The sequence below is a fragment of the Lactuca serriola genome, chromosome 8 (assembly GCF_051521515.1).
Source record: "Lactuca serriola cultivar US96UC23 chromosome 8, Lser_US96UC23_V15, whole genome shotgun sequence".
In the NCBI taxonomy this organism is placed as follows: domain Eukaryota; kingdom Viridiplantae; phylum Streptophyta; class Magnoliopsida; order Asterales; family Asteraceae; genus Lactuca; species Lactuca serriola.
The window spans coordinates 277,860,585-277,932,673 of NC_136415.1; the positions used below are offsets into that span (position 1 = coordinate 277,860,585).

At 37.5% G+C, this 72,089-nt stretch overlaps 1 long non-coding RNA gene across 1 annotated transcript; it reads left to right on the forward strand.

Moving 5' to 3' along the window:
- The first annotated feature begins 30,909 nt into the window (after window positions 1-30,909).
- LOC145068753 (uncharacterized) lies at window positions 30,910-33,521 on the forward strand. Its single transcript, XR_013689107.1, has 3 exons — window positions 30,910-31,150; window positions 31,240-31,328; window positions 33,262-33,521. It is a non-coding gene; the product is annotated as an uncharacterized LOC145068753 (long non-coding RNA).
- The last annotated feature ends 38,568 nt before the right edge of the window (window positions 33,522-72,089 follow it).

The window sequence follows — 72,089 nt, forward strand, 5'->3', positions numbered from 1 at the left end:
AGATGTAGACGTTAGACTCTGAATCAGCTGCTGCCATAAAACTGACCCATAATCAAGGTTGATGCCGTGATACAACCCATAAAGAATGGTCATAAACAAACGACTCGCCCTGTTTAAACCTGCACTGCGTTCTGATAGCCCCTTGAACAAAACGGTAAAGAAGCCGTTCCACTGAGGAGGTAAGCAAGATTTCTTGAATTTGGTCACCATCGTCAGAATTTCAGTGTATCCCATGTTATAAAACATGGAAAACAACTGTCCCACTGGGATGGATTCAGGGTTAACCCTAGATTCATCGGGTGCAAACTCTAAAAGTGAACAGAATCGCTGCTTGGAGATGGAGGCCTTGTGATCAAGAATGTCGAAGAAGATTCGATCGACAGACTTGTCATAGTGGGTTGTGGAGAATATTTACGAGAGACACTCCATTGGAGCTGTTTCGACCTTGGTGAGAGCTGGAACTAGCGGCGAATACTTGAGACATTCCATGATTGGAAACATGAATGCATCTTAAACTTGAGGAGTGAGGTCGATAATCAAACTTTGTTGAGGACGGATTGGCAGAATGTGAGAAGTAGCATGAACTGATGATGAGTCTGCCATTGAAGAGGAGAATTTGGGAGGGATGATGAACAGTAGAAGAATCAAAGCTTTTCTTAATCTCTGAAGGTTTGGTGCAGTAAAGAGGTAAATTATGGTAGAAATTACCTTTTATACCGTGGTGAGAAGAGAGAGAAAAATCTGTTCCCAAATCTTCAAGGGAAATGCGAAGATTTTCCTTAGGTGATTGACGCGTGACAGTTTAGAGCCCCGATGATTACGCAGGAGAGACAAAAAATGTCCCGTTTCACATGCCTTCCCATCAGGCGCCGTTTGAAATGTCAAAAACGGTTCCACTTCACACGCCTTCCCATCAAGCGCCTTTTGAAATATTAAACCGATTGGACTTTCGGCTAAGTCAGCAACTTATCCGTTTAGAGTGAGCTGTCTTCATAAAGCAGAATAACCACGTGTAACATTGTGAGCCACATCTCTTTTATAACGTTAAATCCCATAGCCAAAAATTGCTTGTAAGTAATGAAACCAGAATTATGGAAAATCAAAAAGATTTTCGTGCATAGAGTGTAAAAGAAAAGAAATAAAACAATACATATGTGCGAAATTGTGATGTCAATAAAGACACGAAACAATAGATCCCGGGCACGAATCTCTTCCTTCAAAGTCAAGAGAGACCTTAAAGTGTTTGTGTGGTTTCCCGTTAAATTACGATCAAACACTTATTAAGAAGTGTTGAAAGGCATCTTTTAATAAGGCTAATGTGGGTGGCTTTCGCTTCAATTCAAAATTCCTGATCTTGACATAAGACAGAAATCAACTGAAGTACTTGTGAGACCAATGTAGTCTGTTGAACAAGTAGGTGTGAAGAGAATTTAAGTGGCATGTGTAAAATACTTTTACGTGAAATATCAAAAAAAATAAAACTGGATTCTAAGGGAAGAAATGTTATGGGATTTAAAAATTTCGTAAGAATCACACAAAAAGAAAATTTAGAGATTTCAAGGTACAGCCCCATGGGTGACTTCGTTAATTCATTAGTGAAAACTAGAGCTAATTTAATTGTTCACCGTCAATGCATAGTAGGTATTGAATTATGGGTTTCACTTAGCACGTAGTGGCACGAAGCTAAGATCATAAACACAGAAATTGTGTAACCATAAACCTCAGTGGTAATTACTGAGAGTCTCAAGGTTTACTTGTATGAGGCGAATAGGATGGAGAAAAGTATTGGAGATGGTGTAAAGAAACCAAACTACCTCTGCTGTAAAATAGGGACCAAGCAGAAAACTCTTATCTCATGTGAGAAGAGAGTAAGGTAGCTCATGATTAGAATAAATATAAAAGCCTAATTGGGAAGAAAAAGGTTGTATATACCAAGTCAGTAAGGCTATTATTCAGAATCAGGTGAGGCTTTGGACACATACAACATCATGCTTCTAGGGACACTTAACTATTAAAAATGTGAGAACAAGAATTTCTCCACAATTATCCACAAAAAAAAATTAACGAACACAAGCAAACAAAAAAATGTTTTTGGAGTTTTTGATTTAAAGAGAAAAACAAACAAAAATATTTTTGGAGTTTTTGATTTAAAGAAAAAAAAATAATAAAAAACTTTGGAACCGAACCCGAAATAGACCGAACGCTCGGTTCATTTCGGTTAAAAAAAAACATTGAAAAAGAAAGAAAGAAATGAGATATAAGAGTACAAAAAGTTTACAACCAAAAGTTTACCACCAAAGAAACTACCTTTAAGTGAGAAGCGAAGATAAGAGAATAGGACCGAACCCGAGCGCTCGGTTCATTTTGGCACTCATGGGAACCAAACCCGAACGTGCAGTTCATTTCGCTTCCAACTTTTAGTTTTGAGAAGTAGTTTTTGGTACTGACTCCGACTCCATCATACCTAGCCCTTGTAGAATTTTATTGAAACTTGCTTCAGGAAGAGCTTTGGTGAAGATGTCAGCCAGTTGATCAGTAGTTCGAACAAAATGAATCTCTACGTTTCCGTCTTCTACGTGATCTTTAATGAAGTGATACCTCAATGCAATATGTTTGGTTTTGGAATGTTGCACTGGGTTATTATAGATCCTAATTGCACTTTCTGAGTCACAATATAGTGGGATCTTTTTCATGTTGAGTCTGTAATCCTTGAGTTGACTTTGGATCCAAATCACTTGAGATGTGCAAGAAGCGGCTGCAATATATTCTGCTTCGGCTGTAGATAGTGAAACACATGTTTGTTTCTTAGATTGCCAGCTCACCAATTTTTCGTCGAGGAATTGACATCCTCCTGTAGTGATTTTCCTGTCTAAACCACATCCTCCAAGGTCTGCATCGGAGTAGGCTTGAACAAAGAAACCTGAGTTTGATGGATAGCAGAGACCAAGAGAGGTGGTTCGCTTCAGATACCAGAGTATGTTTTTCACTGCTAGCATGTGTGGTTCACGAGGATTCGCCTGAAACCTAGCACAATAACACACAGAAAACATTATATCAGTCCTGCTAGCTGTGAGGTACATCAGGGAACCAATCATTTGTCGATATAGCGTTATATCAACTACAGGTTTTTCCAAGGATGGTGTGAGTTTGGTGCCGAACGCCATTGGAACTTTGACCTTTGAATCTCCCATCATGCCAAATTTAGCAAGAAGAGTTTTGGTATATGCTTCCTGGTTGATAAAGATGCCTTCAGGTCCCTGTCTAATGTTTAAACTTTAAACCAACGAAAAATTTAATTGGACCCATTGAGATCATTTCAAATTTAGTCTCCATCAGCTTTCTGAATTCAGCTGTTAAGCTAGGATTCGTTGAGCCAAAGATGATATCATCGACATAGATTTGAACTATCATAAGGTGGTTACCTTCCTTCTTTCGAAAGAAGGTTGGGTCAACCGAACATTGTTTGAATTTAGACATCTTTAAGAACTTAGTTAGTGTTTCATATCATGCCCTAGGCGCTTGTTTCAGACCATAAACTGCCTTGTCTAGAATGTAACAGTGATTTGGATGCTTTTCATTCACAAAACCTGGAGGTTGCTCCACGTAAACCGTTTCTTCAAGTTCTCCATTCAGAAAGGCGCATTTCACATCCATTTGGTAGACCTCGAAGTTCTTGTGTGCAGCGTAGGCAAGAAATATTCGAACAGATTCCAGCCTTGCTACCGGAGAAAATGTTTCTTCATAATCAATTCCTTCTTACTGGCAGTATCCTTTCACCACAAGACGAGCTTTATTTCGAATCACATTACCCTCCTTGTCCATTTTGTTTCTAAATACCCATTTGAGACCAACGACTGAGGCATCTTTAGGTGTTGGAATGAGGCGCCATACCTTGTTTCTTTCAAATTCATTGAGTTCATCTTGCATAGCCTGAACCCAATCAGAATGGTCACAGCAGAATTGACGGTCTTCGGCTCAACTTTGGATACGAAGGAATTATACATGCAGAACTCTACTTTGGAAAATAGGGAGGTTTGCTTTGCCTTCACTTGGGATCGGGTCAGGACCTTTTCAGATACATTACCCACTATCTGAGATACATGATGATCTCTGGTCCATTTAATGAGGGGAGGATAGTTTGGATCATATGATGGATCCAATTCGGCATTGACCATTTCTTCCAATTCAGATTGACTATCGTCATCATAGAACATATCGGAATTCTCCCCCTCGACTGATGATGAATCATTTGGATTTTCAGGTTGGTTCAGACCTTCGGGTGCAATAGAACTCTCAGGTGTAGCCAGACTATCTGGTGCTACTGTACTTTCGGGTGTAGCAGGGCTTTCGGGTGCTACAGGACTTTCGGGTGTAGTTGGGCTTTCGGGTGCTACAGGAATGGAATTCTCCCCCTGAAAGTGTGAGTTCGGTTGATTTGAAGAAAATAGATTATCCCCCTCAACTGAAGTGTCGTGCTGAGGAGGTTCGTTTCAAACTTGTTCTCCTTCTCCCATTTGTTTGGCTGCATCTTCGACAATCTGCTTCAGATGATCGATTTTGTTGTATGCCACCTTGGGTTATGAGAGAGTGGCTTTTTCAGGTTCATCAAACAGGTCTACGAACTAATCAAATAAATTAGCAATCATGGTTGTGACTTGACCTTTTTGAGAGAAAATCTCTCCAATTGCTTCTTCAGTAGTCTTTAGCTTCTTGACGTAGCTGTCATCGAAAGTCACATAATGGGTTTCTTCAATCTTTCTAGAATGCTTATTTAAAACCCAGTATGCTTTTGAAGTAAGAGAATATCCCAGAAAAATTCCTTCGTCAACTTTAACATCAAATTTGTTACGATGTTCTTTGGAGTTGAAGATGAAGCACCGTGAACCGAACACATGGTAGAATTTTACGTTCGACTTCCTGTTATTGATGATCTCATAAGGAGTGTGAGAGAAACGCTTGTTGAGATAAGACCTATTCTACGTAAAACATGCTGCAACAATAGCATCAGCCCAGAAATATAAGGGAATAGAAGCAAAACTTAGCATAGTTCGGGCCGCCTCACACAAGGATCGGTTTCTCCTTTTGACAATACCATTCTGTTGAGGCGTGTAAGGGGCTGAGAAGTTATGACTGGTTCCTTTTTATGCCAAAAAGTTTTCGAATTCTTTGTTCTTGAATTCTAGTCCATTGTCGCTCCTAATGTTTCGAACGACTTTTCTCAGTTGCACTTCAACCTGCTTGATAAACATCTTTAGCTTAGAATTGGCCTCAGATTTGTGCTTTAGAAAGAATACCCATGTAAAACGTGAGAAATCATCAACAACAACAACAATGTACTTGCTACCGCCAATGCTCTCGATTGATGATGGACCACACAAGTCGATGTGAAGCAACTCAAGTGGTTCAATAACTTTTGTGTTTATAATTGATGGGTGACTTTGACGACTTTGTTTCCCCATTTCGCATGCAGCACATAAGTGTTCTCGATCAAACTTGAGCAATGGAAGACCCCGAACATGACCTCCGGTGACAAGCTTGTTGATGTCTTTGAAGTTGAGATGAGAGAGCCTTCGGTGCCACAACCAGCTTTCGTCAGAATGAGCTTTGGACAAAAGACATATGGCTGGATTTCTTTTGATTGGTCTGAGATTTAGAGGAAACATTTCGCCTTTTCGATCTGATTTGAGAATGACGTTGTTGGATTTCTTCTCTATAATCTCTGAACCTTCGTCGTCGAATGATACTTTGAGACCGGTGCCACCCACCAGTTGAGATACACTGATGAGATTATGCTGCAATCCTTCTACGTATGCCACCTTTCTTATCGTGAAGTCTCCATTGGTTATCATCCCATAACCCTTTATCGTTCCATAGGAGTTGTTACCAAACTTGACATTGCCACCATTTTGAAGTGATCGAAACTCCCTTAACTCTTCCTTCCTTCCTGTCATGTGACGTGAGCAGCCACTGTCAATGTACCATTCTTCGTCAAACTACTCGTCACTAATAACCTGCAAAAATTAAGCAGATTTAGGAACCCAAAGTTTCTTGGGTTCACGTGAGCCTTTCACAGGAACAGGAATAGTAAGAGAAACATCAACAAGATATGTGCGTTTTACTAAGGTTGTTTCATCTTTTCTTTTAATAGTAACCACTTTGATTTTGTTAGAATTAGCTACAGGTGTTTTGGATTCAAATTCTGGCGTTTGAGCACTAGACTACTTTTGGTCCTCCTTGACTGAGGAAATCTTCGTTTTTCCTTTCAAGTTCATTGATGATCATGAATTTTATGTAGAGACTGAATTGGGTTTAGAAGAGGGTTTAGAATGAGAAGAATTAGAGAAAGAGAATTTAGAATGAGAGTTTTTCCTGACTTGAGGTTCGAAATGAATCTTTCATTTATGGTCATTAGAGGGACCGAACCTGGACCTTCGGTACCAGCTTGATGATGAGCTGAAGTTGGAGTTTTGTTTGTTGTTGGCTGGTGGTCTGAAACTTGGTCTTTTATTATAAAAGCTTGATGGACTGAAATCAGGTCTTTGCCTGTTATTACTTGGCGGACCGAAACTAGCTTTTCGGTTGTTGCTGCTTTCAGGACCGAACCTATCCTTTCGGTTATGTGCTTCGTGTGGCTCGAAAGTCTTTCACTCTGACTTAGAATCTTTATCATGGTAAGAATAATGAGGATTTTGAGAGCACCAAAACTGCTTTGGCTCTGAGAGATTTTTCTTGTATCTAAGATTTCTCTGCTGCTTTTGATTTTCACCTGTTTCGGTTGTCTGTGGACATTGGCATTTTGCTTCAGCTTCTTGGCAGCCGGTTCACTTTTCATAGATGAGGATTCGCTTGTGGAGGTGATTTCTTCTACATGAATTTCTTTTGTGCCATTTGTACTTGGTATGACGAAGTTGGTAGGCTCATTCAGCGGCTCGGGGACATATCTACCTTTGGTCTTCCAGGATGTTCGCTCCGACAGACCAACCGTTTCGTCTGCATTGTCTATGGGAGCTGACCAGAAAAACTCATCACAGCCATCTGCATTGTCTTCGTTCACTATGGAAGTGAGTTCGGCTATTTGATGTTCGGTTACTCCTGTGACCTTATACACCTGATTGGGAGTAGTTTTAACCTTCTAAAACACAACGGCCTTTTCTTTAAGGGCTGGGGACCTAGTTTTGGACAAACGAGCGAATTTCACAGAATTTTCAGAAATCAGATTTTTGTGGATTTCGGGTTCTCTCTTGACAAACTCAGAACAGTCGACTTCAACTTCTACAGAAATTTCACTCATATCATCGTCCTCATCAAGTTCAGATGCATTTTCAACATCAATTTTGTTTTCTGAACTTAAATTGGCACTCAATGAGTCGAATTTTTGTATGGTTTCAGTCCTGAGTTTTAGCTTAACGTTTTCATCCAAAAGATTTTTAAGCATGTCCTTATGGTCTTTGGACTTTATAAAAGATTTTATTTTGTCCAGACCATACATATAAGTGGGATTAACATCATCGGAAGATACAACACTTTCACAGTTGTATGCTTCGGCATCGATTTCATCATCCTTAAACTCAAGGAAGGGTAGAATCATGCGATGTATCTTCTGCGATATTTCACAATTTAGATGCAGTTGAGTAATGTTAGCATAAAGTCTTTTAGCGATCAAACAAAAAACATTCCTTTGTTTTAACAATTTCAAGTTGTCTCTTTGCAAATAAATGTTTTCATCCCTAGACTTAATTAGCTCCGACTCCTTCTGCTCAATCCACATCCTTCGCTCCTCACTCTTGGATGACACCCTGCTTATTTGGTCAGTCAGATTAGAATTTGTGACTCGAGTTTGAGTTAAACAACTATCTAGATTTGAAAGTCTTGAATTCAAGTTATTTAATTCCTTTTCATATGATTTTTGTGGAATTTTAAACGAAACAAAAACAGATTGTACCTTCTTGATCAGTTCATCAAGTTCACTGATTTGCACATTGAGAGGTTTTGTTGTAAAGCATAAGTCCTCTCGCTCCTTGGTATCTTCATTTCCACCATCAGTATTGTATCCCCTCATCTGAGATACATCAGTCACCATTAGACATTTTCCACTGCTTTCACCACCTCTTGCGACATAAGCCTTTCCATGAGAAGGCTTTCTCACCTCATCATCTTCTGAGTCGGTCAACCACACCTGTACGCCACCGAACTCGTCACCCATTGCTGAACCTTGCACAATAAGAGCATTCATAGAGGGATTAGTAGCAGCTTTCTTCCTTTTAATCTCCTCCAGCTTTTTCATAAGAATTGCCTCTTCATCTTTCTCCTTATCTTTCTCTGTCATTTTCTTCAAAACACAATCTTTGGCGTAATGATTCTTTCCTCCACAGTAATAATAGCTGACACCAGAATCAGCTTCCACCTTCGCCTCTTTCTTTGGTTCTTCAGTCTTCGGCTCCTCCCTCACTTTTTCAGAACTGTAGCTTCCCTGCCAATTTCGGTTCTTATTGGTAGGAAACTTCTTCTTGATGAACCTTTTGGGATTGGACACCATCATAGCATAATCTTCTGAAGTTAGATCGTAGTCCCCCAGGTTCAGATCTTCGTCTTCTATTGCATTCTTACTTTTAGACAGAAGGGCCAAGGACCCCAAGTTTGAGACCACACTCTTCTCTTGCAACACCGTCTTTTCTTGGGATTTCAGAATTCCCACTAGTTTCGCCAGTGAATAAGATTTAAACTGTTCATGTGCTTTAACCGTTGATACGACCGCCCGCCATTTAGATTTTAGACCATTTAAAAAGGTAACCTTCTGTTCTATTAGCTTTCTTTCAATGTCATGTTTGATCATCTTACTGAGAAGATGATTAAACCGATCGAATGTTTGTGTAACTAACTCCTCTGGCTTTTGCTTGAACTCTCCAAATTCACACATAAGTAAGGTCTGAATTGAGTGCTCCAGATCTTCATTTATAGAGTACAGTTGTCACAGCCGATCCCAGATTTCTTTAGCAGTACTACAGGAACTAACCAATCTAAACGTGTCAGATTGAAGAGCGAATCGAATCAGTCTCAATGCTTGGATGTTGCACTGAAACTTCTCCTTTTCGTCCTGAGTAACATCTTTCACATCTTTTAACAAATCACTATACTCCTTTTGAGTTTTAATAATTCTGGATGTTCCTGAATGAGCAAATGGTCCAGACACAATAGCTTCCCATATCAAATACCCATTATCTTCAGATCCAATGACGTAGTCTTCAAAGTGATGCGTCAAAACCTCGTAATCTTGAGTGTAGAGAATTGGAATCGTGGTTGTAGATCCTATACTGTTTTAGATGTTGATAGGATTGGATTGAAAATCGTCCATGCTTCATCGTTTAACCTGTTGTAAGATCAGACTTGTAATACTTAATATTAGGGCAAGATGAATAATTACTAAGATTCGTCAATTATGGAGTGACGGCTCAATAAATATCAGTAAATGCGGAATTTGTGACAACCCCAAATCTATTCCCGTTACAAATCCCATTTTCACTAACGGAATGCGTCACTATACGTTATTTTATGTAATATTTGGAATCGTCAATAACTGAATATCTAATTATATGCATGTCTTGATATTATCATAAGAAATATAACTCGTATGTGTTAACCCCGTTTAACCTAATAGAGTTGTATTACTTTTTCAACCACTTCACCCGGGTAAAAAGTTTTAACCCAGTTAACTTTAAACATCGGGTAGCCGTGTATCGGGTGCGATACCCGAGACATATGAAATGAGTGTGCACAACATTTGAACACTCTTTCACCACACATTCACTCTCTCTCACTACTTTCTCTCTCTAGACCCGAAATAGACCCCAAATTCCGCTAATTTCCGACTTCCAAACGTAAGTACTCATCCTCTATCTTAATCTAGACATACTTCACTGAATTTAGAAGCCAAAATCATAGAAATCAAGGACCAAAAAGGAGTTTACGGCCTAAGAAGCTCCTTAGGCCGTAAACCCCCAAAATCATGCCAAAGACCATGTTTTTCCTTCCTTTAAGCTAGTATACTAATTAAGGCATATACCTAGAAGAGTTTGGACACTAAAACACAAGAAATTGATGCTTAAAAAGGAGTTTACGGCCCAAGCTTGTGCTTAGGCCGTAAACACCTCAAACACCCCACAAATCTTTGTTTAAAGCCCCAAAAACTCATCTAGGGTGTTTGGTAATTTGGACTTGACAACAAGGAAGGCTTAAATGCATCAAACAACATCATTTGAACACAAAAGGAGGAGTTTACGGCCAAGGCTAAGCTTGGGCCGTAAACACCCATGTTTTTGTGTCAAACAAGTCCCTAAACCACTCAAATGCATGTAAGGAATTTAGCTAAGACCTTTGGAGGTGTGTTGTACCATTAAACTTCACATTTGGAGGCAAAATGAAGAGTTTACGGCCAAGGATATTCTTGGGCCGTAAACTCCCCAAATTTCATGCCAAATTGTCCCAAAACTCATTATAGGGCCTTCTAGGATTTATCTAAGGTGAATAAGAGCATGTTGTACCATTAAAACATACATCTTGAAGGATTTAATGGAGTTTACGGCCCAAGAACAAGTCTTGGCCGTAAACTCCCCAAAAATGTCACAAATTAAGAGTTTAATCCCTCCCTTTGGTCCAAAACACATACCATTAAAGTAAGGAAGTGAAATAAGGCCTTAAACATACATTTTGGAGTACCACATGAGTTTACGGCCAAGCCTAGGGGGCTTACGGCCGTAAACTCCCAAAGGGTGGCCTGTAGGCCATAAACTCCAAGGGAGTGAGCTCATGGACCCTCCCGTAAATCATTCATGGCCTTGTACCACTCCCGGGAACCATTTCTAGGCCCTAAAACCCCGAAAACGATGCTAGAATGCCCAAATACTATAATGAAAAGCATAAGATGATTAACTTCTTGTAAAATACATATTTCATATGACATTAGGGTCCTAAAAGGTGTTCAAGTCGTTATTTGGTACCAAACGCTCAACCGACACTTTTACCCGATTTACCCGATTCACCCGATTTACGCGATTTCAGGTGAGTTCATACCCCTTTAATGAACCTTTCAAATGTTTTAAATGTTTTAGGGGGGAGATACAAGTTACTTATGTATGTTTATAGAAAGTTTTACAAAATGATGCTTTCCCATTACGAGGATTAATCACATGTGATTCACTATCCTTAGTTCAAATCACATGTGATTTATCACTAAGCCTTATAAACAAGTTTTTACATTTTCAAAACTATTTTTAGACAGCAAGCCAAATTTTTAAATGTTCTTGTGGAAAATACTTTTATGAAATCAATTTATTTATAAAACGTAACCACTCTGATATATTTATATAAGTAAGACTTGGAGGACTTAGGATCGATATCTCGCCTTATTTCCTGTTCTTGTTTGATTGTGGGCTTAGGGTAGTAGCTATCTGTCCGACTGTCGTTGATTTCTTAGTTATATAACTTGTATATTAGTATGGGATACGAATATCGCTTCTTTCACTAAATACTAAAGTCACTAACATGTCAAGAACCATCCACACTAAGTTAACTATAATAGGTATAGTTAATGTTATTACTACTACTATTCGCTAAAGTCACTACTCTCTACACTATAATACTCACTATTACCAGACGATACACTAGTAAGAGAATCCACTATGATCAATACTAAAAGATTACTACACTATAACAATTGAGAAAACACTAAACAAACAATAATACACTAACCCACTACGAGATACTCTATTCGCTACCCACTACGCCCGGAGTTTTCCGATAGGAAGACGACACTACATGTATAGATCTATACGGGGCAGACGCTATTACATCCCGACTGTTAATTTCAGTCCGCGTCGTGCAGGCCTAGGGATGCCACTACTTCACTATACGGTGTATGACTGGGAAGGTCATGGGATCCTCTATCATCCTCACTATTAGTATATACAAGGAAATACACTATAACTACACTAAAATACTACACTAAATGCTAAACTACATCCCGAAGTAAGTAAGTATCTATCACTAAAGGAAGCTTGCACCTCTATCACTAATCTCAGGCTTAACCTATTCTATCACATTTACTATTTGGAGATTTACCAGTACACTTTTAGAATAGATTGTTTCACAGAAATGAAGAATGTATACTTTTTTTTACAGATTGTCACTTACAATGTATTTTCTGGAAAATATGGGATTTTCTAAGTTTCTACTATTTAAGAAAATAAATGACACATTTTTCGCACTAATGCTTTTTATACAAAAACTCACATTAAACTCTTATGAACTCACCAGCTTTATGCTGATATTCGTTTTCAAAATAACTTGTATCTTCAGGTCAAAGATAGACAGGTACAGTCGGAGCATTTTTAGGAAGGTGGAGCACACAAGACCCATCTCTTATTTTTGATTACTTTTGGGTGATTGTTAAACATTACAAAACACACTTGTAATTAAACTCACTATGTAATGCAATGGTTGTATGTTTCTTGTTTTTACTATTATGCAATTGTGATGATACCGTACACTACGTCATCCACCCCGAAACGTATTCCGCCGTTATCGGTTTTGGGGTGTGACAGATTGGTATCAGAGCATTGTTTATAGTGAATCAAGTATATCAACCTATAAAAGATATACGAACTATAAACACTTCGGGACTAAAACACTCTGACCAAGAATATATATTGTTAAGTATCTAAAAGATCTAACTAAGTATATATATATATATATATATATATATATACACACATCACTATAAAACACAGGAGTCAGTATTGTCCTAGAACAAAACGAAAGTATTAAGATTGTTGGGCAGCACAATTGGGTTTAGAGACATATAGTCACATTCATGATGATGTAGCCTGATCAACTATGTTTTCCTGAGGGTGACTAGCATGTGCCTAAGTTTGGTTGTGATGTTGCAACAAGTCTAAAACTTACCAACAATACCACAATAATGCTACCATAAGAATACTACAGGAGTATTCTGTATCTCTAGACTATACGTAGGTGTTAACAAAAAGGGTCGTTACTAGTAGGACAATTGTTGCTAAGTGGATACACCACGATTACATGTGATTAGGGCGCCATAGACCCAGAATCTGCAGCCTTTGCTTCATTCCCTGTTCTTGTTTGATTGGGGGTCTGAAGTTAGGGTGGTTTATTCGAAGGACTATCTTGCTTCGGTTACATGTAATCGGTATGCACTATGCAAGTATTGGGTCAAATAGTAATGATTCATCCTATAAGTATCTTAGAATAGTACGTCTATTAATCCTCTTTTCCCCTTTTCTCGCGTAGATAGCATGGCTGGCTTCCACCTACCCGGCGATCCGTACTTTCCGAACCAGGGCAATGGAGGATGGCTCGAAGAGGAGTCAGACGACGATCACCCTATTCCTTTGGATGATCATCATGCTGAAGGCTTCTCGGATAGCTCGAGCTCCGAGCCAGAAGTCAACAACCAACCTCCTGAAACCCCGAACCCTAACCCCCGACCGGCATTTCAGGGCCCCACTCCTATGTGGGCGATATCCTTGCATAGATGGAGCGAGGAGCAGGGTCAGCCCTTGCCTTACAATGGAGACCGAAGCTTCTACAACATAAGCGAAGGAGGATCGGCGGATCGGGTTCTGCCCATCATGATCCGAAGGATTGCCAGGAATGTTGAGCAAGGTCAAGCTGCTACTGGCCGAGTTGTAGAAGTGGATGCCAACTCAATCCACAACACTGTTCGCATCCGCCAACTCGAAGAAGCCGTGGACAGGACAAGGAGGACCAACGAGGCTCTGCAGCATCAGCTGGCTGCATCCCGAGCTGAAGTTAGGGAACTCCGAGCACGCCAAAGGACTCATGATCGACACCTTCAAGAAGTTATGCGTCAACTAGCGGATCTGAGGATTCGCCCAACAAGCAACCGTCGCCAGTAGAAGACATCTAGTTACCTCACTCTTTTGTTTAAAGGACTAGCCTTTTATCTCTATGTTCCGTAGGTCTCTTGTCTGTAAACATTCCTAGTTTAAAAGTACTCTAGCTGAACCTCTAAACTGCCAACATTTTCTCTATGGTATGATGTAAGACCTACTGCTAGGTCAATTTTCATGAACTTGTGTTGCATCATTAATACCAGTATATTGGCAGTTGATTTCTCTATTGCTATAACTCTCACCCTGATCTTGGATTATGTTGATTCAATCCACGAAACACTCTATTCATATTCGCAATAGGCTCTTACTATTGTTATCATTTCTATGATCTTCCAGTGAAGGATGCCTCCACGAAAGCGTCCCAGCAGAGGAAGAACCGCAACTCAAACCCCTCCTCCACCACCTCCTCCTCCGCAGTTCGACCCGGTGTTGTTCCAAACGGCTGTGACTACGGCTGTAACAGCAGCCATGGCCCAAATGAACTCGAGAGATGCGAGCGGTGGTAACTCCAGGTTCGGTGAAGTCCATCAGAGGGTGCAGGGATGCACTTATAAGGACTTCATGAATTGTAAACCTGCCTTCTTTGATGGTACCGGAGGGATCCTGGCATTGTCCCAATGGTTCGAAAGAACCGAAGCTGTATTCGAGATGTGCTCTTGCCCCGAAGAGAGCAAAATCAAGTTCGCTACTACTACCCTCACTAACAGGGCCTTGTCATGGTGGAACGACCATGTCAACGCACTCTCCTTGGTCACAGCCAATGCCATGGGCTGGGACACTCTAAAAGATCTTATGAGAGGAGAGTACTGCCCTAGGGGCGAAGTTCAGAAGCTTGAGGAAGAACTCTGGAACCTCAAGATGAAGGGGACCGACATAACGGCTTACACTGCCAGGTTTTGCGACTTGGCGGCTATGTGTCGCAATATGATCCCGTCCGAAAGCAAGAAAATTGAACGGTACATCTGGGGTTTAGTGCCCCCGTATCGAGGAAATGTTCTGGCTTCACGCCCTACCACTTTCGACAGCGCCAAGGAATTGGCCCAGAGTCTGATCAACTACGAAATCTCCTCCACTCCAGCAACAACAACCACAACAACCACTGCACCATCCGGATCATCTGACCGAAAAAGGAAACGATGGGATAAGAAGAAAGGCAAGAAGACTCAAACCAACTCCAAGGACCAGCAAATTGTGGCGGTCCATGCTGCTACCACCCCAGCCACACCAGCTGCTCCAGCCCCGCCAAAGGCTTACAGTGGAAACTTGCCTAAGTGTCCCAAGTGCCCTTTTCACCACAACGGTCCTTGCCGTGAATTACAGTGTTCCAACTGCGGACGAAAGGGCCATACTGTTCGATTTTGCAAGGCCCCTCCCAAACCTATCACACAAGTTCCTGGTACGGGAGTGACCCCAACTTGTTATGGCTGCGGTGAAGCGGACCATTTTAAGAAGCACTGTCTGAAGGCTGCAAATGTTGGGGGAACTGGAAGGTTACTTGCTATCGGTCACAATGAAGCGGTAGCTGATCCCACGGTGGTCACGGGTACGTTTCTTCTCAACAACTCTTATGCATGTGTCTTGTTCGATAGTGGTGCAGAAAGAAGCTTCATAAATCAAAACTTTAAACACTTACTCAAACAAACCCCTCAATCACTAAAAGAAACATTCGTTGTAGAAATGGCTAATGGGAAGACAGAAAGCTCTAATGAAATCTATATAGGTTGTACTATCACGTTAGATGATCACCCCTTTTTAATCGATCTTATACCAGTCTCAATCAAAAATTTCGATGTCATTGTTGGTATGGATTGGTTAAGCTTTCACTACGCCGATATCCTATGCTCCGAGAAAGCCATTCGCCTGAACTTTCCGAATCGAGAGACCCTATTGATATACGGAGATAAGCCAAGTACAAACCTTCGTATCATCTCTAGTATTCAGGCTCAGGAATACTTGCGCAAGGAATATCGCGCCTTTCTTGCTCACGTTGTCGACACTAACCAGAAATCGAAAGATCCAAAAGACATTCCTGTAGTGTGCGATTTTCCTGATGTCTTCCCGGAGGATCTTCCAGGCCTACCTCCCAAACGACAGGTTGAATTCAGAATCGACCTAATCCCAGGAGCTACCCCCGTAGCTAAGTCGCCCTACCGTCTAGCGCCCGCCGAAATGCAAGAACTCTCCGGTCAACTCAACGAACTGCTCAACAAGGGCTTTATAAGACCGAGTTTCTCACCTTGGGGAGCTCCGGTCTTGTTCGTGAAGAAAAAGGATGGGTCGTTTCGGATGTGCATCGATTATAGGGAACTCAATAAACTCACGATAAAAAATCGATATCCTCTCCCTCGTATCGACGACCTATTCGACCAACTCCAAGGAGCAAGTTACTTCTCCAGGATTGATCTTAGATCGGGGTATCATCAGTTACGGGTGCTTGAGGAAGATGTTCCAAAGACAGCCTTCCGAACCCGCTACGGGCATTTTGAGTTCGTAGTGATGCCCTTTGGACTGACTAACGCCCCCGCAGTATTCATGGACTTGATGAATAGGGTATGTCGTCCATATCTAGATCAGTTCGTCATCGTCTTTATTGATGACATACTCGTCTACTCTCGGAGCAAGGAAGAGCACGGAAATCATTTACGATTAGTCCTGGAAACCCTGCGATCCGAGAAGTTGTATGCGAAGTTCTCTAAGTGCGAGTTTTGGATCCGAAGAGTTGAATTCTTAGGGCACGTGGTCAGTGAAGACGGAATCCACGTGGACCCCTCCAAAATCAAAGCTATTGAGAACTGGTCAGCACCAAAGACGCCTACGGAAATTCGTTAATTTCTAGGCCTCGCTGGCTACTACCGCCGATTCATCCAAAATTTCTATCGGATTGCGAAACCTCTCACCATGCTAACACAGAAAGGTGTATCATTCGACTGGGAAGAGAAACAGGAGAAGGCATTTCAGACCCTGAAGCGAGCCCTATGCACCGCACCAGTATTATCCCTTCCCGAAGGGACAGAAGATTTTGTCGTATACTGTGATGCATCCAATCAGGGGCTCGGTTGTGTCTTGATGCAACGAGGCAAGGTTATCGCCTATGCCTCAAGACAGCTAAAGAACCATGAAGTGAACTACACTACTCACGACCTCGAGTTAGGGGCGGTCGTCTTCGCACTAAAGATCTGGAGACACTACTTGTATGGGACAAAGAGCGTGGTGTACACTGATCATAAAAGCCTCCAACATATACTAAACCAAAAAGAACTCAACATGAGACAGCGTCGATGGGTCGAGTTACTTAACGATTATGACTGTGAAATTAGATATCATCCGGGGAAGGCCAACGTAGTAGCTGACGCCCTGAGCAGAAAGGAATATTCCGAACGAAGGACCAAGTCGTTGACAATGACTATACATTCACATCTATCCACGCAGATCAAAGAGGCTCAGCTGGAAGCCTTAAAGCCTGGAAACATGACGGGAGAATCCCTGCGCGGAATGGATAAAAATCTGGAGGTTAAGGGTGACGGAGCCTATTACTTCATGGACCAAATCTGGACTCCACGCCATGGAGGTTTCAGAGATTTGGTTATGAGGGAAGCACACAACACTCGTTACTCCGTCCACCCGGGTTCAGATAAGATGTATCTGGATCTCAAAAAGCTATACTGGTGGCCGAACATGAAAGCGGAGATCGCTACCTTTGTAAGTAAGTGCCTTACTTGCGCGAAGGTCAAAGTCGAATGTCAAAAGCCATCAGGACTCCTCCAACAACCGGAGGTACCATAATGGAAGTGGGAGCGAATCACAATGGACTTTATCACCAAGCTGCCCAAGACAGCAGGTGGATTAGATACCATTTGGGTCATCGTTGACAGGTTGACCAAGTCTGCCCACTTTCTACCCATCAAGGAGACGGACAAGATGGAAAAGCTCACTAGGACTTATATAAAAGAAATAGTGCGATTGCATGGTGTCCCTATATCTATTATATCAGACAGAGATAGTAGATTCACCTCTAGGTTTTGGCAATCATTGCAAAAGGCACTAGGAACGAGGCTGGACATGAGTACAGCCTACCATCCGCAGACTGACGGACAAAGTGAGAGGACGATCCAAACCTTAGAAGACATGCTGCGAGCTTGTGTGATCGACTTTGGGAAATCCTGGGATACACACTTGCCTCTTGTGGAGTTTTCCTACAACAATGGTTATCACACAAGCATCAAGGCAGCTCCATTCGAAGCCCTCTACGGCCGGAAGTGCAGATCCCCTTTGTGCTGGGCTGAAGTGGGAGACACTCAGCTAGCTAAAGGACGAGTTCCTGACAGTGCCCTCACTGGTCCGGAGATCATTCGGGAGACGACCGAGAAGATTGTACAGATACGTGAACGACTAAAAGCCGCTAGGGATCGACAGAAAAGCTACGCCGACAAACGAAGAAAACCCTTGGAATTCCAGGTGAGAGACCGAGTCCTTCTGAAGGTCTCGCCCTGGAAAGGCACGATACGCTTCGGGAAGCGTGGAAAGTTAAACCTAAGGTACATAGGGCCTTTTGAGATTCTTGCCAGAATCGGCCCTGTAGCTTACAAACTAAACTTACCCCGCGAGCTAAGTAACATACATCCTACCTTCCACGTCTCAAACTTGAAGAAATGTCTGTCTGACGAGACTCTCGTGATCCCCCTCGACGAGATCGAGGTCAATGATAGCCTCAACTTCGTGGAAGAGCCTGCGGAGGTTTTGGATCGTGAAGTAAAGCGGACGAAACAAAGCCGCATCCCAATTGTGAAGGTTCGGTGGAACGCTAAGCGAGGGCCGGAATTCACTTGGGAGCGCGAGGATCAAATGAAACTCAAATATCCTCATCTCTTTGCTTAGTAGTATTGTAATAACGTATCTGTTTGTATTCTAAATTTCGGGACGAAATTCCCCTAACGGGGGGATGATGTGACAACCCCAAATCTATTCCCGTTACAAATCCCATTTTCACTAACGGAATGCGTCACTATACGTTATTTTATGTAATATTTGGAATCGTCAATAACTGAATATCTAATTATATGCATGTCTTGATATTATCATAAGAAATATAACTCGTATGTGTTAACCCCGTTTAACCTAATAGAGTTGTATTACTTTTTCAACCACTTCACCCGGGTAAAAAGTTTTAACCCAGTTAACTTTAAACATCGGGTAGCCGTGTATCGGGTGCGATACCCGAGACATATGAAATGAGTGTGCACAACATTTGAACACTCTTTCACCACACATTCACTCTCTCTCACTACTTTCTCTCTCTAGACCCGAAATCGACCCCAAATTCCGCTAATTTCCGACTTCCAAACGTAAGTACTCATCCTCTATCTTAATCTAGACATACTTCACTGAATTTAGAAGCCAAAATCATAGAAATCAAGGACCAAAAAGGAGTTTACGGCCTAAGAAGCTCCTTAGGCCGTAAACCCCCAAAATCATGCCAAAGACCATGTTTTTCCTTCCTTTAAGCTAGTATACTAATTAAGGCATATACCTAGAAGAGTTTGGACACTAAAACACAAGAAATTGATGCTTAAAAAGGAGTTTACGGCCCAAGCTTGTGCTTAGGCCGTAAACACCTCAAACACCCCACAAATCTTTATTTAAAGCCCCAAAAACTCATCTAGGGTGTTTGGTAATTTGGACTTAACAACAAGGAAGGCTTAAATGCATCAAACAACATCATTTGAACACAAAAAGAGGAGTTTACGGCCAAGGCTAAGCTTGGGCCGTAAACACCCATGTTTTTGTGTCAAACAAGTCCCTAAACCACTCAAATGCATGTAAGGAATTTAGCTAAGACCTTTGGAGGTGTGTTGTACCATTAAACTTCACATTTGGAGGCAAAATGAAGAGTTTATGGCCAAGGATATTCTTGGGCCGTAAACTCCCCAAATTTCATGCCAAATTGTCCCAAAACTCATTATAGGGCCTTCTAGGATTTATCTAAGGTGAATAAGAGCATGTTGTACCATTAAAACATACATCTTGAAGGATTTAATGGAGTTTACGGCCCAAGAACAAGTCTTGGCCGTAAACTCCCCAAAAATGTCACAAATTAAGAGTTTAATCCCTCCCTTTGGTCCAAAACACATACCATTAAAGTAAGGAAGTGAAATAAGGCCTTAAACATACATTTTGGAGTACCACATGAGTTTACGGCCAAGCCTAGGGGGATTACGGCCGTAAACTCCCAAAGGGTGGCCTTTAGGCCATAAACTCCAAGGGAGTGAGCTCATGGACCCTCCCGTAAATCATTCATGGCCTTGTACCACTCCCGGGAACCCTTTCTAGGCCCTAAAACCCCGAAAACGATGCTAGAATGCCCAAATACTATAATGAAAAGCATAAGATGATTAACTTCTTGTAAAATACATATTTCATATGACATTAGGGTCCTAAAAGGTGTTCAAGTCGTTATTTGGTACCAAATGCTCAACCGACACTTTTACTCGATTTACCCGATTTACGCGATTTCAGGTGAGTTCATACCCCTTTAATGAAACTTTCAAATGTTTTAAATGTTTTAGGGGGAGATACAAGTTACTTATGTATGTTTATAGAAAGTTTTACAAAATGATGTTTTCCCGTTACGAGGATTAATCACATGTGATTCACTATCCTTAGTTCAAATCACATGTGATTTATCACTAAGCCTTATAAACAAGTTTTTACATTTTCAAAACTATTTTTAGACAGCAAGCCAAATTTTTAAATGTTCTTGTGGAAAATACTTTTATTAAATCAATTTATTTATAAAACGTAACCACTCTGATATATTTATATAAGTAAGACTTGGAGGACTTAGGACCGATATCTCGCCTTATTTCCTGTTCTTGTTTGATTGTGGGCTTAGGGTAGTAGCTATCTGTCCGACTGTCGTTGATTTCTTAGTTATATAACTTGTATATTAGTATGGGATACGAATATCGCTTCTTTCACTAAATACTAAAGTCACTAACATGTCAAGAACCATCCACACTAAGTTAACTATAATAGGTATAGTTAATGTTATTACTACTACTATTCGCTAAAGTCACTACTCTCTACACTATAATACTCACTATTACCAGACGATACACTAGTAAGAGAATCCACTATGATCAATACTAAAAGATTACTACACTATAACAATTGAGAAAACACTAAACAAACAATAATACACTAACCCACTACGAGATACTCTATTCGCTACCCACTACGCCCGGAGTTTTCCGATAGGAAGAGGACACTACATGTATAGATCTATACGGGGCAGACGCTATTACATCCCCACTGTTAATTTCAGTCCGCGTCGTGCAGGCCCAGGGATGCCATTACTTCACTATACGGTGTATGACTGGGAAGGTCATGGGATCCTCTATCATCCTCACTATTAGTATATACAAGGAAATACACTATAACTACACTAAAATACTACACTAAATGCTAAACTACATCCCGAAGTAAGTAAGTATCTATCACTAAAGGAAGCTTGCACCTCTATCACTAATCTCAGGCTTAACCTATTCTATCACATTTACTATTTGGAGATTTACCAGTACACTTTTAGAATAGACTGTTTCACAGAAATGAAGAATGTATACTTTTTTTTACAGATTGTCACTTACAATGTATTTTTTGGAAAATATGGGATTTTCTAAGTTTCTACTACTTAAGAAAATAAATGACACATTTTTCACACTAATGCTTTGTATACAAAAACTCACACTAAACTCTTATGAACTCACCAGCTTTATGCTGATATTCGTTTTCAAAATAACTTGTATCTTCAGGTCAAAGATAGACAGGTACAGTCGGAGCATTTTTGGGAAGGTGGAGCACACAAGACCCATCTCTTATTTTTGATTACTTTTGGGTGATTGTTAAACATTACAAAACACACTTGTAATTAAACTCACTATGTAATGCAATGGTTGTATGTTTCTTGTTTTTACTATTATGCAATTGTGATGATACCGTACACTACGTCATCCACCCCGAAACGTATTCCGCCGTTATCGGTTTTGGGGTGTGATAGAATTAACCCTAACCACTTCTTTCACAAAAGAGATGTGTATGAATTACACAGCCTCCTGCTCTGATACCAATTGATGAGTTTAAGAAACTATTTGATCGTTTAGATCTTATAACAGGTAAATCACGAAAGCAAAAAACACCAATATAAAACACAAGAATGAATCTGAATATGTCGAATGATTCAATTGATTCAATCCTCAGCAGAGCTCGATTAAGAACTTCCGCTGTAGAGGATATTAGGGTTACAAAAGATAAAGATCAAATGCTTGAAAAAATAATTTCCAAATCTTACGTACTAGGATGCATGCAAGCACCTATAAATACAAAACCCTATAAAATAACTCACGGATGGACAGGCCCATACCGGAGACTAAATGGACTAAATAGCGAGCCCAAGACGCAACACCTTCTGGACCTAACACAAGATTTTATGTGATTTTTGGTCACATGCATGCATTAAGTCAGTTGTTAAGTCCTCTTGAGCTTTAAGAGATTTATTAAGCCATGCATGAGCGTAAAGTTATTAACTTTACGTGATTACCCAACTCAAAGAAGTCAGATCTACATTTTGGGATCAATGTCTTAGCGGATTAAGAAGCAAATTGAGTTTTGGCTGAATGGAGGAGTACGTTGGGCGTACAATCCTGTACATGCAACGTACAAGCCCTTAAGCAAGTACGCTTAGCGTACAAGCTGAGTACGCCCCGCGTACTCAGCATGATGGGATTTCGGTGTTTGGGCTTCGATTTGGGCCATATTTTGGGCTTATTTGTTTTGGGCCCTGTTGGGCCATCAGGTTTGGGTCTGATATTTATTTTAGGAGGCCCACTATGGGATTTGGGCCTAGTTTGGAAATTTGGGCCTTAGGTGGCTAATTAGGATTGGGCCTTGCCTTGGGCCAAGTTATGGAAAGGGCAAAAAGGTTTTTTACCCTAGTTTGGATACTTAGTGTGGGTCGGATTCGATTATTGATGGATGATTACCTTATGATTGTTAGTGTGGGGATTCTTGCGGGCCAGCAGCCAAAGATTCTTTCTGTGAGATTCAACAGTGCGATGTGAGTTTTCTCACTGTGTTTAGTGGGTAGAAGGCACCAATGCCGACCCATGATTTGTCATGTTAGATTACTCGTTGTCTGTGTGACACTTGTATGTGTATGTGATGTATGCTTACTAGGCAGGACCCTATGATTATTTTGTATGATGTGACATGTTATGCTTATATGAATTGTATGTGGGCCTATTATGCGAGTTAGGGTGGAGCCCCTTATACTCATTAGACGGGGCCCGTTATGTGATATGCATGTTTGGTATGTGGTATCTTAGGGTACTCACTAAGCTTTGTGCTTACGGTTTTCAGTTTATGTTTCAGGTACTTCGGTTTTCAATTGAAAGAGCTTGGGATGATTGCAAAGCACACACCACATGTTTCAACATTTTGTGATTTACTCTGATAGCGATCATATATTAAGAAAGCTTTGATTACGTTGGTTCATGAAAATGAGATGATGTACTATTTTAATAATTTTAAAAATGAAAAGCTTTTTGGGTCTTTTTTTGGGACTTTTCACCCAGGTGGATGGCCAACGAATTTAGGTCCAAAATGCCCGGTTTTAGAAACATTGTACATTTTGGTAAAGTGCACAAATTTTATTATTTCTTTTAAGAGTAAATTAAGATATTTTCGTATTTGTAAATATCCTTTACGTTAACTATATAATTAAATAAAACTAAAAATACAACAAATATTTTAATATGTTAACCAAGATACCCGAACAATATCGGAAGTTATTGGAAAAATGATCATCAATCAAGTTGTTAAGGGTTCAAAACTTGTTTGATCATAAATGTAGATTGTGCGTATTTTATCTATTATAAAATACTAGCATTTGATTATGTATTTATATAAGAGTAGACTATACATTATAGTGTGTTAGGTGTTAAAATAAATTTACATGTACTGAATAACGTGTTTATTCAAGAGTAGATTAATGGTGTGTATTAGCTATTAGACTATTGGGTATACAATCCACACCTCACGCAACCACATCATCTCTTCCCCCATGGCGTGAATAGACACCAAACAAGAGAGAGACGTTTAGTCATATGTTGCCTCAACCACGTGTAACGATGTAAATTTTCAAAACAAAATTTTCATTTTTAATCATATAATCTTCAAAACACTTTTCATAAAACATCATTTATTTAGTTTACATAACATAACTCCGAGTTTAACTAGTTAATAATCCAGGATCCTCGAACACATGATTCTTTCTCTGATGTGTACAATCAAGCCAGTGCCGTCTCGCGATCCTGAGAAAACCTGAAACACATAACACATAACACGGTAAGCACGAAGCTTAGTGAGTTCCCCAAAATACCACGAACACGTAATTAGCCACTCGAGGCCATAGCTCTGTAAGACCCTCCAGTCAATGTGTCTCAGTGGAACCCTCCAGTCCCATAGCTCGTTGGACCCTCTGGTCCGGTCTAGCTCATTGGACCCTCCGGTCCGGTCTGGTTGGGAGTCTTCCGGCCTCATAGTTCGTTGGACCCTCCGGTTTGGTCTATATAACACATAGCATTAGATCATACAAACAAAATGCATAACTCAAGCAAGAACATAAGACCCTTTGGTCACACATAATTACCACTCTAGGTAAAGTATAGTGAGAAGACTCACCTCGGCTAGCAGGTGAGCAAATAACCTCGCGCTCGGATCTCGAACTAGCCTCCTCCTAACACAAAGGATGAATATCTCTAATTAATACTCTTTTCACGACTCAAATAATCGAAGGCGGTTCTTTCTCTTTCTAACTCTTTGAAGTGGGTAAAAGTCCATTTTACCCCTCCAAGGTCTCTGTTACTTATGTTGACCAAAACCCCAAAGTCAATAGAAGTCAAACTTGAGTCAACAGTCCATATTTGACCCAACTCATCGAGTGCACCCTTGCGACTCGTCGAGTCCCCTCGCATCTTTTGAATTCTTCCTACAACTCACTCAGCTTGCCGAGTTGACTCCCAACTCGATGAGTCAACACTGGGACAAGGCTACTTAGACAAACCCACTACGACTCGTTGAGTCATCCTATGGACTCGGTGAGTCGGCTCCATCAGATTTCCCATCCAGCCACCTGAGGTCAGATCTATAACTCTAACTCGTAGATCTAACCTCCTAATACTCAAAAGTCACGTAAAGGTCCGATCTTGATACCCATGCATAGTGTATTTTGCTCTATATATAATTATGACTCCGTTAAAGCTTCATAACTTCAAAGCTCTAAGGTTGCTCAACTATGGCTTCCTACTATCATACTCTCTAGACCTTACAATGTCCAGATCTATGGCATAACTTAGAAGAGGGGGGTTTGATGCACCCAAAACCCCACCAAAAGTGATATGAGCCCTAACTTCTCATACTCAAGGGATCTATTCAATAAATCAAGAAAGGTAGGGACTTCATACCTAGATCTAAAGCTAAAGATGGAGATGCAGTAGATCCACAAGCTCTCCTCTTGATCCTTGCAACACCCTTGATCTTCTTCCCAAGGAATGACCTCAAATGAGCCTCTTTCCCTCTCTTGCTCACCAATGACTCTAGGGTTTCTCTCAAGTGACGAATGGCACTGATAAGCATGTCAAGGAGGCTATAAGTGCCTTTAAATAGGCCCAGGCCCGAGAAAATTAGGGTTTCTGCCAACAACGCTGACTCGGCGAGTCATCTCTCCGACTCATCGAATCCATTCATTATCCATGTCACCAAGTCGCGACTCTACTCGACGAGTTGAGGCACCAACTCGTCGAGTCCCTCCAAAATCCTTAAATTAAATAATGAGAACACTATACTTGGAAAACCGGATGTTACACCACGACCTTCCACACGACACGGGGTTGTGTGCACGTCATCACCAACGACAAGATGACAATTTAACGTCCACCTCAATACCATGCCTCATACATTATATATATATATATATATATATATATATATATATATATATATATATATATATATAATAGATGTGTGTCAGCGCAAAGCGGGAGCGATAAATAGTTTTTTGTGGCGAAATTTTTTTACAGAGAAATAATTATTATATTTTATTATTAGTTATTATGTAATAACAAATTACATTTTAAATAAAATATTTATGTTTATATTGCATGTTAATATTATTAATGTAAATTAATTAATATTGGTATTGGGTTTAAGAAATGTAAAATTAATTTATATACATGAACTTAATATTTTAAAGTTTTCATTTTGCTTAAAATTGAATTTCTTAATTACTTTCCTTAATTTAAATTTTGCACTTTTGGCAAATATTAATGAACTATTTATGTATAATTGATTTGTACAAAAAAAAAAACTTTGTAACTTATACCTTTTAAAATGAAAATATGACTAATATGTTTTATAATATAGTATAAGATAGTGCTAAATTATTGTATTCTAACTATCTATTGTGTGTATGTAGAATTGATTGTGGACCTATCATTTTAATTATTTTAAGAAACTAATTAATACATATTAAATGTTGAATCTTTAACATTTAACATATATTAATTACTTTATTTAAATAACTAAAATTATTGGTCCACAGTATATTCTACATGCACATAATAGATAATAGAATGTTCAAATGTGGATTGACATATGTTGTATAGACGTGTGACCAATGCTATTATGTGAGAACTACAAAGAAAATATGTTGTTTGGTAATGTGAATACGCTCAATCTTACATAACTATTGTCATTATCACACAATTTTATTAATTAAATCGTCTACAAGCTTATTATAGATTTATTATTATTATTATTCTCATTCTGTCAGAATGTTCATTGAGTCGTATTCTGTAAGAATTAAAATGAGTAAAAAACGATGCATGAGAACAAAAATGAATAAGAATTAGTGAGAATGAATGAAAATGACGATATTTGTATAAGATTGAACGTATTCACATTAGCAAACAACCTATTCTCTTACTAATTATCATTGAATAATATTGTCCATACCTTCGCACAATAGTTGTCCATCCACATTATAACCTAGCCCTACTAGCAATAATATAAAAACACAAAAGATTAATTAAAGAGCCAAAAATCAAAACTTTTTGTCCCGATACCCTTTGTCTATCAAAAGAAATTGTATGGTGATTATTTTGGAACATAGTACAACGACAGGGTACTTAAGTTTACGATTTTTTTTTCATGAACAAATGTAAAAACTAAAAAGTGTACGGATTTTTTTCGCGACCAATGCGGAAAAAATAGAAATTTGGTTTGTGGATTTAACGTTTTTGGTTTCTTGGAAAATGAATAATTTTGACAATGAAAAAGTTTAAGCAATTATTTATATTTTTGTAATATACTTATTTTGTGAAATCTTTTACATGTTTTGTGAAAAGTAATTTATATTTTATAAATTATTTAGTTATATTTATGCAATAATACTTATTATTTTACGAGTCTACCTTAATAAATGAAGGTTTTTTTGCCACATGTCCTCTTCTCATTTATTTGGATACATGTCATTTTCTAGAATTTTTAAATTTTCTATTTCCACTTGTCATTTTATTGTATTTTCATTTTATTAAATTAAAATTCCACATTTAATGTGTAAGTTAATATATATGTAAAATATTTATTAAAAAAGGTTTATATATGTAATATATTCAATAGATTAAAGTTTCATTAATTTTAATAATTCAAAAAATTTCTCATTTTCCTTACAAATTCAAACTTTTCAAATTGTTAAAATTTCATATATTTTTTTAAATTAACCTATATAATACATGGGTTTCACACCTAGTTAAATAGTAAATGAAACATTTTGTAGTAACAATTCGGACAACGTAATCTCACAAAATTTATCTTTTAAGATAGATGATTATTTGGTGATAGTTTACATAATTTTTTTTAATCATTTGATATTCCAATAACTGAAATGATTATGTCAACCTTTTGTGAATATGATATTCAATCATCTACGCTTAAAGTTCCAATTTATCAAGCTTTAAACTAAAAAAATAACTCAAGTGATAACATATTTTCAGTTATAGAAATCTAAACGAATTAAACATGGATTTTTTAATATTTCATAATCATTCTTGGACTGATTCGATTTTTTTACAGGTGGATAGTCCTCTTGTTTTTTCGATGTTTTGATAGGGCGTCAGAGCTTCAAGATAGTTGCTCATAATTGAATTCTTTTTGGCCGGTCTCTTTCACTTTTCAACTTGTTCACTACAAAACAAAGAGACTTGAAAATTTATAATATATGTCACTATGTAAGTTTGTATTTGTGAAAATTTGTTATCCAATTATATTGATGAAGTTATATATAATTTTAAGATAGTTTTCTTATATTATTATATTTCTTTAATTACTTATTAAAATATGTCATTTAAACGCATCTTATAAAATTGAGAAAATTTATGTTTTATTTTATAGAATGAATAAATAAAATTTACATAATGTAGGTTAAATTTATCGAATATTAATCAAAGATGTATTAATTCCTTAGAACACCAAAATCATTTTTATTCAATAAATGATGTTATTATTTTGAATCGAAAGTATGGATGATCAAAAGTTAAAAAGGGGACGTGCATATAATACTAAAGATTTATATTTCACTAATTTATTTATGGAAAAGAGGGATGGAACATGAACATTGACTTTATTTTCTCAATAATACATTTAGAAAAATGGGTGATGAAAATAGAAGTGCTATTTTATTAAGAAAAAAAAAAGAATTTACGATCAAGAATAAAAAAAAGTCCAACAAATCACGTTAGTGGCGCATGCTTCTCAACTTTTGACTATAGAATAATTACAAAATGGTGCCCTAACTTCTACTTGATCTACATTCTTCACCAATGTATAATTTTCTTTGACATCTATGATCCTTGTATTGAAAATAAGTTCCAAATGACAACCATATTTTCTTACTAATCTATTTCACCATCTATGCCGGTCATATCCTCTTACAAAGCTATCCTTTCTACATAACTCAATAATTATCATAAACATCGAGCAATCATAATATGGTATTTGTTTATTTGTTTCTTTCTTAAATTTTACAGTAACTATATGGTGTAGTATATATTGTTTTCTATTTTTTTTTGAACAAATGTATTTTTTCCTAATGAAACTAGAGTTTTAAAGGGTACAACATTTTTTGCATAGCTGACTCCACCGCTATTAAAGCATGTAATTAACTATATTCAAAGACAACTTCATTTTATTCGATACACGTACATTAACATAAAACCCGTTTAAGAAAACCTCTTATGAAAATACACAATGTACTAAATGAATAAAAATACTGCGAAGTAGATTATCATCTATACTACTATTATAGGCAGTGTTTTAAAAACTAATTTGAATTGGTCGGTCGAACCGGTTGGACCGGAAACCGGAGAAGTGAGCTATTCAATTAATACTGATTTTAATTCTATTTCTGAACCGGAATGAATCCGTTATTTTTTATAAAAAAAACCCGGTTGAAGTGGTTAAATTAAATAAAAACACTTCAAAATGGATCGTTTTGCATAACAAACTTTGTCGTTTTTTTTTCTTCACATCTATTTAGATTTTTTTGAATAAAAACACATGGTAATGTTAGAGGTTTTTAATACGTTTGTATTCATCTAAAATTATATTTTATTTTCTTTTTAATATAAGTAGATTGATATAAAATTTATAGTTATGTGTTTTTAATATATTTTGATTGATCCACGACTTGTATATATATATATATATATATATATATATATATATATATATATTTTAATGTTTAAATGTGTGGATGTCTATGCATGTATAAAAATAGAAAAAAAAAATATTATAGAAACCAGTTGAATCGACGATTGAACCGATTAAATTGAGAACCGGTCATCATACCGGTTCAACTAAAAAATCAGTTTTTTAAAACATTGGTTATAAGATAAAAAAGAACATAATTTCTACTTTTAGTGGTTTACTTCTCTTGATAGTATAAAGTTTTTGGTAAATTAAATTACCTCATACTTTTTATACATACAAATATTAATACCCATTAAATTATAACAAATGTCATCATTTCATATTTTTTAAACTATCTAATTCAATGTATATCAGAAATATACCAAATAAAATTAAAGTGAATGGTGGAATCAAGAATGACAACACTTATTATAATTTTAATTATAATTTTAATGGATATGAATATTTGTTTTAAATTATAACAAATGTTATTATTTCATATTTTTTAACCGACAAAATCTATGAGCAGAACCTCATTCCTATTTATATTCTCATTATCAATTGTTCTATATGTTAAAAAAAATAAGTATAGTAAAACAAATAGCTTTCAACATTTTGTAGAGACTTACAAATTCAACAATAGTATAGGGGTGGTTCTTGTGTATTAAACAAACATAATATAAGAAAAGTCAAGGTCCAACGCTCACAATCAAAAGCAAGTTTGAAGTTGTGGTGGAGGTTGAGGACATATTCCTTCAACCGGCGTGAAACTTGACATCACCTATATTTTCATTCCAATAAATATATTTTATTTTATTTATTTATTTTTATTTTTATAAATTGACTGATTTTAATTGGTAATTTATCGATTCTATTATAAATAATTTTATTATTCGGTTGCATTCTAAGTTTAATATAATAATTACTTTCACTAAAATATTAATTTAATTTTCACCTTTTCATTTTATCAACGATTACAAGGTTTTAATATTAATTTTACATTACAATTCCAAGATTCATCAAACATAATCAAATACGAATTTGAACTCGATTTTCAACAATTTTATTTTCTAGATGTCTCTAGAATTTTCCATTGTTTTCAAAAAAAGATGAAAATAGAAAGTCATGTACGAATTGAATTTGATCGATCTTGATTGTCGTGGCTTATCGGTCGAGTTTTGACATAAAAGGGCCATAATTTTCCACGTTTGTGAGTTTGCACTCACGTATAAAATTTTAATTATTAAAACAAGCTGCTTAACTTCATAGTTGTTATATTTTTCTTTCAAGGAAACATTTTTTTTTCTTAAAAGAGAGCGCTTCAGCCATTTAACTCGGACCAAAAAGGCGTCTTTTAATCACTTAATTGTAGCTCTATAATGTCGTGGCGGAGATGGGTTAAGCCGGAGGTATTTCTTTCCGTTATCATGCATGGTTTTGATATTTTTTTATAATTAAGTTCCAATCTTTTTGATAGGTATATATATGTCTTATATAGGTTTACCCCTTGATGATACCAATTGTTGGAGTTCTTGGACTTGTTGCCACACAACTTGTACGTAACATATCTACCAACCCTGATGTGAGGTAAGATTAATTTAGTTACTACAAATCTTGAAAACTACGATATATATATATATATATATATATATATATATATATATATATATATATATATATATATATATATATATATATATATATATATATATATATATATATATATATATATATATATATATATATATATATATATATATATATATATATATATGAAAGTTGGCTTAAATCGGAACTTGGGTTTTAAGATGTCTAATGTATGAATCTCATAAGTGTTATTAACTAGGGGTGGCAATTATGGACACGAGACGACAAAAATACATGACACAAAACGAAATTGAGACGAAACTGAAATTTAAATTCGTGTTCGTGTCGTGTTCGTGTCAAGTGTAAAAAACACGATGTCGTGTCGTGTCGTGTTCGTGTTCAAAATTCGACACGATATTGACACGATTTAGCATTTATTTGTCGTGTTTTTCGTGTTTCTCATGTTTGTCGTGTTACTTATGATTAAATATTAATTAAATATACTAATTATTAAATTATGTTATTTTTTTCGTGTCATGTCGTGTTTGTCGATTTTTAATTGGTTCGTTTTCGTGTTAGTTAGAAAAAACACGACATCGTGTCGGTCGTGTTCGTGTTATATAAAACCTTATCGTGTCGTGTCGTGTCAGACAAAAACATGACACGATGACCCGATTTGCCACCCCTATTATTAACAGTATTTCCATATGAAAGTAAAAGTTCAACATGGTGTTTGTATAATTTTGCTCATAATTAATAATTTTCACAGGAGGTATCATGATCCTCTTTACCTAAAATTCTTAATAGTTGATAGAAGGGCTAACTTTGTCTATACATTATAAAAGTAACATTTATGTATGGGTTTATTGTGTTGGTTAAGAAATAATTGCCCAACTCATAAATGTTTGAAGTAGGGTTTGCACCCCGCACTTTGAAGTGGATACCTTGTGTTCGTTTGCAATCCTTTGAAAATCACATTCTAGCATGGATAAGGTTTTGTAAGACATAATTTGATACGATATTCTACATAGCAAGTTATTTTTTTAAAAGTATTTCACCTATAAAGCTTGCACTCCATCCAAACACAACAATTGTTACCTTCCATCACCATTAGTACATCTTTGTATAAAGACAACTTAATAAATCATAAATGAAATGTTGAAATGATCAGAGAAGAATCTTAAGCAGGGTTTCGCCCTTAAAATTTTAACAGAAAAAGAAATCAATTTAAAATTTAATCATATCCTTAATAAAGCTAAATGCAAGAATTGCCTATATATTTTCATATATGTGTTTGTGTTTTACGAATTGGCCATGTAAGAGAATTGGAAAATGATGGTAATTTATGCGGCTTGACGTAAAATATAGTAGAAACAATAGAAAATATTGCAATAGGTAGTATTTTATAGTAGTTTATTATTTAGGTCTAATTATATGTGTAAAGTTCATTTCTGGTTTGAAAAAAAAATGCTTATACAACTTTTATATGTTTTTTGCAACATAAATGCCCATATTTAAAAAAAGCTTTAGAAAACTAATTACTAAAACTCAAAGAATATTGAAAAATATACATGAAAACGTAAAAAAAAGTTGTCAAAATTTAATTATAAACTAATAATTCTGCAAATACGAAATCGCGACCAACATTTTAAAGCAAGTAATTTTGTAAAAATAAATAAGTTTGAAAGCATTTAAAAATAAAGCTGTAAAAAATTGAAAGAAAACCAATTTACAAAAAGCCTTAGACAAATTTATAAAAATAAAAAGAAAAGATTTATGGTTATTGTTCACACTTTGCAAATTGTATGGGTAATATAATTAAACGTTCTTGTGTTTAATGAATATGTTTAACACCTAATAATTAAATTCTGCATATTAACGAGATAATCTGCATTGAATCTTTTGTAATATGTAAATGATTTTGGTTTTTTAGGGTTACAAAAGAAAACCGAGCTGCTGGTATTTTGGAAAATTTTAAAGAAGGTGAGAAGTATGCGGAGCATGGATTAAGGAAGTTCGTTCGTGGTAGGACCCCTCAGATAATGCCATCGATCAATGATTATTTTACTCGAGAGAAATAAACTGAATCAATCATCGATTATTTTTTTAGCATTTTGAACAAAAAAAACACAAAAGAAAAAAAATATATTATTATAGAATATTTACATTCAAATTGTTACGTTACAACCAAAATGTGGTCCATTATTCATATTTTGAAGCCATATTTTTGTGTTTTCTTAAAAATTCCTTAAGAGAGATATATGTTAGTGGTATGAATAGTGTCTACCTCATAGGAGAGGTGCGTATTTGAATTGTGCTTGTGAGACCACAAGACAACACATAAATACTGGATAGTGACAATACTAGATCAAATCGAATTTGTTAAACATGATAAACACTGCCATATTTTAGACCTGATAAAGCAATGGTGTAGGTTTTTTGTATTTTTTTTACCTTTAGTATTTTAGTTTACATTACAAATACATCATATTTTATAATAATGTTGGTGATTTAGTGTCATCAATACATTTGGTGTAATCATGATTTAGTACGAGACAAGCCGAGTTTCATTTAGTTATATTGTCACAATTAAAAGGTCAGAGTTTCATTTCTATAATAAAGTAGAGTTTTTAAACTAAAATATAAATATACATTGGTTTTTCTATACTTTTGTTGTCTTTTTCAAATCAAGATTATAAAGCAACTAGAGTACTATAAGCATAAATCATCAAGAGACTATTTTGGATTTCATCAAATTATTTTTAAAACATAAGAAAGCATTATATTTTTATTTCCGTTTTTTCTTACAATATTGTGATAGTATGAAATGAGAGCATGATGACTTATTAAAAAAATCAATGAAATAAGAACTGTCTTTATTACATATAAATAGCCAATGTAAGATGCTTTTCATTCTACTTAAAAGCATACATTTAGGCCGTATGACATGCTTTTCACGGAACCAGATTGTGGTTTAGGTGGTGGATTGGCAACGGTCGTGCACACCATCCCGATGCCATGTTCGTGGCGCTTCGTTGTATGTGGCACGAGAGGCAACTACACAAACAAGGCTTAACCTTCTATGTCTCTCACCATCTCTCTCTCTTGCTTCCTTGCTTCTTTCTTCCATTTTTCTTTTTCTTTCATCTTCTTCGTTTGGAAGTTCCCTACGCTCCTTAGCGTGGAGAGTATACCTTTCAGACTTATTTCCTCTTCTTCATCAACTTGACAACATGTTTCTAAGGATCAAAAAGTTCTATTTATCCTAACATCCCCTATCACCTTGTGAAGAAAATGTGATCAAAAAGTTGTATTAGGTAAAATTTCAAAGTTATATCTTAATAAACCACAATATAATTAACAATCCAGTAAAGAAAGACTAGAAAAGTACAATTATTGCTCACACTAATAATTTAACGACAATTGATTAGTCCTAACAAAAATGTAAATCAAATTGAAATATTTGAAATCCCAATACACCACCACAGTTATGGGAACAACGGCCAAAAATTCAACACATCTGATCACCACGCCATGGCCATGCACCTTCCGTGATGTGTCAATCCCTTGACAAAACATTCGCGAAGAAATCCACTCGCGACGACGGGGTAAGCAGGTTTCCACGTTGTGGGAACTGTCCAGAAACTACTTAATGGATTAAGCCCTTAATCCATTAAGCCACACACTCATCTCTTCTACAATACTTCCAAATGTCATTAAGCTTCATAAAAACCCTTGACTAATGGACATGCATGTTCAATGCATGTCTAGAACTTGTTTAGGTCAAAATGGTGAAAAATGAAGTCAAAATCTCATGCATAGAACCAAAACTCAACCAAACCTCAAATCTATCACACAAAACCTCAAAGGGACCCAAGGATCCATAAAGTTGCCAACTTTATGGAATCCAAACACTCAACCAACCCCAAACATGATGAACAAAGCATGAAAGCCTAAATCTAGAAGCATGTCACATAAAGGTTAGAACATGAGGACTTACCATGGTCAAAAATATGTGCTCCAAGGTGGTGAGAGAACTTGCTTGCTGGATCTATGCACCAAGAACATCTTCTTCTCTAAGGCATCAAAAACACACCAAAGGTACCCAATGGATGAAAGAGGATAAGGGAGGCTTAAAGTGGTGAAAAGGAGGCTAGGGTTTCATTTAGGAAGGTTGGAGGCTAAATAGGATCCCCAAACCTTGAAGTTAGAGGCTTTAAATACAGAAGAAACCCTAAAAGATCATGGGATTGGGCTGCCACAACCACCTTGCCGTGGTGCTCACCAGAAAAACATGATCATAAAAGCCATGCCACGTCGTCGGTATCCATACACCACGTCGTGACAAATATTTTGTGACAACCCGAAATTTTCTATCCTGTACAGTCAAACACTTCATTGAAAGTCAAACTCATTCCTGCTATCATTTAGCACAATTTGGAGTTTGTTTGAGCGTTCTGAGCCTTGTACACTTAAGGGATAAGCGTTGGGGTTTATCTGCTGAAGCTATAGTACAAAGATCAGGCCTAAAACACCATGACCGTGAGTTCACCGCCACCACACTGGAGTTTACGGCCGTAAACTCCATGTGGGCCGTAAACTCACACTATATGATCAAGTGTTGGCCACTTGTTTCATTCCTTTCCTTCCTTGGCTGATTTTCCTTCAATTCCTCTCAACTATCATCCTGATCTTCACCTTAGATCTTCAAAACTAGTAAGTATTCTTCCTTGACTTTTTGATACACCTCTTAATCTAGCATTCTCTCATGATTTCATCCATGAAAATCATGTTTTCATAGATCTTCAAGTTTCACCAAGAACACCAAGAACACACACTAGTGTTCTTAGCCAAAACCGACCATTTCAAGCTTCTATATTGTAAGCACTCTTGTTCTAACTTTTTATGTACTAGATTAAACATGTTTAAGGCCTTAGAAACATCAAGAATCAAGGGTTGGAAGAGAGTTTACGGCTAAGGATCTCCCAAGGCCATAAACTCCCTATAAGGGTGCATTGATGCCCTAAATTCCTTCCTTATGCTTAGAACTTGGATTAGAACCCTCCACCAATGAACTAGGGACATTAAAATTCGAGTTGGTACATAATACCATGAGTTTACAGCCGTAAACTCATGGAGGAATGGTCCCTAGGCCGTAAACTCATGTTAAGGTAAATTCTTGGACCTTAAACTCATTTAGACTCTTGTTTAGCCTTGGAACACTTAAACACTTGAGACTCCCTACCTTTAAGACCATAAATATGACTCTTTAGAGAGTTTACGGCCAGGAGTAAACTCCCCTGGGCCGTAACCTCCATTGAGAGTGGTCTTTGGGCCATAAACTCAAATGCAATGCCTTACATTCCTTAGATGCAACCCTAATGAACTCCTAGCACTTGAACCAAAGTGTTTTCCACGTTTTAGGGTGTTTATACTTATCTACTTAGTGTTATAATCACTAATTGTATACATATATGTGTTTTTATATGTTAATAGGATCAATGTGTGTGTTCAAGTCTTCACTTGACACCTAGCACTTGTCCGACACTTCCATACGATTCACTCATTACAGGTGAGTTCATACCCCTTAATTAACCTTTTAAATGTTTTTAAATACTTTTATGGCAGGGGGGGATACAAGTTGAATCATACTAGTTATTATATCAATCACATGTGATTAATAACTAGCATACAAATGGATTTACTACACTTTTAGCTGTTTTACTCAGTATACTACTTCAAAATGATTTCTCAAAACGTTTTACATATTAAACTCTTTATCAAATTGTCTTACATACTATATCTTTCTTTTCAAACTTTGTTATAACTATGTTTCAAACAAAGGTTTTCATGTACTTCAAACTGTGTTTCAATCAAAGGATTTCTTATACTCTAAATTGTTCTTATCAAACAAACTGTTTTTAAATCATTTTATAAACTGACATCAAGTCATCAATCCTTAGTTATTAAACTTTTCAAAGGTTTTACAAAACTTCTTTTATACTTTTATATTGTCAAATGCATGCCTATATATGTATAGTTATATAAGTAATGTTTAAAGGATTTAGGACTGCTAGCTTGCTTTAATTCCTTTTCCTTGTTTGGATGTGGCCTTAGGGTATCGGTTATTTGTCTGAATTTCATCTAAATATTAGTTATATATTATGTGTACATACATAGACATAAAAGTTCTATCAGTCAATTCAGTACCTTTGGGTAGCAAAGGCATACTTTCGGTTATACACGTACATTACTAGTAAATATAATAGGTATAGTTAGGAGATACTATTTACTATTCCAAGTACAAGGAATCACACTAAGAGTTAGTTCATACATTAGTCAATACATACACTACTCTAATACATACTATACGAAGAGACACTAATACATACTATACGAAGAGACACTAATACATACACTAATACATATTATACGAAGAGACACTAATACATACTATACGAAGAGACACTAGTACATACTATACGAAGAGACACTAATACATACTATACGAAGAGACACTAGTACATACTATATGGAGAGATGCTACTACATACTATATGAAGGTATACTTCTACACACTCATGGACTGACCATCCTACACTTGGCTGCTCGCAACAAAAGGTGTGTTCATCTACGAATGTTCTCGGTTGTACTGTTCGGCGAGTTACCACACCGTGTTTATCCTATACAAATGGATACATTCATAAGGATTATACAATTTTCCTTATTACCTTTACTTTGTGACACATTCACATAAACGATGAGGTAGGATATATTTTGATATAAATATATTATTTTCCTTATTACCTTATTTTGTGATACATTCACTTAAACGAAAAGGTAGACTATATTTTTATAATAATAGTTATACATGGGAAAAATCAACATTTTTACAATGATGCATACTTTCAAAACAGTCGGGTCTTGGTAGAAGACTACTTTTTATACTAGTAGGACATATGGGATTTTCTAGGGTTTTCATACTTATATACACTTTTCCTCAAAACAATTAGAAGTCTTTTATTAAAAGTTTTTACAAATCAATGACACTAAAATACTTATGAATTCACCAGCTTTATGCTGATACTCGCTTTCAAAATAACTTGTATTCTTAGGTTACTGTAGACAGGTATGATGACCAGGTTTTGAGAAGACGGAGTAGTCAAGACTTGTCTTTTATTTTGATTATTCATTATGTTGTTTTATTCAATGAAAGAACACACTTGTATTTAAAATTATACTATTAATGCAATGGATGATGTTGTTGCTTGTTTACTACTTTGCATTGTTGTGATACTGTACATGACGTCCTCCGCCCCAGAACGTTTCCGCCGTTCTTGGTTTTGGGGTGTGACAGATTGGTATCAGAGCATTGTTTATAGTGAATTGAGTATATCAACCCATAAAAGATATACAGACTATAAATACAATGGGATTAAAATACTCTGACCAAGAGTTTATACTTTTAAATAATAAAATATTTAACTAAGTATACATACCTGCATTCATACTAAAATCAGTGTCACAATGACAAGAACAAAAGTATTACGATTGTTGAATATCACAAGTAAGCTCGGGGATGTATGGTCAGTCCTGGGAGTGGCATAGCCTGATCAACTATGCTGGTTTGAGGAGTGATTAGCATATGCCCAAGAATGGTTGTGATATGGCAACAAGTCTAAAAGCTTACCAACACTACTACAATGAAGACATTAGGAATATCTGTGTTACTACAATTACTTAGTTGAGAGCTAAAAAGATTTTCATTAGTAGGTCAATAGTTGCTAAGTGGGTACACTAAGGTTATATGTAACTAGGATGACATAGACTTAGAATCTGTGAATTTTTGCTTTACCCCTGTTCCTTGTGAATTTGGAGTTTAGGTCACTTATTCGAAGGCCTATCATGTTTTGATTACATATAACTGGTATGCACTTTACAAATAGTGAAGTAAATAATGAAGATTATCTTATAATTATCTAGTTAGTTCGTCTAATAGTTATTTCCTTACCCCAATTCTCGCGTAGATAACATGGCTGGACTCCATCCCCATGGCGACCCATACCTTCCGAACGAAGGAAATGTTGGATGGTTTGGAGAAGAACCAGAGGATGATCATCCAATCCCTTTGGATGATCACCATGCTGAAGACTTTTCGGATGGTGCTAACTCCGAGCCTGGGGTTGAGAACCTACCCCCGGTAGCTCCCATTTCAAATCCTAATCCTCGCCCGACTTTTCATGGCCCGACGCCTCCTTGGGTAGAATGCTTGGAAACATGGGGAGAAGATCAAGATCAACCTATGTCGTATAATGGAGACCGAAGCTTGTACAACTTAAGCGAAGGGGGCTCAACAGACAGAGTCCTGCCAATCCTGGTCCGTAGAGTTTGCCCGAAACGAAATTCAGGGCAAGACAGCTCTCCATCGTATCGCAGAGGTTGATGCCAATGCAGGAATGCATACCATCCGCACCAATCGCCTTGAAAACACTCGTGACAGATCTAAGAGAGACCATGAGACCCTGCTGCAAGCACTAGCTGAAACTCGAGCCGAAGTCATAGAGCTCCGAGTACGCCAGAGGGTGTACGAAAGATACCTGCTTGATATGGAACGTCAACTGGCTGAACTAAGGATTCACCAGAGGGATGTCCGTCACCATTAGGAGATGCTTTATTTTACTTCCTTGTTATAAGGAGTTGTTTTCCTATCTATGCCTTATGTAGCACTTTTCTATGTAACTACCCTAGTACCGTAAGTACTTTTAGTTAGGCCTTTATGCTGTCAGAACTTTTCCACTCCGGATAGGATGTAAGACCTACTACAAGGTCAATTTTCCCAAACATATTACATCATGAATATCAATGATATTGACAGTCGGCTAATTTCTGTGTCACTCTTTGTTCAAATACTTTCATCATACTATCGTTGGAGTCTATCTGAAACTCACTCTAGTCAAGTTATTGGAGTATGGTAATTTAGTTCGGGATCATTTCCAATTCTCTTTCAAAGGTTGGATCATGTATCCACCAACCAATGGTACCCTAGTTTGGATGACAAACGTCTTGTGACCATTCTATGAACTTACTTCTACTATGTACTAGGACTGCATCATAGGGATGTAGGTCAAACCCTCGAGAACATACTTCTACTATTTACATGAATGATCGAAATACATCTAGGTTCAATCATAATCACTCACGAACTCCTTTTCTTTCGTATAACAGAATCATGTCGTCATCCAAAAACAGTCAGCCGGACAACGAAACCCCTATCCTTCATATCGACGCCGCTACATTCCAAGCCATGGTAACAGCTGCCGTGACAGCTGTCCTTGCAAACCTCAACTCGGGCAATGCAAACAAGACTGGCAAAGGGGTTGAAAATTCCGATCGTTGTGGCGATCCGAGAAACCAAAAAATGATAACAGTCATAGACTTGCAAAGCCGTAAAATCGAGAATAAGAAACGAAAGCTTCAAGCCCAAAAGGAACGCAAGCGATTTCAAAGTCTTGCCATGCAACAGCCACTAGTGGCGACCCCTGCCACCTCAACACGGGTCAAGCAATATGAGGGAACAATCCCAAAGTGTAACAAGTGTAACTATCATTATAATGGAGCTTGCCGGGTATTGTAGTGCATCAATTGCAACCAAATGGGGCACACTACTCGTTTCTGTAAAGCGTATGCACGAACCACCTTCCAGACCACCAACATCGGGGTTAGCCCAGCATGATATGGTTGTGGTGAAACCAAACACTATAAAAGGAACTGTCCAAAGGGGAAGAACAAAGAAAACACTCGTGTCCACATAACTCTGACTCGACACATCACTTCCACCACCGATGCTTGTACAAGACAGATATGTCACCAATGCGGTGAGATAGGACACCTCAAGAAGGATTGCCCAATAACAAAGAACTCTGGCGTAGAAGGGAAGATACTAAGGATCACTGCCGCATGATAGACTACTCCGGACCCACGTTCAAGTAATTAAGGCGTTTCGTTGTAATAGACTCATAAACTGTTAAAAACTAGTGCAACTAAAGTCTTATCTTTTGCGAGATCCCGTCAGTCAAGGGGCCCTCGTGCTGCGTATACTTGCCTTTTGTAGTATACCTTGTTCGCAACACTAGTCTTGTAGTTAATCTGAAGTACGATAACTCTGTTAAAAGTTGCACTGTTGTGTTTTGTCTGTAACGCCTTTATGATCAAGTCAAATGCCTTTATTTCCAAGTGAGTTCGATATTATCATACAACTTGAGTCAATTCGATCCTGACAATACCGGTTTCGTGCGTAAATCTCTTTCTCCGTAATCGCCTTTCTAGCGAAGCCGTCATTCCAGAACTCCGAGGTACTCATGCATAGAGTACCTTATGTTTCCTGTCCTTCCCGAAGAAGACTCAACAAACCTCCCAGGAATACCACTCGTACAGTACATCAAGTTCAATCCAAGGATCCTTACGGTTGATCTATCACTGAAGAATGTATACACAAGGGTGGTATATAATCAAGGTTCTACAGGTTTAGAATTGATGATTCCACTTTAACTTCTTTTCCTTGTTTGGATGTGAGTTTAAAGAAGAATCATTTATTCGACTAACTTTTCAATCTTAATTATATACGACTCGTATACACGAGATTGTGATTAATGAACCATGTATGACTTCTAATATGAACTTCAGGACAGAGACTGCTCAAGACTACGTGTGATCGTGCGGTCATGCGAATAAACTTAGAATCCAATGCTACCTGTATAACCGATTTGACCTATAGTCTAGCACTTACAGAGATGCAAGAACTGTCCGGTCAATTTAACGAACTGCTCAGCAAGAGCTCTGTAGGACCAAGCTCCTCACCTGGGGAACTCCAGTCTTGTCCGTCAAGAAGAAACAAATTGTTTTGTATGTGCAACAACTAACAGAGACCTCGACAAGATTTCCATTTGGAATCACTACCCTCTGCTTCGCATAGATTAAATGGTTGACCAACCGCAAGGAAAGATTTACCTTTCGGAGATTGGTTTGAGATCCGGATATCACCAGTTACGAGTTTTAGAGAAGGATGTCCCGAGGACAACCTTACGAACTCGATGCGGATGCTATGAGTCCGTAGTGATACCCACCGTATAAGACAGATGCGCCGTAATATTCATAGACTAAATGAATAGGGTATGTCGTCCTTACTTGGATCAGTTCGTAATTGTCCTTGTAAATGACCTACTTATCTACTCTCATAGTAAGAAAGAGCATAGAAAGCATCTACGACAGACCATGGAAACATTACGATCAGAGAATGCTCTACGCGAAGTTCTCTAAATGCGAGTGTTGGATTCGAAGAGTCAAATTCCTAAGGCACACTGTTAGTTAATTAGGAATTCATGTAGACCCTTCCAAAATCAAAACAATTGAGAGCTGGTCAGCACCAAAGACGCCTACAGGAATTCGCCAATTTCTAGGTCTCGCTGACTACTGTCGTAGGTTCATTCAGAATTCCTCTTGAATTACGGAACCTCTTACGACTTTAACCCAGAAGGGAGTGGCCCTTGACTGGGAAGAGAAGAAAGAGAAAGAAACCTTTGGAATTCCAAGTAAGAGACCAAATTCTTTTGGGAGTCTCACCCTGGAAAGGCTTGATACGCTTCGGAAAGCATGGAAAGCTAAATCCAAGATAGTTAGGGCCTTCGAGATTCTCGCCAGAATTGGCCCTGTAACATACAAATTCAACCTACTCGCAAACTCAGTAACATACATTCTACCCTCCATGTCACGAACTTGAAAAAGTGTCTGTCCGACGAGACTCTTGTAATCCCACTCGACGAGATCGAGTTCAACGAGAGCCTCACCTTCGTGGAAGAACCGTAGTGACCATGAACCGAGAGGTCAAGCGGACGAAGCAAAGCCGCATCCCATTAGTGAAGGTTCGCTGGAATGCCAAACGAGGACCTGAATTTACTTGGGAGCACGAGGATTCAATCGAATAGGAAGTATCCCTATCTCTTTGCTTGATTATTCATACCTACTTCCTTACCTAAACACTAATTTCGGGACGAAATTCCGTCTAACGGGGGGATGATGTGACAACCCGAAATTTTCTATCCTGTACAGTCAAACACTTCATTGAAAGTCAAACTCATTCCTGCTATCATTTAGCACAATTTGGAGTTTGTTTGAGCGTTCTGAGCCTTGTACACTTAAGGGATAAGTGTTGGGGTTTATCTGTTAAAGCTATAGTACAAAGATCATGCCTAAAACACCATGACCATGAGTTCACGGCCACCACACTAGAGTTTATGGCCGTAAACTCCATGTGGGCCGTAAACTCACACTATATGATCAAGTGTTGGCCACTTGTTTCATTCCTTTCCTTCCTTGGCTGATTTTCCTTCAAATCCTCTCAACTATCATCCCGATCTTCACCTTAAATCTTCAAAACTAGTAAGTATTCTTCCTTGACTTGTTGATACACCTCTTAATCTAGCATTCTCTCATGATTTCATCCATGAAAATCATGTTTTCATAGATCTTCAAGTTTCACCAAGAACACCAAGAACACACACTAGTGTTCTTAGCCAAAACCGACCATTTCAAGCTTCTATATTTTAAGCACTCTTGTTCTAACTTGTTATGTACTAGCTTAAACATTTTTAGGCCTTAGAAACATCAAGAATCAAGGGTTGGAAGAGAGTTTACGGCTAAGGATCTCCCAAGGCCGTAAACTCCCTATAAGGGTGCATTGATGCCCTAAATTCCTTCCTTATGCATAGAACTTGGATTAGAACCCTCCACCAATGAACTAGGGACATTAAAATTCGAGTTGGTACATAATACCATGAGTTTACAACCGTAAAGTCATGGAGGAATGGTCCCTAGGCTGTAAACTCATGTTAAGGTCAATTCTTGGACCTTAAACTCATTTAGACTCTTGTTTAGCCTTGGAACACTTAAACACTTGAGACTCCCTACCTTTAAGACCATAAATATGACGCTTTAGAGAGTTTACGGCCAGGAGTAAACTCCCCTGGGTCGTAAACTCCATTGAGAGTGGTCCTTGGTCCATAAACTCCAATGCAATGCCTTACACTCCTTAGATGCAACCCTAATGAACTCCTAGCACTTGAACCAAAGCGTTTTCCATGTTTTAGGGTGTTTATACTTATCTAATTAGTGTTATAATCACTAATTGTATACACATATGTGTTTTTATATGTTAATAGGATCAGTGTGTGTGTTCAAGTCTTCACTTGACACCTAGCACTTTTCCGACACTTCCATACGATCCAGTCACTACAGGTGAGTTCATACCCCTTAATTAACCTTTTAAATGTTTTTAAATACTTTTATGGGTGGGGGGATACAAGTTGAATCATACTAGTTATTATATCAATCACATGTGATTAATAACTAGCATACAAATGGATTTACTACACTTTTAGCTGTTTTACTCAGTATACTACTTCAAAATGATTTCTCAAAACGTTTTACATATTAAACTCTTTATCAAACTGTCTTACATACTATATCTTTCTTTTCAAACTTTGTTATAACTACGTTTCAAACAAAGGTTTTCATGTACTTCAAACTGTGTTTCAATCAAAGGATTTCTTATACTCTAAATTGTTCTTATCAAACAAACAGCTTTTAAATCGTTTTGTAAACTGACATCAAGTCATCAATACTTAGTTATTAAACTTTTCAAAGATTTTACAAAACTTCTTTTTATACTTCTATATGGTCAAATGGATGCCTATATGTGTATAGTTATATAAGTAATGTTTTAAGGACTTAGGGCTGCTAGCTCGCTTTAATTCCTTTTTCTTGTTTGGATGTGGCCTTAGGGTATCGGATATTTGTCCAAATGTCGTCTAAATATTAGTTATATATTATGTATACATACATAGACATAAAAGTTCTATCAGTCAATTCAGTACCTTTGGGTAGCAAAGACATACTTTCGGTTATACACATAGATTACTAGTAACTATAATAGGTATAGTTAGGAGATACTATTTACTATTCCGAGTACAAGGAATCACACTAAGAGTCTGTTCATACATGAGTCTATACGAAGAGACAATAATACGTACTATACGAAGAGACACTAATACATACTATACGAAGAGACACTAATACATATTATACGAAGAGACACTAATACATACTATACGAAGAGACACTAGTACATACTATACGAAGAGACACTAATACATACTATACAAAGAGGCACTAGTACATACTATATGGAGAGATGCTACTACATACTATGTGAAGTTATACTTCTACACACTCATGGACTGACCATCCTACACTTGGCTACTCGCAACAGAAGGTGTGTTCCTCTACGGATGTTCTCAGTTGTATTGTTCGGCGAGTTACAACGCCGTGTTTATCCTATACAAATGGATACATTCATAAGGATTATACAATTTTCCTTATTACCTTTACTTTGTGACACATTTACATAAACGATGAGGTAGGATATATTTTGATATTTTGATATAAATATATTATTTTCCTTATTACCTTATTTTGTGATACATTCACTTAAACGAAGAGGTAGACTATATTTTTATAACGATAGTTATACATAGGAAAAATCATCATTTTTACAATGATGCATACTTTCAAAACAGTTGGGTCTTGGTAGAAGACTACTTTTTATACTAGTATGAAATATGAGATTTTTTAGGGTTTTCATACTTATATACACTTTTCCTCAAAACAATTAAAAGTCTTTCATTACAAGGTTTTACAAATCAATGACACTAAAATACTTATGAATTCACCAGCTTTATGCTGATACTCGCTTTCAAAATAACTTGTAATCTCAGGTCACTGTAGACAGGTACGATGACTAGGTTTTGAGAAGACGGAGCAGTCAAGACTCGTCTTTTATTTTGATTATTCATTATGTTGTTTTATTCAATGAAAGAACACACTTGTATTTAAAATTATACTATTAATGCAATGGATGATGTTGTTGCTTGTTTACTACTTTGCATTGTTGTGATACTTTACATGACGTCCTCTGCCCCATAACGTTTATGTCGTTCTTGGTTTTGGGGTGTGACAAATTTTTCCTCAAAAATCAAACATTTGACTCCTTTAGGTCACCATTGATTCATCCTGTAAAACGGGTGTTACAAAAACATTATTACGAAAAGACTTTATACAGACGGACGAAATACTAAGGCTTGGTAATATTCGTATTTAGGTCATTTTAAAGGGAAAACCGAAGTGTCAGTCAAAGAGCCAAATTTCTCGTAAGTCTTCTACCTAAATCAGGTGAGTGGATAGTTACTTTCTTGAGCATGATTTAATAAGTATTAAATACTTAAAAGATTAAATTTATGTTGAAAAAACATTTTATTTGTATGCTTTGCTAATAATAAATTTTATGTGTGAATTAAATGCATGTTATCTGGAATACATGTTAAATCTATATTCGAAAATATTACATAACATACATTTTATGAGTTAGATGATATTATATATATGCTAAAAAGTATTTTTGGTAATATTGGGCGACAACCTTGATACAAGTAATACTACTTACATAGATTAAAAATATATTGGAATACTCTTTGTTTGAATTATGCGCAATATACTGATAATTACATGTAGTATGATAAATATTTCATAAACAAGAAAAAGGTTTTTAGAAATTGTTTATTTGAAACATAGTCTTGTCTAGTGATAAAGTAAGACTTATAAATGATGCTTAATTTGAAGTACGTTGGATACGTGCTTAATTATACCATGTCTTATAATGATATTGAATTAATAGGCTGAAGTACGTTGGATATTTGGTAAGATGTGATTTTATAGCGGAGCATAGTAGTCCTCCTCTTTCTAGACAGCCAGAAATGACAGGTCTGTATCAGGCAACCGAGGGTATGTCTGGTCATCTATTAGAGTAAGATGAATACTGTCACACCCCCGAACCGGAACGGCGAAAACGTCCGGGGGCGGGTGACTTCATCTTGCAATATCATAACAATGTATATAAATGAAACATAGCCACCATCATCATCATACATTCAAGATAACAACATACATGGTTTACAACATTGTGTTTGTTCATAAAAACTACATCCCAAAATAACAAATGTATGATGAAACCAAAATACAACATTCATTCAAATCTATAGCTGTAAAGAACCAACTCATTGTGTTCCTGAGAATACAAGTCGTTTGAAAAGCGTCAACATATAAAATGTTGGTGAGTTCAAAAACATATTTGTATGAAAACTTTGTAGTAGTTTGTAAATATTCAAAAAATCCAATATTTTCTGGTAAAAATAGTTTGTAAGTCTTGTTTCAAATCATGTATAATTTCATGTGTATTCTTTGTTTAACTTGTTTGACAATGTGTAGAGAGTGACTCCCAAAAAACCCTATATTTTCTGGTTTATGAGAAATTGTGGCCTTAAACCCTAAGACCAGAGTGATGTGGATAGTTACAAAATAATCTATACAATGTTTGTACTTTGTAAAAATGAGTGGTATGTATATTCAGCGTAAATCTTATAATAGTATTGTTATTCTCTATGTGAGTCATTATAACCATACTAATATAACGGAGTGCCTGTCTTGACTTTCTTCAGGCGTCGGTTTCTAAGAAGATATTTTTCAGTCTCGATTGACTTGTCTAGCTGTAGCGAGCAGCTCAGGTGTGGGGTGTCAACCCCGTATAAATATATACACAAAATCTCGTTCTCCCTCCAAAAGACTTTGGTTATAACTACAGGACTTACGGTGTACACTAAGTGGGTACCAGTGAAGGAGTGTCTCATAAGAGCCTTAATGGAATTTACGCAAATATTGAGTTTCATTATTTAACGTTATAAATAATGTTAGTAGTGTATATTATTGACTACAAACCTAGGTGATAAAAATATAATCGTTTTTACCGAAGGTGTCAAAATATCACATTGTTACTAATGTCCCAATTAACATAAAATTTGTCATCTAAAGCCCAATTAAAATAGAATTGTCATATAGGGCCCAATTTTTTTTACCCAAATTATTATAAGAGGCCCATTTTTATTAATATGTGATGGGTTTTGGTCATAAGACATCCTATGTGCTCATACAAACCCTAATGCTTGGATCTAGGTTTCTCTATTGTACATGCTTTGAATCCAAGACTATAAACCCTAATTCTAGCATATGGAAATCAATATTAACATATAATTAGGTTTATGATATTACCTTGATTGTTATGTAGCAATAACAATCCCAATTCCTCCTTGAATTGACTTTAGAAGGCTTAGAGTCACAAGTGTCACTCCTCTAATGGTTCACAAACACCATAAGCAAGAGGATGAAAAGGAGAGAGGATGGAGGCTGCCAAAACTCGTGTGAAACCCTAGCAAGAAGCTTAGCCACGTTTTTGGTCCTTAAGGGATCTATATATAGTGAGGCAATTAGGGTTATCTAACAAGGAAACCCTAATTTGGTTGCTTAAGCCCTAAGCAACCCATAGACTCCTTTAATCAAGACCTTGGACGATTTCCTTATGGGCTTCCCATAAGAATTCGTCCACCTCTTGATTTAAGACAATCCATGGCCCAAATTGCAATTATCTTATAATTACAATCCCAGTCCCTTAAGTTTAATTAATCTCTTTTAGTCACAAAACTAATTACCAATTAATTATTGACTAATATTAATTAAACAATATGATTTCTCCTTTAATATATTATTCCCATAATATATTAATAAATCATATTTAATCCTTTCTCTCCATAATTCATCCTATCAAGTTGCTTTGGTGAAGGCAACCCAAAAGGACCATGCACCATCGGGTCAGGTACATACCAAAATAGTTATGGACTTAGACACTAATCGAACAGTCTCCCACTTGGATAAGTCTAACAACTATTCTGCGTATGACTTCAGATCATGATCTGCAATCGTATCTTTCCAAAGCCGCTGTCAACTCTGATCTTATCAGATACGCATGTCCTTAGATAAGGGATCATATATTCCTCCATTCTAGATATCATATGAGATATGATTTCAAATCATTCTCTTTGTACTATATCTCGATTTCCCGATTTATGACGACTGACTAATTGAACAAATCAAATTAGCCCTAGCCCGGACGAGCATTTACGTTTGTCATCACTAAATCATCGAGGGGCCCAAAGATATCGCTTTTATCCTACTTTGAATAAAAGGAACGGATAAACTTTGATACAATGCTTGCTTGCACTCACACACCGAATCACACATAACAATATGTTTTATAACACTAAGTTACTAGTGCGTTTACATATTATCAATGTGCAACTGATTCGCAAGATACAACTCACACATCTCGGTTTCAAGAATATAAGATGTTATCGTCTCACCAATCACTCATGATACAATTCATGGAGTGATCCAAGTGAGCGTGGGTTTAATCCAATGCTAAAATTCATATTCATAAGCACTCACGAACGTTGCAACAAACATTTGCTTATGTCTAATACTCTTTTAGACAATCCACACACCAATTCATGACAGTCTTCATTCATATCTACTTCCAACATATGAATGACTGTTGGCCGTTCGAATAATTCGATTATTCTTAATAAATTCAGTTATTCTGGAAGTCAAAACATGCAAAGTGAAACACAAGAATAATACTAATCCCATATAACCTCAAACCTTTGAGTATAAATAAAACTCCTTTTATTTATCACCATATCGATTACTCATTATTTGTCGTTTCGGATAATCAACTTCTTACTTGAATTACAACACTTGTCCCATGCTCCTAGCATGCACACAATGTTTACCTATGGTTCTTACTTTGTGAAATAGATCATATTGAACACATTTCTAATCATTCTCATTTCACAACTCCAAATCCTTTTCCATAAGTGAAAGAATATCAAATTCTTGCTACTTATAGAATATGATAGATTCTAACATTCTATGCAACTATCCTTTTGTAATGTCACTGCACCAAAGTCACAAAGACTATTGCCAATGATATTACAAAGTCCTCTATCGGAGATTGTTACAAGACAATTCCTTAGATAAGATGTCTCTCACTCAAAGTACATTCCTTTGAACATCCTTTTGCATAAAGGTTTCTAATCTAGTCATAGATTTTCAATATTCAATTACCAATATGGATACATTTCCATATTTTCCATATAACAACTTATTCTTAATAGAATATTTTCTATTCATGATAATGTCGATATTGTCCATCCAATATGGAAACATTTCCATATTTTCCAATACTATACTTCCAACTACTCACAAGCGACAAATCCTCGTCGAACTTTGGATTGTCCTTTGATAGTTGTTTAATTATCTTAGTCAAAACCGATTCTTGTCCTCTTTCCCTCTAAATGCGCTTGACATTTGGAAAATTTTAGAATGGTCAAACATTAAGCATTTGCAATCGATCCTATACCCGAAGCGTATGGGACACGACGCATAATGTTTTATTTGCTATGTTCTCAAAATTCGAATTGTGAAGAGGAATGTCGTAATCATAACCGAACTTTTAAGAACACACTATGTACCCTTGACTAAATTTATTAACATTTCTCAACCTAATCCTTTAGATTTGAAATGAAGCATAATATTCTCTCCCTTAATTATAGCAAAACAACTTTACAACCCTTACTACTTTGCAAGGTATGACTCTTGTTTTCTATAATTAATATTGCTAACTTGCAATACGTGCCTTAATAATCATACAGTCATAACATTTATGCTCCCACTATCATGATGATTATTATAAAACATAACACTTATGCTCCCACTAGCTTCGACATGTATTCATAAACATCTTAACTTTCAGAAAAACAATGCTTATTGAATTTCTTAAGTTCATGTTTCTCATACTTAGTGCTTTGATAATCTTTTATCAAGGCTTCTTGAACTTATACATCTTTGCCTTAGATAGTTCATATGCGTGTGTAAACAATTGCCAAAGCTCACAATTCAAATTATGGAAAGGGATACCGTAACCATAATCGAATTCGAGAATGTAATTTTACAATCATTATCTTCTTAAAATCTTTCTTAGTGAAAGCATTTCCTCACAATCATTTTCATGAAGGAGGAAATCTTATGACACTTAGATTTAAATGGTGTATTTGTTCCTATCCATGTGAATTTATTAAAACCAAAGTTTACGACAAATTCAAACTCATATGGACCGAACTTTCTTAATCTTGATTTCTTGCCTTATGGTAGCACAACTGCCCACCATGTCTTCCAAGTAGTTAAGCAGCTCACCCTTTCCTATCAATGTACCTTTCATTGATTAAGGTGCTTTGCCTTTTATGCGTTCAAAATGAGAACTCATAGAACTCACGTGCATAATTAACTCGATTGGATTGGCACAGAACCAAAATAATGTCATCACGATAGGTTGTAAACCTCAACTCTTGTGCTAGTGATGATCGATAAGGTTTATTTGATTTGTTCTTGAAACCTTTCAAGACCATTAAGACTCCCACTGACTCCTTGACATATAAGATTCTCTTGTCAATAACCATTTCTTAACAAACAAATATTCAAGAGTTAGTGTAGCTTTTATCAAAACACTTCATAAATTGGTCCTAGTTTGTCTTTGTCTTATCCAAGACAACATAACTTACCACATTTATTGAATGTTATAAACCCTCTTAATACTTATCACTCAATGTCACTATCTTAACTTTAAGACTTGTTTTGGAACGCAGTATGATTGACTTCTTGATTTAACCATTTCTTCAGTTCTTGAATCCTCTTCTTAAACATACAATTGTACTAAGACTCACTTAGAGGATCAATTGAGATATGGTTCTTAATCATTAAGACCCATCATAAAGCATAAAAGGTACTCTCCCTTCTTCTTAGAATGGAGAAACTTTTATCTTTCTGCCTACTTGATTCTTCTTATTCGTTCTACTATTGATTTAAACCTTTTTCAATCAATCTAGAATTACACTTAATCTTGTAAGTATAATCACATTTACTAAACCTTTAGTAAATCATGACGAATATCTTTGTTACTCTTATGGTGGACTTGATCAACACATAACTTTGCGTACTCGATCTCCTAGTCCTTCACTTGACACCTTGTCAACGAATTAGTCTAATTTCCAAATATGAAATTTCTCAGTCGTCGTGCAACAAAGTTGCATGATTCCAAATTTCTGTCCAATTGAAACTTGGGCGATGAGAAACTCTCCCTATTTGGTAAATTGTCGACTTTCCATAAATAATATAATTAAGAATCAAATCCATTATTGCTAATAATAGAAACATTCAAACATCAATTTTTCATATACGCCATTGCAAAGATAAATAAATAGTATAAAATCAAAATTTTATTTTATTGCGGAAAAATTTGTCCTTACAATGCATCTCATTGAAAAACTATGCTAGTACATATTTCTTAGCAATCTAATTCTAACTCTAAGTAGTAGCTCAAGAATCTAATCTTCAAGTAATGCGATCCAAATCCATTCCTTCTCGGTTAGATTCTGCTCACTTCTTCCCTTAAGCATCCTTTTCTTTTCTTCGATCCTACAAAACATCAATTGTAATCTTATCACATTATGTTTCAAGAATCTAGAATAGAAACTTAAAAGAGTTAGTCAATGGATATTACCTAAAGTAGAGCCATACGTTTTGACTCTCCCATCTCTTAGATCTCTTAGGTAAATAGGGTAGTTTCGTCTCCAATGCCCCCTTTCTTGGCAATAAAAGCAAATTGACTCTTTTGGAACATGACATGGAACTACTTTATACGTTGCCTATCTCTTATGATCTAACCTTTCGATCATAGCATGTCTTTCGTTGCCATTGTCAATATCCATAGAGGTCTTGAAGGCAGATTCAACATTCAACTTTGCTTTTTCTATTACGCCAAACCATTGCTGATTCAGTAGCAATAAGCATATAGGTGAGATCTATAAGGGTCACGTCGCGGTTCATCATATGGTACTCTCTTACGAACTCACTATATGAGTTAGGAAGCAACTGAAGAACCCAACCAACAACCATTTCCTCACCGACAACGGATCCCGACATTCTTAACCTATCAATGTGTGACTTCATCCCTAGGACGTGTGCACACACTGGCTTTCCTTCTTTATGTTTACTTGCCAAAAGGGCTTGAGTGATCTTGAACTTTTCAAGCCTTTGAACTTGTGGGTTAGGGAGAATAATCGGAGGAGGTGGAGGAAGTGAAGCATGATTTCTTATTCCTTGATCGAATCGTGGAATATCATCTTCATGTGGAAAGCTTGTCCCACGGGATTTGGGAAGAACATAGTTGTCGAACTTTGACATCTACAAAACGGGAGAAAACGAATTCAAGTTAGTTGATTGAATGAGTCCTTAGCAATTCACCCAAATGAGATACTAAGGCTAGGACCCAACACAATATTCTACAACTCGGGAGAGGGATGCCGTAACCCTAATTGCAGAATATTTGAAGGTAAGTGAATGACGATTCACTAATTTCCACCACGAAAATGAAAAAGAATTTAAGTTTTAAATCTATGAAAACTCCTAGATTCTTTGAGATTCATTGAACTTTCAATGGCATGTTTAAATCTCGATATGCCCCTCTTGTTTGTGACTGGGATGCCAAGGATCACAAAGCGGGTGTGAATAAGCATGCGAACTTACATGGTGCCCTCACATGTTACAGTCACCTATTCGATGTGCCGGTAAACCACACACGCTCCACCGAACTATGACAAACATTGAGTCACCCTTTGCTACCTTTGCTTAGAACCATTTAGTGTGCCGGTAAACCACACACGTTTCACTAACGTCTTCGCAAGGGCACATAGTGTAATTTCGTGGAATTGCATCAATTCACTTTTGCCTAAGTAACTAAGATTGGGAATTTTATGAAAACATTTAGTTACTTTAATAATTCATTATACTTATAATGGATGGTTTCGTCCTATCCTACCCGTTCGGCTAACTACCCTCCACTAGTCAAGAGTGCGGTGGGTAAGAGTGGATACCCATTCAATCGCCATTTTATAGGCAATTTCCTTAAACACCCCTTATAGACCAGCTTCGTGAATGAGGCCTACTAACTGTAAGACTGACTTTTACTCATACATATATATAGTGTTAGACTTTTAATGTTATACATATAGTATAGGGTGTATTTTATACTTTCAAAATACTAGGTGGTCAAATTTAACAATTATACTTTTAATTCAATTAAATTGTAAACCAAAACTTTTATGGATTTATTAAACCTCTTTTAATTATGCACTTTAATTAATTAATAAAACCATAAGGGTGTGATTTGAACTTTTCCAAAACAATACTAGAGTTTTAGAATTTAACATTCCTAATTAAACTTTTAATCAACTTTTAAATTCCAAAACTTGAGGGCAAGTTTTGAAACATTTCAACACATTAGGGTTTAGAATTTAAATATACATCAAAATTAAACCATTTAATCAAAATTTAAATTCCAAAACTTGAGGGCAAGTTTTAAAACCTTTTTCAAAACATTAGGGTTTTAACTATTTAAATTTCAAAACAACAAAACTTTTGGGTTCAAATTTAAACTATAAAACCTAAGGGGAAAATATGAAACTTTTCAAAGCACAAGGATCAAATAACAAATAATCTAAATTAACATTTAATTACATAATTATCCATATTTGATTTATTTAATGATTTCTTGCAAAACAATTTACCAATTAAGTCAAAATAATTAAACAATTATCACATAAGGAAACAATTATCTTATTAATTGATAAATATCTTCAATTAGATCAAGAATATAGTCAAATATATCATAAAATCGGATTTATATTGATCTAACATGATAAGGTAACTATCCATAATCAAAAACAGCAAGAAATCGCGAAAATATCCCCATCTGACGAGTTGACTCGTCGAGTCAGGCTTGGACTCGGCGAGTTTGCATGGACTCGGCGAGTTCAGCCTCCATAACACCAAAAATTGAATTTTTCAGATATACAATGCATCAATACAATTGAAACCAGTCTAGGCTCTGATACCACTGATGGGTTTTGGTCATAAGACATCCTATGTGCTCATACAAACCCTAATGCTTGGATCTAGGTTTCTCTATTGTACATGCTTTGAATCCACGACTATAAACCCTAATTCTAGCATATGGAAATCAATATTAACATATAATTAGGTTTATGATATTACCTTGATTGTTATGTAGCAATAACAATCCAAATTCCTCCTTGAATTGAATTTGGAAGGCTTAGAGTCACAAGTGTCACTCCTCTAATGGTTCACAAACACCATAAGCAAGAGGATGAAGATGAGAGAGGATGGAGGCTGCCAAAACTCGTGTGAAACCCTAGCAAGAAGCTTAGCCACGTTTTTGGTCCTTAAGGGATCTATATATAGTGAGGCAATTAGGGTTATCTAACAAGGAAACCCTAATTTGGTTGCTTAAGCCCTAAGCAACCTATAGACTCCTTTAATCAAGCCCTTGGACGATTTTTTTATGGGCTTCCCATAAGAATTCGTCCACCTCTTGATTTAAGACAATCCATGGCCCAAATTGCAATTATCTTATAATTACAATTCCAGTCCCTTAAGTTTAATTCATCTCTTTTAGTCACAAAACTAATTACCAATTAATTATTGACTAATATTAATTAAACAATATGATTTCTCCTTTAATATATTATTCCCATAATATATTAATAAATCATATTTAATCTTTTCTCTTCATAATTCATCGTATCAAGTTGCTTTGGTGAAGGCAACCCAAAAGGACCATGCACCATCGGGTCAAGTACATACCAAAATAGTTATGGACTTAGACACTAATCCAACAAAATGTTCACAAATGGCCCAATATTATCCAAAGTGTCAATAATGGCCCATTATTTTCAAGAATGTCGAAAATGGCCCATTTTTACTAGAGTTGTCAAAAATAGCCCATTTTTACAAAATATTCATTGAAGGCCCATTTTTACAAAAGTGTTCAAAAATGGTTCATATTTACTAAAAATGTTCAAAAATGGCCCATGTTTAGTAAAAAGCCCATTTCCGGTCCATTTTTACTAAAATTTTCACCTTGGGGCTTTTTCGGTTTTGAAGAAGAGAATGGAGTAAGTTTTCGGCCTATGGTGCTTCTTTGAGGAGATCTTCGAGTGAAGGTGGTTCTAAGAAGAATATATACAAAATTTAGGTTGTAAGAAAAAAATCCTTAGTATAAACTTGGAATAAAGTAGTGGAGTTCAACATGAGCTTACCAAGGAGCTTAGCAATAAACCTTGATGATGGAGAATTCAAAATATCCTTGAGAAAACAAGAGAGTTTGAGAGCAAATAAAATGAGTGTGTGAGTGTTTGAAATGAATTATGGAGTAAATACTTGTTGGTTAACACATGTTGCATCGATGTATGCAAAACAATAATGTAGTTACATGGTGTATAATATGGAGGTGGCACCACCAAAGTCAACTATCATTTTCATTTCTTTTTTTTTTAAGGGTCGATCGAATTTTTGGAGAGGAGAGAAAAGAAAGATATTGGGCTTGGTTTGGAACGGTAGTCGAGAACACATTGGCCCAATAAGGATTTTCGACCCAATGAGGCTAAATGGCAAGGTTTTCGGCCCAAAAGGTTAAATGAAATAGTTTTCGTCCCAAAAAGGGGCCCATTAAAGGTTTTCAGTCTTGGAAGACCCATTATAGTGTTTTTTAATACCCTATGGAGGTATTTGGTCTACTTTAGTCTAAGGAAGATATTCACGGCCCAATAAGGCCCAATAGGAGAGTTTTGGTCCATTAAGAGGTTTGGACCCGCAAGTACAGTAAGGAAAACTCTCCTCACGAGCAAAATCATGTATATCTATTCTATACTCAACATATCAGTGAATATCAAGATATCAATCCAATGGGCCAACCTTGGTGCCTTCGACCTGCAAGTACAGTCAGGAAAACTCACCTCACAAACTAGAAAAAAGCTGATGAAGTCTCCGCTCCGAATCTTAGCTCTAATCGCCTCATATTTCAACCAAATGACCAGCCTCAGACAAAATCCCAAAATATCCTTAAGGTCAAACTTGGTCAACGTCAAATTCAACTATCCTCACGTCATGGCCAAGAATTGGTCACGTCGTGACAGGGAACCCGATCCGATTCCCACTCGACTTGATCCAAATTGTTCAACTCATTCAAAGAAACCATTTGAGCTAGCATCATGGCATGAACAACCATTCTCACGTTGTGAGATCCAAGGGTTCTAACAGAAACGAGATTGCTCTGATTCTTATGTCGTGGGATCTTTCACCTCACGTCGTCAGCGCTGTCTGTGGCTAAGGGTCACCATTTTAAGGTCTTATTTTATTAAGTCTTTGAGTCCACTTCATCCAGAAGCTAAAGGGGACCTCTAAGGTCTATAAATGTGACAACCCAAAACTTTTTCTGTCAATGTGAACCCGGATTCTGTTAATAAAATTTCAATTTTGTTAAGTTCCGTCAGACTCCCTTGGTTTGGAAAAATCATTTAGTGATATGATTTAACTTTATATAAGGGTCGGGACCAAAACCACGCAAAATCTTGAGTTTTCCGTTGAACAAAACATCAGTTCACAGCCTGACTAGAGTTCACATCCGTAAACCTATTTACGGACGTAAACCTGTTTGTGGTCGGTGCCCGGTGGACCCCACCACCGACCATATCCCCAGCCTATATATGTGAGACACCACCTTCCCCACCTTTATTTGAACCTTCTTGGCCGAAAATCCTCTCATTCTCTCTCTCTCTCTCTCTCTCTACCACTTGACCGTAAACCCTAAGACACTCTATTTTCTCCCAAAAATCATCAAGAATCACCTTGGGGTGTTGTTTTGGAGCACCTAAAACACGTTTTTCATCGAATCCAACATACTTGTTCTTGAGTTTACGGCCATACACCCTTCAAATCTTCAAATCATCAAAGACCGCAAACTGTTCACGGCCATAAACCCTTCAAGAGGCTGTTGACATCCATAAACCATTCAAGAGGCAGCAGCCGTAAGCCCCCTTCACAGCCGCAAATGCCCACTAAGTCGTGAATTAGACTGAAAACCCGTTTTCCTCGATTCAGTCAAGTCCCAGTAACATTCCTTAACCAAAAGCTAGTGTTTTTCTAACACTTTATCTAACGAAATCGCTAATTTAAATACATATATGTATTTAATTGTTATTAGGATTCCGTTAACTGCCACATACAACAACTCGAGGGTCTTGATTTCTAATTCGTTGATTCGACGCTTGCACACAACTAACAGTGAGTTCATACGCCTATGCTTTTATGATTTTTAACGTTTTTTTTTTTGGGGGGGGGGGAATACAAAACAAAATATAAATGATTTTGTGAATCAAAACAAAAGGGTTTCAACAAGTTTTAACACTCATGCAATTGATACAGTCAAACGATTCTCACATTTTATAAAATATTTAGATATTTTATCTCTTTTGTACTATGCTGAGCATAAGGGTCACTTTTAACTTGAGAACATAATTGCATAGTTTTCAAATCAATTCACAAACCAAGTACATCACATTTCAAGCAAACTATAATGGGTATAGTTTGGGGAATTCATTACACAATTTTTACCGAATTCAGACTATATACATGGGCAAACATATAAACTATGACCGATTTAGTTTATCATATACATTACTACAAGGGTACAACATTTAATAATTATTTAAGTGTAATTATTACCTTATACATACGGATTCAAATACAAAAGAACCATACAAAACTACACGTAAACTAGTTAATACAGGATTGTGAGACATCACTTCAATTGTACCTTTCGGGGTACAAGTTAAATCCTATCATAGTATAACCAGAGTCTCCTGGAGGGAGAGCATGAGATTTATGAATAGATCTATTCGGGACTGACAATCCCACACATGAACTACTAGCTACAGTTAGGTAGGCATTCCTGGGTGACAAATATTATATATCCGACACTTGAAGAACGTCGTAAATGTCACTAGGTCATATCAAGCATGGTTATACGACTCATAATAGTATAAATTAACCATATTGTTTACGGGATTACATTCTTCATAAGTTTTATTTTCCTTAATAAAACTAGTTCATAATACAATTGGAGGATTCTGGGGATTTCAACTCATAGTTTTATTCTAAGTAATGAAAGTACTATACATACTGGCGGTAGCCAGAGTTTTCAAATAGAAAAATGCTTAACAACATAAGTAAGGTAGATACTTGTACTCTTCGATTTGGAACAGATAATTAAGTAACTTATATTTAGGGAAAATATAGGATTTTCCAGGATAAACATCAGAACTTTACAAACAATGGGATTACTACTCACTTAACAAATATTCATTATTAATTCTATAATTCCTTAGTTTATGCAGTCGGGTTACGTATTAAGAATATATGATAGACTGTGGAATGTGTGGTTTCTGCCTCATTTTACTTGTTCTTTGTTTGGTTGTAGGTTTTGGGCAGATCCACACAATTAACTGTCTATTCGATATTGATTTATACATAACTAGTATGAACTAAGTAGTCATAAAAGGAATGGGATTAATCATGCTATACATACTGGTGGTAGCCAGGGTTTTCAAACAGAACTTACATATTAGAAAATATTGGATTTTCTTGAAAAGCATGCATATATTTTTCAGATTCAGTGACAGGATTTTTGCATTACTGAAAACATTCTTATGAACTGACCAACTTAATGCTGATACTCTTTCAAAAATCACTTGTATTCTCAAGAAATCAGTAGACAGGTACTCCCGCCGGCTTTTGAGAAGACGGAGCATATAGAGTCATGTCTTTTTTATTTTTTGCTACTTTTGATATATACAAACAATGAATCAAACAGATGTAAATATTCATATCTTAATGTTATGGTTGTTTTTACTTTGATTACTATGATGCAATTGTTGTGATACTACACATGACGTCATCCACCCCCGAACGTTTCTACCGTTTCGGTTTGGGCGTCTGACAGATTGGTATCAGAGCAGTTGTGTATAGCGAACTAACTATACCGAACCTTACATGGTATACAACTATAAACACTAAGGGGCCGAAGTGCTCTGAACTAAAAGTATATTTTTTAAAATATAATTATTTTATAAGAAGTATACAAGTATACATACGTACCAGAAACAATATCATAAGTAGAACAAAACAAAAGTATTTGGATGTTGGACACTGCGGTTAAACCTGGATAGTTATATAATCATGTTTGGGATCAATATAGCCTGATCAACTATATTTATTTGAGACATGACCAACATGTGCTTAGGAGTGACCGTGGTGTTGCAGCAAGCCTAAAACTTACCAAGGTATATACAACAAGATATCGATAGAACAGAGCATACAACTTAAAATACTATAGGAGTATTTTAGCAAGAGCCAAATACAGTGTAGAGATTCATTCCAAATGTTGCTACTTATTTCTTCCTAGCGATAGTTTACTTGTATTGGTAACCTTTCTTTGTTTATCGTTTATTAGAACACTTTATGAAACATCCCAAAAATACCACCCAAAAACTTTTGTTTCAACATTACCAAAAACCACAACATCAATGTTATAAAATAAAGCCATATATCGTATATCTCAAAATACCATAGTAAATGTATCAAATCGAAATTGAAGTCAATATCATATCAAAATAGCAGAACAAAACTACCAGGATAAAACTATAACTATGGTGTGTGCCATGCCATCAACCCGAGCTCTTCCCTTTACTTGCGGAAGTACCTGAAACCAAAAACTGAAACTGTAAGCACAAAGCTTAGTGAGCTCCCGCAATCTACAACATACCATACAATAACATATAAGCACATATTGGGCCTTGCTCACTGCATCGGATCGAAGTCTGGAAACTGCATAGGACCGAAGTCCGGAACTAACCAGGGCCTTGCCCTTTGCATCGGACCGTAGTCCGGAAACTTCATCGGACCGAAGTCCAGAACTAACCAGGGCCTTGTCCTCTGCATCGGACCGAATTTCGAAAATTGCATTGGACCGAAGTCTGGAAACTGACCAGGGCCTTGCCCCCTGCACCGGATCGAAGTCAGGAAATTGCATCAGACCGAAGTCCGGAAACTGTCTGAACATGGCATAGCATAATGATAACTGCTAGTATAAACACATATACTGTATACTACATCGGACCAAAGTCCGGAACACATAACACAATGACATGCTTGAATCACAAAGACATCAAGCACACTGAACTACTGCATCGGAACGAAGTCCGAAACTACTGCTAACTAATTGGGCCGGCACTGTGGCCGTAGACCCGTTCCTACTGGAAGGAAAAACTCACCTTGTAACGCTGGCTGCTGAGATGCTAAATCTGGAACTGGCTGACTGCTGCTCCGGAACTCCCCGACTACAATCCCATAAACACTAAATCAAATATTGATAACTGTTCATAGGGTAAAATGACTATTTTCCCCTTGTCAAAATCAACATCCTGGTCAAAGTCAACTATCCGCTGACCGGACTCGCCGAGTTGGGCCGCCAACTCTCCGAGTCGCTATCTTCCATTCTAATACTCTACTCGCTACCACTCGTCGAGTTTGGCAAAGACTCGACAAGTTCTTCTTCGATACTAACATCGAGTCAAACTTCATCCGACTTGCTGAGTTGTATGAACAATCGTCGAGTGCTCCTTCATCATATTAACATGTCTGTATGTGACTCGCCGAGTTGTATGAACAAGTCGTCGATTCTGATCTTGGGGCCAAGAAGATTACCTTGAAATTGCCGAGTCACAGCGTCGACTCGCCGAGTCCTCTGAATGCCATTACTGTACAGCTGATTCTAGGGTATTTCAGTGCATCAAATTCATATATCTGGGCTTCTAGGGCTGGTTTTGCACGTAAAGATTCCAACTTTACGTGCATGCATACGAGAATGAGGCTAAAATACCAAAATCATCCAATACTAGGCACTTAGGGTTTTGAACAAGGCTATTTCCGCATAAAGGTAGCTACATTTAGTTCCTAGAGCTCAATAACATCCAGATCTATGGTCTCCATCCTAAGGAGAGCTAATATCTCGATTTTGAATCATAAAAGGCTCCAAAAGATGCATAACAAGCATACAAGAGCGTTTAATGGAGGAATACACAAGGTAATAACTTTGTTACCTAAATGAGAAACAAATAGAAGCTAGCTCTTGGATCTCCTTTCTCTTCTATGGACCTTCTTTCCTTCATTCTCTTATATAATTCCCAAATTATCAGAAAATACTTAAGTTCAACAAAGGGGGACTAGAGTTTTACAGAGGAATGCTCTAAAGGTGCTGGAGGCTGGAGTGGGAGGCTATAATGATGTTTAAATAGGGTACAAACCCTGGGATTTAGGGTTTCATCCAGACAAGCGGACTCGCCGAGTCTGGAATATGGACTCGTAGAGTCGCCAACTAAGAATGTGTGCAAATCCCGTCTCTACTCGACGAGTCAGGCTACAGACTCGTCGAGTTCCTCTTAAGGAAGGAAAATACTTATATTTAAATCACCTACAAGAAATGGGGCGTTACACTTTATCTATCAGGCTGAGATATATTTTGTTTCATATCTCTTGATTCAAAGATCTAGGGGACATACCATCCTCTTATTCCTAATTATTTTTAGTATAAGATGCCTACCAAGAAGAGACCCAATAGAAAGAACAACAATCCGCCGACGGATCCGACGCCACCACCTCCTCAGTTCGATCCTGCCATGTTCCAGGCAGCAGTTACAGCCGCTGTGACTGCCGCAATGTCGTAGATAAATTCTAGTGGCTCTAGCGGGTCAGGAAGTGGTACCCATCCCCATAATCTTGAGGGTGGTCAGGGACATCAGAAAGAGTGTTCCTATAAGGACTTTATGAACACGAAACCCAAATCCTTCGAAAGACAATGGAGGAGTCATTGCCCTGACCTGATGGTTCAAGAAGATCAAATCAATTTTCGAGATATTTGCTTGTTTTGAGGCCAGCAAGGTGAAGTTTGTCGCCTGCACCTTCACCGATAGAGCATTGACCTGGTGGAATGGTCGAGTCAAATCCCTAACTCTGCCCATAACCAACGCCATGGGTTGGGAGAGTTTAAAGCAACTCATGTTTGCTGAGTACTGCCCAAGGGGTGAGATGCAAAAGCTGGAGCACGAGCTTTGGAACCTGAAGATGAAGGGTTCCGACATTGCCACCTATACAACTAGATTCTGCGATCTGGCTCTTCTCTGTCTAGGAATGGTCACCTTGGAAAGCAATAAAATTGAGAAATACATTTGGGGATTGACGCCCCCAAATCAAGGAAATGTTTTGGCTGCTAAACCTCTCACATTCGACGGCTCCAAGTGTTTAACAAAAACTCTCATAGATCACGAGGTTGATCTTGATAAAGTGGCAGCCGCTCCCAAACCACCAAAGGTAGGTGGTGGGAAGAAGAAGTTTTTAAACCAGCAAAATGGCTAGTCTTTGCAGGAGCCCTCTAAGAAACAACAAGTAGTGGCAGTCCATGCTACTACCACTCCTACCACTATTCTTGCAACTGAAGCACCTGCCAATAGATATGTTGGTACTCTTCCAAGGTGTGACAAGTGCACTTTTCATCATCACGGGCCCTGCCGTGATCTGCAATGCAACAACTGTGGCAAGAAGGGGCACACAACTCGATTTTGCAAGACACCAGTCCAACTAACCAATCAGGCTCTTGGAGCAAGCGTTGGTCAAGCCTGTTATGGTTGTGGAGAGATCGGGCACTTCAAGAGAAATTTCCGCAAGGCAACAAAAATTAGCAACACAGGGAGAGTGCTGGTGATGGGCCAAGAGGAGGCAGTTGCTGATCCTATCGTTGTTACGGGTTCGTTCCTCCTTGACAACTCTTATGCATGCATACTTTTCGATTCTGGTGCGGAGAGAAGTTTTGTTAGTCATGCATTGAAGCATCTTCTCAAGCATAAATCCCAAACTTTAACCGAAACATTCACCGTCGAGATGGTGAATGGAAAGAAAGAGAGCACTAACGACGTATTCATCGGCTGTATCCTTATCCTAAACGACCGTTCCTTCCCAATCGATCTTCTTTTGGTTTCCATAAAAAGCTTCGACGTCATCATCGGCATGGATTGGTTGAGCCCCAATCATGCTGATATCCTTTGCTATGAAAAAGTAATCCATCTTAATCCGCCATCTGGTGAAGCTCTCATTATATTTTTCCATAAACTCAGCTCAAACCTTCGCATCATTTCATGCATCTAAGCCCAGAAATATCTGTGAAAGGAATGCCATGCATTCCTAGTGCATGTCATTGATGACAAGCAAAAAGTTAAAGACCTCGAGTGCATCCCCGAAGTCTGTAACTTTCTAGATATCTTCTCGGAATCCTTCTCGAGCGCCAAGTCAAGTTCCACATCGACTTAATTCCAGGAGCTACGCCCGTAGCTAAATCCCCATACCGTCTAGCACCGACAGAAATGCAAGAGTTATCCAGGCAACTCAATAAGCTACTCAACAAGGGATTCAGCAGACCAAGTTCCTCACCCTGGGGAGCCCCGTTTTTGTTTGTAAAGAAGAAAGATGGATCCTTCCGGATGTGTATAGATTATCGCGAACTGAACAAGCTTACCATCAAGAACCGTTTTCCCCTACCCAGAATCGACGACCTCTTCGATCAACTTCAAGGAGCCGACTATTTCTCAAAGATAGACCTGAGATCAGGGTACCACCAATTGTTAGTCCATGAGAATGATGTTCCCAAGAAAACATTCCGAACTCGCTATGGTCACTACGAGTTTTAGTCATGTTCTTTGGTCTAACCAACGCATCGGCGGTATTCATGGATCTGATGAATCGGGTATGCCACCCTTTCCTAGAAAAGTTCGTAATCATGTTCATTGATGATATACTTGTCTATTCTCGGAGTGAGGAATATCATAGACAACACTTGAGGCTGGTGTTAGAAACTCTAAGGGCGGAGAAGTTGTATGCAAAATTCTCCAAGTGTAAATTATGGATCCGAAAGGTAACATTTCTTGGTCACGTGGTTAGCGAGGAAGGCATACACGTGGACCCTTCCAAAATCAAAGCGATTGAGAATTGGTCAGCACCAAATACGCCCATAGAAATCCGTCAATTCTTGGGTCTCGCTGGCTACTATCGCAGATTTATCTAGAATTTCTCCAGGATTGCTAAGCCTTTAACCACCCTGAATCTGAAAGGTGTACCCTTTTTTGGGGGAGAAAAGCAAGACATTGTGTTTCAAACATTAAAGCAGGCCCTGTACAACGCACCTGTATTGTCTCTGCCTGAAGGGACGGAGGACTTCGTTGTCTATTGTGATGCATCCAATCAGGGCCTAGGCTGTATGCTCATGCCGTGGGGAAAGGTTATTGCCTATGCCTTGAGACAGATGAAAGCATACGAAGTCAACTATACAACTCACAATTTGGAATTGGGAGCAGTGGTCTTCGCATTAATGGTATGGAGATATTATCTCTATGGAACCAAGTGCACCGTATTTACTGACAATAAGAGCCTACAACATATTTTTGATCAGAAAGAGCTGAACATGAGGCAACAGTGGTGGGTAGAACTACTTAGTGCTTATGAGTGCGAAATACGCTACCATCTCGACAAGGCCAATGTGGTAGCAGATGCCCTCATCAGGAAAGAGTACTCAGGTCGTAGAGTGAAGGCATTGAAAATGACCATCCTTTCCTATTTGTTTGCTCAAATCGGTGAGGTTCAGCATGAAGCCTTGAAACCAGAGAACAGGACGAAGGAAGCCTTGAGGGGAATGGAAAAGAACTTAAAGCTCAAGGGAGACGGAGTCTACTATTTCATGGACTGGATCTGGACTCCAAAGTTTGGTGGTTACAGGGAGCTTGTCATGAACGAAGCTCACAAGACCAGATACTCCGTTCATCCAGGTTCAGATTGTTGGGTTTTGAGCATTCTAACACTCCTAAGTGTACATGCAACCCTAAATACCTTGGATCTATGTTTTCTCTCTTATACATGCAGATATGAATATTCCAAGGTATTACCAAAACTAGCATACAATCTTTTTGATACTTTAATAATAAAATAGATAGAAATACATACCTTTTTGATTTAACTTGTCTTCATGAAGCTTGAGTGCCTAGTGCTCCAAGTGTGACACCTCAAATGGTTCACACAACACCATGAACACTTGGAATAACCTTGAGAACAAGGATACTTGGTTCTCTCTAGTGAAATCGACTAGCACTCTTAGTGTACCCACACTTGTGCCAATTTCCCCAACCAAGGAAATCTTTATATAGTGTGGAGATTACGGTTAAACCATAATACCCATGACCTCGAGTGGCTCATATGGATATGTTTCTGGAAGAAGATTTCTACAGACCTCCATCTGCGTCCACTTCATCATCCAAAGGGAAGTCCCCGGTTTCTTCTGAGGGGGAGTCCTCTGCTATGCCTGAGGGGGAGTCCTCTACTACACCAGAGGGGGAGTCATCTGCGCAACTTGATTGTCCTAAATCTTCAGTCCAAAATGATACTCCTGATGTTGAAGCTACGCCATCTACACCTACGGAGAGAGAGTTCATACCTAATGACGCTTCTGCAACCACTTCAACCTTTATGGAACTACTCTTTCCTGAATTTATCTCAAATGAGTTTGTGGCAGAGCCTTCTAGAGCGGCTCAATCAGCAAATGAAGGAGGTATCAACATTCACACTCTTCCTGTCTCTCTCATTGATATCATCCAAGAGATACCTTCAAGAATTCAACGCGATCATCTGATCGATAACATCATTGGTCAGCTGGGCGACGGTGTTAAAACAAGAAGTTAGAATGGAGATGTTAATACTTGTCTCTACTCTTGCTTTATTTCTCAAATAGAGCCCAAGAATGTTGAAATGGATCTGAATGAACCCAGCTGGGTAGATGCAATGCATGAGGAACTGCATCAATTTGAAAAACTCGGTGTTTGGAAGTTAGTTGAATTACCAAAGGGCAAGAAGTATCTTGACACAAGATGGGTTTATCGCAATAAGCAGGACGATTCAGGGGTTATTGTGCGAAACAAAGCTCGATTGGTGGTTTGCGGGTTTCAGCAAGTCGAGGGTCTTGATTACACTGAAGTTTATGAGCCACTCGAGGACACACTTATTGACTTGAATAGCGATGTGTAATCAAATAGGTAATCCGGACCCACTCTAGCGTCCATCTCATTTTCTTCCAGCCAACGCACATCATACGATTCTACAATCTGTTTTGTCTTCTTATTGTAGACTCTATAGTCAGTGCGAGCAGCATAACCTACGAAGTAACATTCATCGGCCTTTGCATTAAACTTCGGGTTGGCATCTAAGTGAAGAAGAGTGCAAGGACAGCCAAATACACAGAAATGACTGACTGATGGCTTGTGACCATAGAGAATCTCATACGGGGTCTTCATCTGAGCTTTGTTGATCAACACTCGATTCTGAACATAACAGGAAATGTTTATCGCCTCGGACCAAAAGAAAACCGGTAGCTTTGAATCACACAACATCGTCCTTGCAGCGCCCTTTAAAGTTTTGTTCCTTCTTTCAGCAACACCATTTTGTTGGGGTGTGTGAGCAGAACTGAATTGACGTAGGATACCCTTTTCTACGCAAAAGTAATCGAGTACAGAATTCTTGAACTCTGTACCGTTGTCGGTATGAAGCCCCTTCACTCGATTGTTAGTTTGGTTTGAAGAAGATTTCTTATGATTCAAGTCAATAAGTGTGTCCTCGTCTTCGTCTTCAGAAATCTTCTTCAAACCAGAAACATATCCATATGAGCCACTCGAGGACACACTTATTGACTTGAATAGCGATGTGTAATCAAATTGCTAATCCGGACCCACTCTAGCGTCCGTCTCATTTTCTTCCAGCCAACGCACGTCATACGATTCTACAATCTGTTTTGTCTTCTTATTGTAGACTTTATAGGCAGTGCAAGCAGCATACCCTACGAAGTAACATTCATTGGACTTTGCATTAAACTTCGGGTTGGCATCTAAGTGAAGAAGAGTGCAAGGACAGCCAAATACACAGAAATGACTGACTGATGGCTTGTGACCATAGAGAATCTCATATGGGATCTTCATCTGAGCTTTGTTGATCAGCACTCGATTCTGAACATAACAGGCAGTGTTTATCGCCTCGGACCAAAAGAAAACCGGTAGCTTTGAATCACACAGCATCGTCCTTGCAGCGTCCTTTAAAGTTCTGTTCCTTCTTTCAGCAACACCATTTGGTTGGGGTGTGTGAGCAGAATTGAATTGACGTAGGATACCCTTTTCTACGCAAAAGTAATCGAGTACAAAATTCTTGAACTCTGTACCGTTGTCGGTATGAAGCGCCTTCACTCGATTGTTAGTTTGGTTCTCAACTAATACAATGAACTTCTTGATCAAATCAGCAACTCCATCTTGGTTGGATAGAAAGAAAACCCACGTAAACCGAGAGAAATCATCAATCACAACCAGGCAATAAGAATTTCTGTTGATGTTGAGAACATTTACTGGTCCAAACAAATCCATATGAAACAATTGAAGCAACTGGCTAATTGAGTTGACCTGTTTTGGCAGGTGTGGTTTTCTATGATGCTTTTCTTGAGCACATGACACACATTTTTCAAACATAACGAAGTCCTTGACAGGAAATCCACGGACCATCTCATTCTTCACAAGACGATTCAAGTTCTTGGCATTAGCATGACCTAGTCTTCTGTGCCACAACATTGCAGTTTGTTTGGAGATCTTGGAGAAAAGGCACGTAACTTGTTTTGGAAGATTGCTATTCATATCAATGATATAGGCATTCCCATCCCTTTTAGATTTTACAAGAATCCACTCTTCTGGGATGACAAAGCCTGGCTAGAGAATCATGCATTCCTTATCACTGAAATGCGTAGAATAGCCCTTGTCACAGATCTGAGAAACACTTAACAAACTATGTTTCAGCTCGGGAGCAAAATTAACATTCTCGAAACTTAAAACCCCATTTGAGACGGTTCCTCGTTGAGTGATTTTACCACCTTCTCCACCCGCAAAGGAGATGTATCCCCCATTAAATGATTGAATGTTGTGCAGTTGGGCGATATCTCCTGTCATATGCCGGGAACAGCCGCTGTCGACGAACTAGGGTCTGACGACATTTCCTCGCAACTGTCCCTGCAAAATGTGCGGGTTTAATTAGATTAGGGAACCCAGGTCATTACTCTCCTGGGTGGCCCCAATGCCTTTTCAGATTGATAATTTTTGGAATTTTTAGAGGACACGGAAGATGAATTGGAGGGTAGTTTGGGCAGCCATTTATAATTGTGTTTTCTAATCGTCCAGGGTGTTTTTTGAATGAGTATCAGTTTGCTTAAGGCATGTGGGTTTTCTACCAGATTTGGTTGAAGACTCATTGCTGCCTCTTGACGAAACTGAACTTGGCTTGGCCATGCTCGGTTTTGGCAAACTGCCTGGGACTTTGTGATAAAAAACCTTTTTATTCTTTTGAGAAATGGCTCGTTTTCTACTCCGATCATCTTTCCAATCACAATTCCGGGAACGATTTCTAGAGGACTTTCTAGTTAAAGATCTTCCTCTGGATTCGTTCTCTCCTCTTGGAAATTTGAAATGTACAAACATACGATTTTGACAATTTCTAGCTATATCACCCTTGCTTATCTTACAAGAACATGAACAGGAATTAGCTTGTGAGGCAAGCGAGGGTACATTAGATGGAGGAGTTTGTGAAACTGGTGGTTTTTCAAAATCATTATCACACACATCAGAATTGTCGACCAAATTGTTCAAACTAGATTTTTTCAAACCATTCAAAACAGTATCAAAAGTAATAGAATCACCACCACAAAAAACATTGTCACTTAAAACATCAGAAAAATTATTGTCTTTATTAGAAACTAAAACTTCAGGTTCGGACTCAGTTTTATTTTCAGAAACAGATCCTTCAACTTCATGCTTTGACTGATTCAAGGATTGATCTGTAGGAGAAGTAGAAATGTTAGTACTTTCAACATTAATAAATCCTCCCGAAATAAAACCAAATGTCTTGCCATAAATCATGAATGGTTCATTGGCAATCTCTTCTTTGGACATGGGCTTATGCTGATATGAATGATTGAAGGGAGGAGGCACTTGATTATAACCTAGACCCTTTGATTGATTTTTCTTAAATTGCATGCAGTGGTCTATCATATTTGCAACTACCTCCTTCGAGACATCAAATTTCCTAAAATCAAAATCAGCGGTATCAAATTTGCCCTTTAGAGATTCAATTTCAGCCACCAGTTCAGCGTTCTGTTTCACTACATAATCATAATTTTCGTATTTATTATTGTAGTCTTCCTGAAGTCTCCTAAAGTCCTTTATTTTTTATTCTAATTAGGCTTTAAGTGGTTTTTGACATTTTCTAAGTTGGTAACCTTCATATCTAAGGTCTTCTACTCCCCTTTTTAATGAATCATTAAGTTCACGAAGAATCTTAAGATTTTCTACCTCACTATCTAATGTCTCAATTTTCTCATGAAAATTTTTAACATAATTAATACAAGCTTGAGAACATGATGGTAAACTTACCTCAGTAGAATTAGGTTCATTAGAAGAAGATACCCTCAATGCAAACTGCAGCTCCGTCATCTTATCTTTGGCTGCCACAATCTCTGCTGGGGAATCATCACAAACTTGTGCCAGGAGGGCAGTTTCAGGTTCAGACAAGTTCAGGGCCTGCATCTGATCCTCCCATTCAAATGACTGAGCGACCATAGCCTTATCGTAGTTCATTTGATTGCCACTTCGATTGTTTCCGACTGCAACAATTGTCCTATCATTATTTAATCTTTTGTCTGGATGTGGACAATCATGAGCAAAATGCCCTGGCTCGTGGCAGTTGAAACATCACAACTTTCCCTTGCTGAACCCAACCTTCTTGTCAGCACTCATCCCCCAATTGTTCTTTCCAGTCTTTTTGGCAAACTGTTTTGCCCTAAAGACTGGCATAGTTATTTGCCATGTAATATCCATCTCCTCAACGTCTTCAGGGTGAATCTGATCAAGATCGGAAAATGACAGTTGAGGTGGAAGATCCCCGGCTACGAGTGCATTGTAGCAATTGACAAGCCCTGAAGAAAGTGCAAGATTTTCATCACCCTCCTTTCCCTTTGAAGAAGAAGCCCCAGTTAAGGATGAAGCAACTTGAGAAGTCATGAACGATTGATTCTGCAAGAAAGGCATGGCTGATGCAAAGGAAGCTGATGGAGTTGGAAAAGTATGAATCTGAGCTTGCAGACTGGTAAATGATTGACCTGCAGAAGGAAGAGGAAAAGAAAAGGATGAAAGAGCATTATTAGAAGAGATGCCAAGGTTCGCAGCTGAGTATGAGTTCACATGGTTGATCTCCCGCTGCTTGTCATCAATATCACATGCCTTGATGACTGCCATAACTTCAGCAAGACTGAGACAGCTGAGATCCTTAGTTTTCTTGATGACAGCTACATTCATGTCCCAAGATTTTGGGAGAGCATTCAGTAGCTTCTTGTTTATCTCTGACTTTGTATAGAAAATCCCAGCCACAGTCATCTCAGTATTGAGAGATGTGAACCGCTGCAGCTGTGCTTCAAGAGTCTCTCTAGGAACATAATTGAACATATTGAATCGTTGTCACAACATGTTTTGGCGACTCTCTCGCATATCTTCGTTCCCTTCATAAACCTCAATTAGAGCTTCCCACAAAGCCTTAGCAGACGTATACTCTCTAAAACGTTGAGCAATA